The sequence below is a fragment of the Phasianus colchicus genome, chromosome 3 (assembly GCF_987193195.1).
Source record: "Phasianus colchicus chromosome 3, bPhaCol1.hap1.1, whole genome shotgun sequence".
In the NCBI taxonomy this organism is placed as follows: Eukaryota; Metazoa; Chordata; class Aves; order Galliformes; family Phasianidae; genus Phasianus; species Phasianus colchicus.
The window spans coordinates 55376178-55448266 of NC_143438.1; the positions used below are offsets into that span (position 1 = coordinate 55376178).

A 72089-nucleotide genomic window follows, 5' to 3' on the forward strand; every position below is an offset into this window, starting at 1 on the left:
ATATTAGGCAAATAAAAGATGCTACAGAATATCGAAATAATGTATGCAGAAATACATAAGCAACAGTATTTGGAGAGAGAAAGATAGATTTGAATTTTATTCAAATATCTTTATTAGCCAAATACCATATTCCTAGGACCAAGGTGATCTCAGAAAAAAGAAATGCCTTTCAAAGCCAGTGCCAGCTCCCTCTTTTGAACCACAAGTATTTTTTTATTGCTCAAAGAAAGGTTTTAATTTGCTGTTCTTAGGTGATAAAGCAATAGTAGGTTTCAGCATTCCTGGAAGACCATTTCAGGGGAAGATTTAATGTACTCTGAAGGCTTAAAAGGCAATTTTAATCTTTTAAGCGTTAGCACTATCTTTATATCCATTTTCTTTTCACATCCTGGTCTTGTGGTGGGTAAATGGCAGAGCTATGTTTGAGGTGGTCATTTTGTGAACTAGAATGACAATGATTCCATAGCCACAGCCCTCTGAATACTGGTTTGTACAGTGGGTTAAAAAAAATTTTGCACCCAAGAAACATGAGAAGCAGTCAAGGAAATAATAAAGACACTTTAGATGTGCTTACAAATTAAACCTCTCAAAATGATTTTCTGTAGATTAGCTCATTGTGAGACCACGCATAAAAGTAATATGGGAAATAACTATGAAATTTGTAAGTACTAAAAGTATGTCAACTGGCTTTGCACAGTATCAGATAATGCAGCATTAAACCACAATAACAATAATAAAGAAAAAGAATGGATGGTGAGGAATGGGTATTGTTATCTTCTAACTACAAAAAGGGAGAAAAAAAATGACAATCTTACTGAAGTGTCACCTTGTCAGTTCAAAAAAGAGACAAGCACTAAGCAGACTAAAACTAAACAATTTCTGCGAGTAAACCATAAGTTTCTTCTCATGGAATTAATTGCACTGTGAAAACCCTATGGAAGACATTAAGAATGGATGATTCAATACATTTATCACTTGCTTGTATATCCTGTTTTACTACAAGAGCATTTCCACAATTTGAATAACTTCTTATGATATAAAGTTTAAATTCTATGTGACACACAAAGCTTCTATACTCTCAAAATAACAAGTCTTAGAAGAAAAAGAAAACTTCAGGATTTCCTATGATAGGTAGAAAATGAAACATAGGTTTGAAAATCCCAGAACAACTCTCATCAGAATGATAAAACAAGTGTATTTTTAATCTTATGCAATTCACTCAGATTTCGTTAGTAATGTCAGCATTGTTCTGTTTACTGGTTTACCTGAAAGAAATTGTGAACCATCTTTCTAGACAGCATTAGCTCGCTGTATTGCATATTGCAATTTGAATACAATATAACAAACTGAATTTTGGTAAGGAAAAAGAAAAAGTCTCCAGAATTTTCTTTATTTATTTAATTTTTTTTAGAAAGCAGCGCATTTGTAATGGAGCACGCAGAAACTGATAAGGATCTGCCCTAACAGGTCACAGCATTGCTGAAACAGAGGAGGAGATTGTATTCAATGGACAGAAAAGATCTCAAAAAAATGAGACATCTGGTTTTACAGAAATGAAGAAGCTCTTAAACACTTTTGCAATACTTGATAGAGACTGAACAACCAAAGAGATAAAACAAATAATAAACAAAAAAGATCTGTCTAAACATATGTCCTCCCTCCCAGTTTCTTTTTATTCTCTATCAATGTCTAAGGACTATAGTTGTGCATACATTAAAAGAGAAAGAAAAAAAGGTGGTTTTCTTTGTTTTTGTAATTTTTGTTGTTGTTATTATTTAATTTTTTTAGAGACTAAATGCAAAATAACATGAGCTTAGTTGTGAGTATAATGAAATATACCGGTAAAAAGGAGAGAAAAAAATTTAAAATCCAAGTGATATCCACATTCCTCTGAAAACAACAAAATTTTCAAAAAATCTCTGCTTGGGTCAAATCAAAGGCTCATTCCATCCAATGTTTTGTTTCCAACAGTGACTGACAGAACATGTCTGGAACAAGGAAAACACTAAGAGTAACTAGACAGAATATTATCAAAAGTTTTTATAATTTGCAGCTCAGTGTCTTCTTAAGACAAAGATTAATGTTTCATAGGCTGATTTGATTTGCCTACTGTGCAGAGGCCCAATTGCTATTTGAAGTCTGCAAAAATTTGTGTACGGGTATTCATCCTGTTACAAGAAGTCCTACAACTTAAATGCAAATCATTTCCAGAGTCATTTTCTTTTGACTTGAATATGACACTTGCTATCTTTATGGAAAAATAAAATTGTAATCAGTCCCTATTTATTTTCTCCATGCTGTTCATGTTTTTATAAATCTTTGCCATGTCACCTATTCAAATTTTCTTTCTATACAGAGAAATCCTAGACCATTCAGTTATTACTTACACTGGAGAAATTACATAATTAAGTAATCTTTCTTGACCATTTTCTGATTCATATTCAACAATAATGTCATTACTGAAAACTGATACTTCCATAGAGAATCCAAAAGATGCCTCAAGTCATCCCAGGACATGAGTATTCCAAGATAACTGGCTATAGAAAATAGACAAGGAAGTTCAAGAAAGTTAGGACTACTCGGTCCTATGGAAGCTAATATTGTTTTTCCAAAACGTGCATTATTTCACATCTATCACCGTTAAATTTCATCTGCAAGAATAATACTTACTCACCCCTTGGATATTCCACACAGGTACTCCGAATAGTTTATTATTTTCAACTAAATTTGTTACCTTACTGATCATTCTTTTACAGATCATTTATCCCCATCTACTCAACTCTTTCGAGGCCCCATCTGAAGTAATGCATCCAGGCCTGGAGCTCCCAGTAAAGGAAGGACGTGAAGCTCTTGGAGATAGTCCAGAGAAGGGCAACTGAGATTATCAGAGGGCTGGAGCACCTCTCCTATGAGGAAAGGTTGAGGGAACTGGGCTTGTTTAGCTTGGAGAAGGCTGCAGGGAGACCTCAGTGTGACGTTCCAGTACTTGAAGGGAGCGTATAAACAGGAGGGGGAACAACTGTTTACAAGCATTGATAGTGATAGGACAAGGAGAAATGATTTCAAAATTAAGGCAGGGGAGGTGTAGTTCAGATATTAGGAGGAAGTTTTTTACTCAGAGGGTGGTGACGTACTGGAACAGGTTGCCCAGAGCGACTGTGGATGTCCTGTCCCTGGATGCATTCAAAGCCAGGCTGGATGTGGCTCTGGGCAGCCTGTTCTAGTGGTTGGTAACCCTGCACATAGCATTGGGGTTGAACGTAGCTATCACTGGGTGGAAACAGAATCATAGAGTCATAGAATGCTCTGTGGGCCATCTTTGAGCATGACCATTGAGTATTCTAGTCTCTCTCCAAAAAGATCATGACATCAGAACACCAACTGTGACACAAGCCAGCCAGCCAACTAAGGTGGGCAGGCATGGGCCATGACTCCAGCCAGTCAGCCAAGGCTGTCAGTCTGGGACCAGGACGCCAGTAGCCAGCCAAGGCAGGCAGGTAAGAGCCACAACTCCAGCCAACCAGCCAACGCAGGCAGGGGCCAGAACTCGAGCCAACCAGTCAACCAAAGCAGGCAAGCAGGGATTGCAACTCCAGCCAGTCAGGCAAGGCAGGCAGGAAGGGGTTGTGACTCCAGCCAGCAAGCCAAGGTAGGCAAGGGCCATGACTCCAGCCAGTCAGCTAAGGGCTGCGACTCCAGCCAGTCAGTCACCCAAGGTGGGTGGGGGCCATGATTGCAGCCAGCCAGCCAAGGCAGGCAGGCAAGGGCTACGAATCCAGCCAATCAGCCAAGGCAGGCAGGAAGGGGTTGTGACTTCAGCCAGGCAGCCAAAGCAGGCAGGCAAATGCCGGAACTCCAGGCAGCCAGCCAAGGCAAGCAGAGGCACAACACCAGGCAGTCAAGGCAGGCAGGGTCCATGGCCTGCCAAGTATGTTCTGGGCTGCATTAAAAAAAAAGGGGTGGCGAGCAGGGAGAAAGAGGTGATTGTCCCCCTCTACTCAGCTCTTGTGAGGCCCCATCTGGAGTACCGCATCCAAGCCGGGGACCCCAGTACAGAAAGGATGTGGACCTCTTGGAGAGGGTCCAGAGCAGGGCCACTAAGATGATCAGAGGGCTGGAACACCTTTGATTCTATGATCTATGCATTAAACAGTAGAAGTGCTAGTTATTATACTGTTGACTTTTTCCACTTGACTCTCTCTTTATTCCTTTTATTTTTAATTTTAAACTCCATATGATATTTTTCTAGCTCCTCAATCAGTTTTCCTTAGAAAAAATTAAAGGGTGAGCTTTTGAATGCATTTTGGAAATCCAAGCAACCTATACTGATACAAACAAATCTCTTAGGAACACAAAAATACCTTTCTCACAAGTGTCATACGTATATTATGGAAATTCGTTATTAATCTACATGAAATGTGCTCTGAAGCAGCCTGAGTGTAAAAATAAATGCATGATACTGTGCAGAACAGCCATCAAGAGCCCTCAACACAAGGACATTAAGCTTTTGGACTGGATCCAGAAGAGGGTCTCAAAGATGATCAAGAAGACTGAAGCATCTCCCCTACAGGAACAGGCTGAGAAAGTAAGGGCTCTTCAGCCTAGAGAAGGCTCTGGGGTGGCCTTCTTGTGGCCTTTCAGTACCTGAAGGGGACTCCAGGAAAGCTGGGGATGGATTTTTTTTTATTGGGGTGTGATGCAACAGGACAAGGGGAAATAGATTTTAACTGAGAGAGGGTAGATTTAGACTAGATAGTAGGATGAAATTCTTTACTGTGAGGATGGTGAGACACTGGAACAGGTTGCCAAGAGAGGCTGTGGATATTCCCACCCTGGAGACATTCAAGGCCAGGCTGGATGGGGCTTTGAGCAACCTGATCTAGAGTGACTGTAGCAGGGAGGTTGAAACTAGATGATCTTAAAGGTCCCTCCCAACCCAAATGATGCTATGATTCTATATTATAGCTCACATTTTATTCTTTTAGCAATTAACTTATTGTTATGATGTAATTTGTAGAACTGAATGAATAGATAGATCAGAACACATAAGATTATTAAAGTACTTTCATAAAAGTGTCCATTACAATAGTGTCATGCCTTGAATCTTATTACAGCAGTGGACTTGGAATGGAGTTGCATAAAATCCATTTTATCTATTGTACCCATCTCAACATTTCACCACTTTTAGTTAGATAAATGTACTTCATTTACTTATTAGGCAATTCTAACAATTTAAAGCACCTTCCCATTTTTAATAGTAAATTTTGTTTTTCAAAGATTTTCATAGTAAAAATCCTCTGAAAATTACAGATTAGAGTTATCCAACAAATTTACATCTAGATTTCTAGATTTTTCAGTAGAAATGTGAAAGTGTTTCAAAGATGCTAGAAACTTACGTGTCATATCTTGACTTCACAAAGTGACAAAAATCACAGAAACACCAAGGTCGGAAATTATCTACAAGATCATCCAGTCCAACCACTGATCACCAATATTTCTCAACACAATGTCCAAACATTCCTTGAATGCCTCCAGGGTCGGGACTGCACTACCTCCCTGGGCAGCCCATTCCACAGCCTGATCACTCTTTCAGAGAAGTAGTATTTCCTGAAGTCCAACCTAAATCTCCCTGGCACAGTTTGAAGCCATTCCCCCTCTAGTCCTATCACCAATTACATGAAAGAAGAGGCCGACCCCCAGCTCACTACAACCTCCCTTCAGGTAGTTATAGAGAGCAATAAGGTCTCCCCTGAGCCTCCTCTTCTCCAGCCTGAACAATCCCAGCTCCTTCAGTATCAAATGTTTATGGGCTGGTTCTGCCTGGTTCCGTGACTAGCGGGGTGAAGGGATTTCGTAAAATCCGCGCCTCCAGAAAAAGGGAACAGGGGACCCCAAAATAATTAAAAACAGCAGCAACGATCTGAGAAGAAACAAACTAATTTACTGAAGATAGTATCGGAATGCAAGATAACACACTATAATACAATATAATTAAAATTGAAGCTAATAAATCAAATATAATGAGAGAGAGTTCCAAAAGGTGGATAGGCCTCACCAAAACACTGAGGTGAGATGCGCAGTCCTGTTGAGCAGCGAAGAGACAGGAGGAGAGCCAATGAAGAGCGGACAAAGAAGAGGACGTCAGGTGTTCTTGCCAGGAGTTGTATCTCCTCTCTGTGATCACAAAGTCCCCTGGGGAATGTAGTTCTTTTCCAGCCAGGTACCCAGAACTTTAGCATTAACAGTTAAACTCCCAATGCCCTACATGAATAAGGGTTGTCATGGTTTTGTGATTTTTGGTTTTCGGTATTCCAAGTCATAACATCATGTAGGGCACTGGGAGTTTAATTGTAGCAGTATCCATTGTGTGGCAGTCAGATTCTAACACTGTATTAGACACAATAAACTATACTCATAGATCATTCTGCATTTGTGCATTTGGAATGCTACATTTAAAAGCCCTCTTCCTCAAATTTATTTGATGCTCTTTAAGTTTTAAAAGTGCTGAAATCAAAACATTTTTTTTTTGACACATAACAGATTGGTTTAGACAAATTAAGGAAAAAGTTAGCACAAACCTTATGGAATTTTTGATTACTCTTTTTAATAGTAGCTTCAAAATGGCTTGTATTCATAATCAGTTCTTACCATCTAAAAAGATCAACTACAGTAAAGAAGAATTTGAAAGGCAGTTCAATCCAGTGAATTGTTAAATCAGTTCTCATCTCCAGAAAAAAATTAAACAGCTTAATTTTAGAGACCACATTCTGTAGCAAGTGATGGGTTTTTAAGCACTGTGCACTGCATGCTTCTGTATCTGTGATAAAATGAACTATCACTTGTTAATGCTGATGGGTTTCAATGCTGAGTGACATCTTGGAGAAATCACTGCCTGTGGTGAAGGAGAACAGTAAAAAAAAGTCTAGATATGGAATCACAGAACCAAAATACTTGGTTTTATTTAGGGCTTGTCACAGACAAAGAAGGAACAATCTATAAGATAGAGGAAGAAAGAAGTGAACAGGTCATTAACAGTTTGCAGTCTACCAGGTAAAGTCTGTGCACAGCACCCAGATTTGAGTACAAGTGGTCTCCCTATTAAAGTGAACTATTTTTCAATCATCCTGAAAGGGTAGTAGCTATTCAGTTTTTTTTTTTTTCCTAGTTGTGATACTTATATATTATTATGCACATAACACTGCTCTTCTATTTAAAAATAAGTTGCCTCCTTTCTTCCCTGGTGATTTGTAGTGAAGAAGAATATAAAGGAATGTTTGGTTGGGAAAGCAAAGCCAAAGAAAGTATTCCAGGTAAAAAAAAAAAAAAAAAGAAAAAGAAAAAGAAAAAGTGCTGTCTACACCAACAGACAGGCTACTTCTTTGAGGATAAAAAATAGGAAACCCAGAATGCATTATTTCTTTTAAAGACTCATCTACAGAAATTTAAGTAATAGTGCATTGACAGAGTGTTAAAAAAATGTGAAAGTATTTTTTTGTAATGTAATATTTTCTCATTTTTTTATTGTTTACATTTTATACAATCAACAATTGTGAATTTTTTTGATCCAAGCAATCTTAATCATGTCCTTAGGCTACACTATAAAATATGGTGGAACTGAATAGCAAGGAAAAAGAAAAGGGACTGAAATGAAAATGTCCAAACATAGTTCCTTTCTTCAAGTGATCCTCACATTAGTATTTGTGATATTTATAGCAGCTATAATGAAAAGTATATATACATATATTAACAATGAAACTCATTAAATCCAATATAAATTTTTATAGTATTTCTAAGGCCTTGTCACAAAAATAAAAACCTGAAGGAACATGATCAGGAGAGTGATACTTTATTGATGCTTTACTGAGGCAAGACAGCTCTGGCTCCCTGTGAGGATATAATAGCCATGTATTTACATAAGTCATTAACAGAAAATTGTTCCTTCACCACAACTTAAAAATAACTCCAATCCTTGCATTTTCCTATCCAAAATTCAACCAAAGGACTATTCTGAAATCAGTATTTCTATTCATGATGGTGGGGAACAAGAATATGGAGAACACCAGCAGTTCTTCAGGTGCCAAAAAAAGCAAAATATGTTCCTAATCAAAGTTAATAAAGACCCTCTATTTGCTTAGGGGCCAATGGCTTGTTCTGATTTTATAAACAGAAAATCCAGGAAAGATAAGGATCAGGGCAGCATAACATCCAGGATTACTAGTCTGCAAGCTGTAAGATTTGAAAGCCTTCTTCTACTTTGCAATAGACCAAGTTTGCTACATTATTAAAAATGTCATTCTGCAATATAACAAGGTTATAAGAGCGAAGGAAGAATAAACAGATTAAACAAGGAATAAATCACTATAATGCAAAACAGGAAGTGGGAAGGAAACCAAGCCTCTCCCTTGCCATATTCTCTGTCCTCATAGCTACAAGCTCTCTTCTCCCAGACAACAACAAAATAGAAGTTATCTCATTCAGTATAATATATACTCTCATCTAAATTAAGTAGTAAACATCATAGAGTCATGGCCTTTAGAGGTCCCTTCTGACTCTGAGGATTCCATCTAGTACAACTCCCCTGCAATGAACAGAGACACCACAGCTAGATCAGGTTGCCAAGGGCCTTATCCAGCCTTGCCTTGGAGACTTCCTGGGCAACAAGTATAACCATGAATTGAATTTAAAAGAACTCTGTAACTACTTCCCCAAACTTAGTGACAAAAATGAGTTGTCGTGATTCATAGTGATTCAAAGTTACAACCTTGTCCTTAATTCTTAATGAGAGAAAAGACTGAGACAGCACCTGTGTTGTTAGCTTCCTTCCCTATCATGATAACTGTACATTCCTTAGTACCTACATTGTGATTTACTACTGATTTGATTTTTTCCTTTATCCATTTAATTACCATGGGTGTTGATTTGGGGCTAGATATGCTGATAATGTAATGTATGCTTATGTCTTGTTTAACTGCAACAGGAAATGAATAGACTACAGTGAATGAGAAATTAGTCACAGGACAGAAGGCTTTCAAAATTCAAGGCAATTCTGAGTAGGTTCAGTTCAAAACACTTAGACAAGTTTAATAAGGAGATATAAAATTAAGTAATTCTTTCCGCTGACAGTTTTAATGTGTCAATGTTAGCAAAATTGTTTTCATAAGATGGGGCAACCCATGACTCTGCCATCTGTGAAGTAAAATCTCTGAAAACTTTTCCACCGTATCAGTGTTTCAAATCCAGAGTATCAATAAACCTGCTCACTTGATTTTCATACCGATTCTTTCTCTGCCAATAGGCACCATCTCTAAGGCATATGTAATTGCCTTAGAAATCCATAGTAAATCTTCACAAAATTAATGGCAACAAGGAAGGATTTATACCTTAAAAACACCTCCTGTTTTGTATGCTGTTAGCAAAAAAAGGAACATTCACTAGCAAGGCATTCCAATAGCCTGTAAAGACGTAACTCCCTGAAGATTAATAACTAATTATAATTCTTCCCCATAAGAGGCATTCTATAAAATGAATTACTGTTAATTATGGTGTCACAAACAAAAGATACTCAATTTGTGCCAGTGTTCCAGCAATAACAATATAAGATTAAATTTAATGAGACTTTTCTCTAAGGACCTAAGCAACAATCCTTTTAGTGGATGTTATGGCAGAAGATGTTCTAGTGATTTAATTTAAAGTACATAAAATATGTGCAAAGTCTAATACTACTGAGATGGAAAAGCAGAGACTAAAAGGCAAATTGACTTGTCATTGGCATCTGTCTGTTTTTACAGTTTGATAGTATTCTTGGGAAATCATTCTACAAAACCAGTATTTTCCTTTGAAAAGGAAATTGAAATGACCTTTAAATTAAAGAGTTTGGTGTTTATTACCTAGTGATAACTTCCTTTTTTATACTTGTATCAATTTTAATTCCATAAGTACATCACTGATTCTGAAAATGTGTAACATTAAATGACAGAAAGCACTTCCACAGGCGATTCCTATTAAAGTTTTTTATTACTTTTATATTTATCATATAAGCAAAAATTCATTTTCTGATTTAAATTGGCAAAGGCAATATCATCCTCAACATTCTTTGAAAAGATGCATAGAGAAGATGGTCTGATTTACAATATTAATTATTCTATGTCATAAAAAGTAGTGTATCTTCCTCACATTTCAGTAAGAAATATCTTCTAGTTTTATTCATCATTTCTCAGCCCAACTACGATGGGAATTTTTATTATTTACTTCAGTTACTGAAGCAAAATAGAGAAATACCATAGAATCTAGACAAAAAGATGAAGCATCTGCTAAAGTGACAAAGCATAACTTCTTAAAAAAAAAAAAGAAATCTGTTTTAACAGGAAATAAAACTATTTTTTACACAACAGTTGCTTAATTAATGATACAACTAAATTAAAAAAACACAGTATTTAACAAGTAACAAGGAAACCATGAAATATGCTGAAGGACAAGCAGATTGTTTTAAATCTTAAGAATTACACTTCAGATTCTGATATGCACACTTAGAGTTAAAAAATTTTGGTAGGATGTTAATATAATCAATCTGGAATGAAAAATAACATTTTCCTCAAAAAATAAACACATAAAGTGACAATGTTGCACAGTGGTCAGAAATAGTTAAATCCAAATAGCTGTTTCTTAAAAACCATCAGATCAAAAGAAAAAAATCTCATTGTTAAAGCTGGTAAAGATAATGAGGGGCCATGAACAGACCAGGAGAGTAAAATGAATTATTGTAACACAACACCTTCACATCTAGGCTGTGGTTTATATAATATTAAATAGTCCAATAATATATTCTATTGGTTTCGAATGACAAGGTTGTGGAACCAAGAAGGCTGCATGGCTGGCCTCTGTGAGAAGAATAATTAAGTCATCCCATATTAAATAAGAACCAGTTTCAAAAAGGACCCACCATAGGCCAAAGCAGAGTAAATGAGCAAAACTGGTTGCAGCTCTGTAGGAACATACTTTAGAAAGGGTCTAAAAAGCTTCACAACATCTGTGGGCAGAGTTACTACTCACTAGATCAGGGTGCCCAGAGCCACAGCCAACCTGGCCTTGAATGCCTCCACAGATGGGGGAAAAAATAATTGAGTCTGACCTCTGGGTGCACACAGGAGTACCCAAACACAAAAAGCATATTTCTGAGAATGTTTTACAAATGCTTGTTGACCTCTGAAAAGCCTGGTGCCGTGACCACTGCCCCTAGAAAGCCTGTTCCATTGCCTAGCCACCCTCTTCATGAAAAACCTTTTCCTAAAGGTTCTGTCTGCCTTGACAGAGCATTATGCTAGGACCTATTGCTGTCACTTCAGAGATCCACACCTGCACCTCTGCTATAGAAAGCAGTGGGGAAGCTATAAGCCACCAGGAGGCTTAGTCTCCTCTTTGAGACAGCAACAAACCAAACGACCTCAGCTGTTTCTTATACATCTTGCTCTCTGGAGTCTTCACCATCTTCATAGCACTCCTTTCAGTGTTCTCAAATGTTTTACATCCTTTGTATAATCAACAAGTATATATATGTATAACTGACAAGTATACAGAGAAGTTAGGCTGGTCTTCAGAGAACATATAGCCAGAAAGATTATCATGTTGAAAAGGGATAATTGGAAATGAATAGAAAAGCTTACCCATGTCCCAGGGCCACAGAAAAAGACTCCAAGAAAAGCAGTCTCCAAAGAGAGGTCCATCCTCACTGGCAGTCAGCCCTTAAATGGGATTTAGGAGAGGTAGAACCAGGTTCCACTCTTTCCAGTCACACAGATGAATTGCCTTCACCTGTGCTCCCACAGCTGACCCATTGCTTGCCTCAGGTGATCAATCAGGGGTTCAGGCCATGATGAAACAGTTCCCATCTAGTCCTTACATTTCAGGATGCAAAATTGCACACAGTACTCAAAGTAAAGGCTGCACCAGAGCAGAGTAGAACTGGACAGTTCCTTTCCTCAACCAGCCAGCAAGGTTATATTTGATGGCCTTTGTAATATTTAAAGTTTAAAAGAAAAATAAGACAGACATTGCCAAGATATTTTTTATTAAATTAAAAGCAATTGTTTGATTGACTGAGGACATTTTTTTTTCTGTTTTATTTTAGAGAACTCCTCTAAATAACAAAAGTAGTAATAATATTATTGGATGATATTATCTTTCCACTAACTATACTGATTCATTAGAAAATGCATACGTGGAAGCAATGTGAATTGCTTACAGAACTGATTGTTCCAATTGCTGGGAAGGTATTCAAGGTCTGTGTATAATTATCAGTTCACTTAACAGTGCTAATATTTAAGATACTTTTCTCCTTTTCATCTTTGGTTATTTATCACATCTTTCTCTTTTCCTTCCCTTTATTTTCTTACAATTTGGTTTTGAAATGAAAATTTAAAAAGATTTTTTTTTTAATTTAATTCATTTAATTTTCTTAACCAAATCAATCTCTAAATGTGGTATAACAAATCTGTACATTATACAATTAAACCAGGTCTCATCAGGTACAGTGATTCTCATATTTTCCATCCTGAAATTAAAATGCCATCTATGCTGATTTCTAGTACAGGTTCTTTTTCCCCCAGAAGCAGCAATGTCTATCAAAATGCACAAAATACAACAATTCATACTCTTTCTCGTAGACCATTTTCAAAACAAGTGTTTCTTTTTCAATTCTCATTATTCTTCCTTAAAACTAAGTTTCTGTACCTTGATGGAGGGCAAAGTGGTCTATGCAAGTATGTCTGGAAATGCGGATGAAGATACTGAATGTAGCACCTCTGCATTTATCCAGTTTCTGTGAAAACTAATTAGTTCTACAGAGAACAAGCTTCATGGCCTCATTAAAGCATCTTGATTCTTATTCTAAACACTCCTACTAAATACGTTTCAGAATAATATCATGAAACTGTATTTGTCCTTGTGCACTGCATTCCTCTGGACTATCTCATACTGGTCAAACTTGCTGTTTTTCATTAATATGTTTGTGTTTTTTATGACAAGATGACAAACAAAAACAGAAATTAGGATTACATAAGCATACTCCTATTACCTCCAAATATTTTTACACAATGTATATTATGGTTTATTTAGAAAGGTACAAAACACCAATTGTCTTCTATCTATATCTCCACTTGTTGTCAAGTCAGAATATTTATTTTATCCTATACCTATATAGATCCATATATATGTCCATTTTCAGGACATTTTCAATTTAAATAAAAGTATGAATAGAGAGGATTGCTCAAGAAAGAAGCTCCCAAAGCAGAACTTTTAATTAACATTTTAATGCTGTAATAAACTATTAAATGAGAAAGTACTTTAAGAATCCCTTGGTAAAACTGAAAATTCGTTTCACTTTAATTTGTTGTAAAAGTTCAAAAAATAGGGTGACATTAAATATAATCACATTTCACCTGAAGCTAAATTAATTTGAACATAATTGAATTTATGATTAAAGGCTTCAGAAACCTTCATTTTTCAATTAAAATTTAGAATGTTCAGATAATTTTCAGTAGATGTGAAAGTAAGTTGTGCTTTACCTGCACTATTTAATGTGGAAAATAAATACTAAAATATTACCATCTCTTATTAGATTTGTTACAAGCACATTTTTTTTCAGACAGATTCCCAACACTACAACAGCATAAAATGTCACAAAAGACTCTTAGTTGAGTGGGTCATAGTAAATTTAAACCCAGGTAATCTGAATAACTTGGAAGCTACAGGCTGAAATTCTGCTTTTATTGCTTAAAGAAATGTCCTGGTTGAATCACCTCCAGGACTGAAGGGTGTTGTTCATATCCTGTTTCATAATGTCTAGGATACCTCATGTGATCACAGCAAGTTTCTCAGTCCCACACCAGTTTCAAAGCAAAAGCTGATGCAAGATATTTGGAAGGAGAAAATCTGTAATGAGCAGCTGTGAAGTAAATTCTTCAAAAGTGAAGCAGTTTCCTAATCTCACACAGCTGCTAGTTTACATTTTCTGAGCATTGACTGTACTACTCATTTACTTTTTTTCCTATCAATTGAAAATGCAAGAGCATTTCAATCACACTAGCACACTGCTAACTACAGCTACATGGCTTCTTGTTGGTTTAGAGAACAAAAAGAGACTATTTTTGGATAGAAAATGCCATGGAAACACACATTGAGTTATGCTGATGTTGGGTTGCAAAATAAGTGTATTCAGCTAAAGAGGTTGCCCTTACTCATATTAAATCCAAAGCTCTTTTCATATCTCTGGATATTTTATTTATTTATTTATTTTTAAAGTAGGGACTAGTTAAATAGGCAAAATCTTATATCTTGCTCATGTTTGTTTGCAGCACAGTGGCTGCACAGTTAATACCCTGTATAAATTGCACTTTGCACAGGAATCAGTCTGAGATTCTGCCGTAATGATGGAGCAACTGATAGAAAGACAAAATTAATGCACTTAGAGGCTCTGGAACACTCAGGCCAGTTTACTATCAAACACTAAAGCTATTTCTAAAGGACATGCATATTGGAGAGAAAATTAAATCATTATATTTATAATAAACCCTTTGGCCTATATGGAGAGAGATAAATTAATTTATCTGTATAGAAGTATCTGCATATATGAAGTGAGGTCAAATCACAAAATAAAATTAAAATTCACTATTCACATTAATATTCTTTGAGTGAAAAACAATGTATTATGTATGTTCTTGTGGTTTCATCATATGAAATTACTACTAAGCAGCTTATTTAAAGAAAAAGCAAAAGGAAAGAGGGAAAGAAAGAAAGAAGGAAAGAAAAAAGGAAAAGAGGGAAAGAGAGAGGGAGGGAAGGAAGGAGAGAAAGAAAGAAAGAAAGAAAAAGAAACAGAGAAACAGAGAGAGAGAAAGAAAGAAAGAAGGAAAGAAAGAAGGAAAGAAGGAAAGAAAAAGAGAAAGAGAAAGAAAGAAAGAAAGAAAGAAAGAAAAAGAAAGAAAGAAAGAAAGAAAGAAAGAAAGAAAGAAAGAAAGAAAGAAAGAAAGAAAGAAAGAAAGAAAGAAAGAAAGAAAAGAAAGAAGGAAAGAAGGAAGGAAAGAAGGAAGGAAAGAAGGAAGGAAAGAAAGACAGAAAATGAAAAAAAAAAAAGACAAGTACATTCAGAATCTTAAGCTCCACAATCAGAAAAGCTCCAATATCGTTAATGTTATTACTCACTATGCATGCAAGTAGGGGCATGATTCTTCACAGGATCAAAAGATTACTTAATGTGTAATTTTAATACAAGCAAAGATATTAAGATCAATTTCAAATATTAACAAATTAGAACATATCTAATCTATATATACATCATAAAATAAGTAGCAGAAAAACACCAATGGCTATTAGCTAATACAGTCAGTAAAACTGAGTTATTTTAAGATATCCAGATGAAAACAGAAATTGTAAACACAGAGGAAAAAAAGAAAGAAAGAAAAAACAAACAACCAATCATAATCAAAAGAACATTACAAATCCTGCATTTTGAGATTTCTGAAAGGAAAGATCCATCTTTTTAAGTGTTTACTTGCAATGCATCCTTTTAAATGTGTGGTGTGTTATTAATGAGGCTACGGTTACATCCCTTTCTCAGGTATGCCCAGTTGGCATTTCTATTGTAGGTATTTCTATTTCTGTTCAAACAACTGCATTGTCAAAAACAAAAAAACAAACAAACAAAAAAAAAAAAGTAACAAAACCAACCCAAGACCCCATGTATAAAGTGGTCCATTTGATTCAAATAACATTTACACTTACATTTTAGATATTGGTGCATCCCTCCAGAACAGTTTGTTGATGACACAGATGCATGTACAGTATATGTAGACTCTAAGACTTTGTATTTTTCACTGATAAAGACCACAGGTAATTCATTTGTAAAGAATTACTTGTAATAGATCAGTCCTCAAAAAAGTATTTGATAAAAGCAGTGTCTTTAACAGAAACTGCTAGTCATTCCTAGAAAAATTGAGCTCATAGTGTTAAGAACCGAAGGGTGCAAAGATTTTATATGAAATCAGGGTATTTATTATAAAAGCTCTTTTATTCCTACTGTTTCTGCTTCTTGAAGGACCTCTGACCAATACCACAGAGGAATAAGCATAACTTCCATGTTTCTTCCAGTTAAGTGGAAGAAGTTTTTACTCCAGGTCACTGGAAGAAATTAGTTGAAATATTGGGAATAACTTAAGCTGTTCATTTATGCAACTTAAATTATGATAATCTCTTTTACATTTAGGAGACATGCTGGGAATATTTTCCTCCCCATAGCTGCAGAGATACAGATACAGGCTGTCTCCTTGCAGTCTGGAGTCATGAAGAACACCACCTATATTGGAGGCCTTGGTAATTCCCTTCTAAAAGCAGCATTTTTCTTAGGGAACTCAAAATAGATTTTCCTGTATCTTCTTGCTCAATGCCTCCTACGGATTCCTGCTGATGAAATTCTGAAAATCTCAAATGTGCATAATGCTCTGATGAAAAGCAGCTGTTGCCAGAGACCACCTTCCCTTTACAGGACACATCAACTTACAGCAAAGATTGTCTGAACTCTCTCTTCATACATTCATCTCACTAAAATTACCATTTGACATTTTTTTCTCTTTATGACAATTTCACTCATATGATAAATATTTTCTTGTAAATGTTAGATAAAAACAAGTCTTTTCCCTGAAAGTTAAGATAAATTGTGTTTTGAGTAATTTCACAGCCACAAGGCTGGCCTGAAGATTGAAGGCTAAGTACTTCAGGTCTATCAACATCAAAAACAAGACTAAAAGCCTTTGATTTTATAGTTATTTTTACCACGTTTTTCATCAGATCCTGCTGATGAATTCTAGAATGTCCATCTGCAAAAAATGTGGATAGAAGATAGTTAATCTGATTTTCATTGTTCTCAGTTAGGAGTCCCAAAAGCACACATATTAGGAATTAAAAGATTTTAATAGTTATTCTGTAGAGTTTGAAGTACTACAACCTCTTCTAACAGTGAGGAACTTAAGGCACTGAGGGAAAAGATGCATGAACACATCATTTCTGCTTTACAAATTTCCTTGCATCAGTTCTAATGTAACTGTCTATTTTTATGTTCTTACCTAATGTCAAAGTAGTGCTACTTAATTTGTCATGCAATGAAACAGATTTATTTTGCATCAAAGTTCTGCATTTATGCTTATCGAAAAAGGCATGGGAGTAATATCTTGATATGATGCCATGGTTTGTTATATAAGTGTGATAAATTAATTTGCCAATTGAACCTTGACTTGCCTGATATATCAAATTAATCTGCAGCAGAACAGTAATGGACTCCTAGTCTCCTCAAACCTGAGTGCATGTAGCCTCTTCAGCTTCTACTTTAAGGAATGGTAACAGGTTAAAATATTTTTTGTCAATTCTTCAGTAAGCCCATTCCCACTGGAAATAAAGGACTATCTTTAAGAATTGCTTTTAACTTATTGCTTTAAAAGGAAAAGGCTAAATCCTTTTCTTAAAGAACTTGTCCACCACAGGACATTCTTTGGAATCTCATCCTTTCCTTTGCAACCTATAACTGACCTGGACAGGCTGGAGAGCTGTGCAGTAAGAAAACAGATGAGGTTTAACAAAAGCAAGTGTAGAGACTTATATCTAGGGAGGAATAAATGCATGCACCAATACAGGTTGGGGGATGACCTTCTGGAGAGGAGCTCTGCAGAGAGGGATCTGGGTGTCCTGGTGGACGACAGGTTGGCCATGAGCCAGCAGTGTGCCTTTGTGGCCAAAAAGGCCAATGGCATTCTGGGGCACATTAAAAAGAGCGTGGCCAGCAGGTAAAGGGAGATGATCCTCCTCCTCTACTCTGCCCTAGTAAGGCCTCATCTGGAGTAATGTGTCCAGTTCTGGGCTCCCGAGCACAAAAACGACAGTGATCTCTTGGAAAGAGTCCAGCAGAAGGCCACAAAGATGGTGAAGGGCCTGGAGCATCTCCCCTGTGAAGAACGGCTAAGTGAACTGGGTCTGTTTAGCCTTGAGAAAAGAAGACTGAGAGGGGACCTGATCCAGGTCTATAAATATCTAAGGTGTGGGGGGCAGAGTATCGAGGCCAGACTATTTTCAGCAGTGTGTGGAGACAGGACAAGGGGAAATGGCCAAAAACTGGAGCACAGGAAGTTCTGCACAAACGTGTGCAAGAACTTCTTTACGGTGAGAGTGATGGAGCACTGGAACAGGCTGCCCAGGGAGGTTGTGGAGTCTCCTTCTCTGGAGATATTCAAGACCCTCCTGATTGCCTACTTGTGCGACCTGGTGTAGGGAACCTGCTTTGGCAGGGGGGTTGGACTCAATGATCTCTGGAGGTCCCTTCTAACTCCTACAATTCTGATTCTATTATAATAATGCCTCCTGCAGTTATAGAGATTTGACTTTTGGAACATTAGAATGAAATAAATCAGTAAAAATTAGTAAAAAGCAAGGGTTGGGAACAAATACATAGTTTTGCATTTGAAACTTTTTTGCTTTCATTCTTTGAATAATGCAAAATTTCAGTGCACTTAAAACAGTACAGTTTTTCTAACATCTAGTTTCATCTCCCTACATTTTCTTGTTTTCCATTATCAGGAATAACATGTACATACTGACAGGACAGCAGAACCCGGAGGATATGTTAACAGTTCCAGACTGTCTGAATACTTAATGTCCCTCTTTCTGTGATAAAAGCATTGCTCATTCGGTACACTTTGATGGACCATGTGGTGGTGCTCTTTGTTCTCCAGCGTTCACCTCTGATCCTCGCATTTTGTAAGGATCAAGATGAAGTTGTAGGGATTGTATTTGTGTTTTTTTTTTTTAATTGCAGTAAACTTTGTAAGTTTCAAACAGCTAACAGTAATATAACTTGATTTAAATTATTGATATATTTCTATATTTGTTTATCCACCAAGTTGTTTAAGAACTGAGAATTATGGCTCTCTAATATTAATTTTCAGTATAACTTTTTCCAGATTCATTTTTAACTTATTTAACACCTATAACAGGATTTTTTTTTTTTATCCAGAAAAGCATTCATGATGGTAAATATCCTCTTGAGAATCTTTTAGCAGATCTAAGTGGTCACAAAGGAGGCAAATCCCTGAATTATTGAACCATTGAGCAATACAAGGACAAAACAACATGGCGAGGGAGGGAAGAAAGCCCATCTTAGAGAAACATAGAATCCTAGAATGGCTTGGGTTAGAAGGGACCTCAGAGATGATCTAGATCCATGTTGCATTCAGGGTTGCCAACCACTAAATCAGGCACTAGACTGGCTGTCCAGGGCCTTCTCCTGATCTTCTCTGTCATTGTCTCAATTGGCCAACTGGAATAGTAATTTCCAAAAACTTTCAAATCATTTAAAATATACATATTAAAAAAAAAACAAAACCAAAGGCATAGTAACATCAAATATCACATAATTTCTAAAACTTCAGTCAGAACAACAGAAAGATTTAGGGAGCAATGAATGAAAGCTCAGTGTCTTGCTTTGTGACTTCCAATTCCCAAACAGATCATACCTAAGAGGGGTAATAGACCTATCAGGCAGGATTTTAATGGCATGGAATGGCCATGAAGCAACTCACTGATGCCCTCCTCCCTTCCTAACCCCATGAGCTTCACCCACATTGAGTCTGATCACGTACCATTGCCAGCACTTTCCACTGAGGGAAACATGAATGGAAAGAACACCATCCATCAGTTTCATTCATCAGCTGGATCTGCTCCAACCCAGCCTGAGCAGGTCGAAGATACTTGCCAGCATGTCACTATTTTACAACTTTCCAAGAACACTCTCACTGATGGGTTTCAGTGTTTTGACCCACAAAGCATTGTCATCATATCTCTAAAGAGATCCCAGAAAGAACTGCATGTGTTCCTTCTGAGGAATAAGTGCTCCATGCTAGAATAATCAACAGAGCACTATGCAGTGATCGCTTTATACTTCAGCCAGGTTCCATCATCATAACGCAACAAAATTTTCACTTAGATAAAACGGGAATCTTAATCTTAGCATTGCTCTGCAGCATATCAGGAAGTTGTTCTTCTGCATAGATATAATTACAGCTGTCAGACTGTGTCATTCTAAACTGCAATGGTTAGGCAGACATTGCTACATATTTGGGGCAGTATGAGTCTTAATTTCTTGTACACAGCAAAAAGAATTAGTTTCTTTTTATCAGAAAGATGATTCAGCCATTTTTTTATTCGGCCTACAGTTACCCTTCTCAAAACCAACACTGATCTTGTACCACATTTGTACTGAATATTAAAAATGTACACTCTGAAGTGCTTAATCTCCAAACCAATTGCAAAACTGTGAAATTGAAGAAAAGAGTCCATGGCCACACAGATATCTAGCCGCATTCTAGTATCTTGCATGAAAAAATACATTATGCTTGAATAGATTTTACATATAAAATATTTTTTGGATTGAGGAGGAAAGGACTAGATTTTCTGAGGAAGATGTTTTAAATTAGCCCGCAAAAGCCTTAATGTATCATTTTCTCAATCAAGAGAGCATTCTGCTTAAAGTAGTTCTGGTTGTTTTTTTTTTTTTTTTCCACATTGGCTGGAGACCATTATGTTTTCAGCCTGTAAATTCCTATCCATGAAATCTTTGATTGCCACCTAGGGATTTCTACCTCTGAGAGAACTACAGACAGATTTGATCACAGCTGTCAATGCACTAACATTGTTTTTTCTCTGAGCTCGTAACTGTGATCTTACATTGTAATTCACTTCTGGATTTAAGCCACAGGCTGATTCAATAAAGACTGTCAGCAGCTAATAGGCTGGTGCACAAAAACCAAAGGAGAAAATAGCCTTGCCTCCCCTCACTCAGTAAATGTTCCCATGTTTAAAATTCCCAGCATCCCAAGTCATGATTTGAAACAAGCTCAGAAAAACAAATAAGATTATAGGGATACTAAGATATAAAGACAGGGATAATATTAGAAAAGTGTCCTTATAGAACTAATCATAGTAAAGCTTGAAGAACTGTGAAAATGATAGCATATAAGTCAGGCAGATATTTTATTTTCCTGTAGATATCGGAAATTATCCAACAATTTTGCTTCTGATTTCTATAAAAAGTCAATGTATTTTTTCTCCAGCAGAGGAGCACTAAGCTGCAGTTAATACAATGCATTCTGTTTGTTCTAGCAGTAACTAGCAAAATAAAAGACTTTACTGTAATAAGTACTGTTTAAAAGACAATATGACTCTCAAAAACCAATGACAGAAATAGATTATGCAGGCAATTGAGTAACATGCACGAACAGTGTAAAGGATACACACAGAGGACTTTTCTTTGCTTCCTCTTTATTGGTTGCTTGCCTCTTTTCAGGAGAAAAGTGTAAAGGAGTTTAAACTAGGAGAACTAAAAGTAATACCTCCTATTTTATTATTTTGGCCCAGAGTGTCAAAGGCAGCTGTTGGTGTTATGGCAGTTATGGCAGTAGAAGTTGAACCTTCCATTACATTTTGTTGCACAACAGATGCAGCACAAGAGCAGTCTGACCAAGTGACATCTGACATGGAAGTGCATCTTAATCAAAAGCGTGTCATTGAATTCCTCCATGCAGAAAAAAATGGCATTCATTGACACTCATTGATGCTTGTTGAGCGTTATGTAAACCAAACAGTGGATGTGAGCACAGTGAGACAGTGTGTTTCAGCAGTGGTGACAGCAATGTGAAAGACAAGTAATGTTCCAGATTTTTACTAGCAAGGCATGAGGGCTCTTATTCATCTCTAGTGAAAATGCATAGCTAATGATGGTGACTATGTTGAAAAAATAGCATTTTGCAGCTGAGAATTTGCTTTATCAAAAGATGTTACTGTGCTCTTTTGTAGCTGTTCTTGTTTCCATGGAAATATATAGGAGGCATTACTTTTGTAGTCACCTATGTATAAGGGGAAGGAGAGAACTTGATATAGAAGTGATGAGAAAAACAGCTTAGAGGCAGAAGAAAAAGCATCTGAAAGGAGCTAAAGTACAGTAAAATGTATGAAATTTTTTAGGAAGGTATTTATTTCAGTAAGGTTCTGCTTACAATGCAATAATAGCTTTGTGAAAGATAACAGAAATTTTACTTTTTTTTCATCTTTTTCCTCTGGAAACCTGAGTATATGGTTATACGAAACTGCAAAGCTTCAATCCTGACAAGACAAGGAGGATGGTGCTGTGGTAGGAGGAAGGGGAGGACGTTGAAGATTTGTGAGTACCCTTCAATGGTTCAGGCGTTAGAGTTTGTTGAGCTCTGTCCCTAAAAATGAACTCTGCTGTGTATTTTTCACCATGTAGAGAAAACAGTTAATTGTATCTTAATTGTATCCTGTATTTGTTCGAATTCATTATTTCCTATCAATAATGACAAACCTCACACCTCTGAATTCATATTTTAAGATTAAATGCAACAGGCACCTCCAGACTCCACAGACAAAATCTTGCTAGTCAGTCTATGAGTATTTCTGTCATCTCTTTAGAAAATAAGATCAGAAAATGTTGTGAGTTCACTGAGTACACTATCATTATTTTGTTCTTTCTCTCAGCCTTGAAGCTGAGCACAGCTGGATAAAATTCAGAGGAAACTTAAGATTTCTTTTGATTCATGTTGCCTCCAAATTGTTCCTTGGTACTCTGCTTGATTTCTTAATTTATCTCTGCATAATGAGAAGCAGATATTCTTGATCAAGGAACTGCTGATAGTTACTAAATTGTTTCCCTGTGGATTTCTTTTATTTTTACTGTTCTATCTGTTCAGTGGGGGGGAGGGGGAATTATAATTATTATATAAGCCTTGTTATGTTGGATATGAAAAGCATAATTATGAAAATGCTATATTTAGTATAATCTAGAACCACAAACTCTAAAATCCATGGCATCCATTTTTTAACCTCCTGCTTTGATCATTTGAAAAATAATAATCCCACTCCCCTTCTAATTTTACTGATATCCTAGTTTTAGGTAAGAAAAAAACTTCCTTGAAATTCCTGCCTTTCATTGCCATCTTTTCAGAGCAGACCTTCTAATGCTATGGTAGCATCTATGGATTTGAGCCTGGAATATAGTTAAACCATATATGTGCCCTTTTGGATTAAATTAGTAATAATCAGGAAGTTCCAATAGGAAGAGTGGTCCCACAGGGGAACAAATAGGGATGAAAGATGCTTTTACTCCAGATGCTAATATGAAAATAACGTTTACCTTGAAATGCTTACTTTTAAGCACTGTTTTGCTGTAAAGTTATTGCTGCAGCAGAATCAAAATATATTCATGGTTCACTGTTAATGTTCTGTACTATTAGAATTTCCAGTAAAGTCTTTTTCTTTCAATTCCCAGTTGGTCCTAAATTTTATGTTAAGGCTACATTTTACCTAGTGAAAATGTGTAAATTAAAAGAACCAGAACAGTGTCGATAGAAGGAACAGTCCAGATAACATCCCCTGTGATAAGAACTTGCCGAAGTTGGATTGAGGAGTTGGAGTGATTAAATATAATAAATGAGATAGGATGTACAAAACAAAAAAATCATCCTATTATATGCTATTATACTATCCTGTTATTCATGCTCTTAGCACAATTCAGATGGCTGTGAATAAGAGAAATGCTGTGCATACGTATCTAATGCAATGCATAAATATATACACAACCCTCCCATGCCTACTGCTGTTTACTAATATACAAATTTCAACAGAAACTTCTCAATTTTGCCTTTGAAGTTCTTGAGAGTATTTTTCATTTAAAAAAAAAGAAGAATATTCAAGATGCCTCACAAATGATTCAAAATAGTTGCTGTTCTGATTTTATCAGAATGTACAAACTACCTACTTGCTATAAGGGAAAAACAATAATTTTATTACCTTGATAACTAAAGATTCTGAACTCAGTATAAACAAAGATGTTTTGATTTGGAAATTTCAGCTACCAATTCAGAAACCCAACTCTATATATCCAAGCTTCAATGTTTGGAAATTTGAAACTGATGCAGCTTCTGAATTACATAAAACAGGTTAATGAGAGTCATTTTACTGTGTTGCAATGAAGGAATATCCTCTTGTGAGGAAGATACATGAAAGTATGAAACAGCATGATCCAAAATTTCTGTGAAGTCCTGATAAAAATATATGATGATGATAAAAATGTATGGTTTTGAAGATCGAAGCCTAATTAGCTAGAAAACCAGCAAGAGCTTGAAACAAATAAATAAATGATGTTTTCCATCCTAAAATAAGCTTATCCCAGTTTTTAAGGTGGAGGCCGTCCAAATGCACCTGAATGTCCTAACATCATGAAAAATTAAAAAGGCTTGGTCAAAACTTTATTTTCAAAACCTAGTTACACAGATAAATCAAATCTCTCTACCCACTGTGCATTCATCATCTGCATGGCTATTCCAGTACATTAATTATATGAACATATCAGCAACAGATCTCCTGCTTCTCTTTTTCACTGAGACATTGTAATATTGTAAAGTTTTGAGTAGTTGTCAGTAATCTCAGCTTTAGTACTCAAAATGATATAAACACACAGGGAAAAATCCCAAGGATTCAGTCTAAGCAATCATAATATACTGGAAGAATATGGAAAATACGCATAATAGAGGAAACGTAAAACAATAATGACTGACCTGAGGATGTAAAAATATATTATGTGTATAATCTCTAGGATTCAAAGTGTATTATTAATATTTTCAGTGTTTTAAAAGTATAACATGCTGTGTCAGTGATGTCTGCTATCCATTCATAATGCTGCATGGCAGTTTACTGAAACACTGCAATAAATCTGTATTTTTCAAGAGAAGACTGGAAGGATAACATGACTCATTACTGTTTAGTTCATCGACACTGTTTCACAATCCTGGAATTATTCACATGGGGAAAAAAAAAGAAAGAAAGAAAAAGAAAGCTTGTAAGAAAATACTAGTGGAATAGGGTGGGCAAGGTTAAAGTTTAATGGGTGGTTGTGATGCATTTCCAAATGCATCCTGTGACCCAGACAGGAGGTAAAGGATATGAAAACTTACACAAGAAGGAACAGTTTCTACTGAGAGTTGGAAATTAGTGATTTATTATTAAGTGGACTGACTATAAGCAGAAGGATGAGGAAATGTCTTTAGTGAGTCAGCCTGAAAGATACAGATTGCAATTATCATGATCACAACTTTATTTTTACTGGGAAGAAGTCTCCAATTTTCAGAGCTAAACACTTCTGAGTAGCTCTGCCTCTTCCTAGAAGGGACACAACTGAAGTGAAAATCACCCTTGCTCTCTGCCTACAGAGGCCTGGCTGTAGCCAGGGAATTTTATTCTCCTAAGCACTGAAATCACTCAGAGTTTTCAGAATTAAAAATGTTATTTATGACTTACTATGTGACTGGCAAAGGAGGGAAACAAGAGTGGGATGACTTGCAGTAAGAGTTTCAAGATTCAAAATCTCAACAGACATTTTCTAGGACAAACATGCATCAGGTAGAAGAAAGAAAAAATACTAGAATCACAATGACTTGGATAAAAGTCTGTTTAAATCAAGAGCCAAAATACTAGAGTTCTTTCTGGAGGGAAAAAAAAAAAGAAAAAAAAAGAAAAAAAAAAACATTTCAGCAAGGTCATAATCTGGATGCAGTGGAGTGCTGCAGCTGAAAAAGAAAAGGAAAGCTGTGGGTGGGTGTGGGTGTGGGTTTTCTTTGTGACTCCAACAGTTTAATGAAATTAAGGAGCAGACTTCATGGCATATTAAATTCATATTTCCATTTCTTCCCCAACAAAAGACTATGCCATTTTTTATTTCTTCCCTTTCCTTACTTAATATCCCTTTCTACTGTAATTTTTCTCTCAGAGAAGAGATGCTATATATATTTAATTCAGCTCTAAGACACTATTCTTTTCATTTTTATTTACCTTTGAACTATAAAAAATGTATCAAAAAAAAACCAAGATACCTAAGCAACTAATTCTACAAGTTATCTAATAATAAAAATCAAAAACTCTCTACAAATAAAACTTTATTACTTTTTTTTTTTTTTTTTTTTTTTCCCCTGAAGCATGATGATATCTGGAAGGAATAGGGCCAAATGGGAAAGAGTGACCTCCTGTGATGAGATTTTTATTAAGTGCCCATAACTTTCCCTTGTTAGTCCTAATTTTAATTGAATTTCTCTCTGGCCAAGAATAAGTGTCCATGACCAAGGAGTGCATCATGATATGTGTGGGGATATTTTAATATCAACAACATGAAATAGTTCATAATTTTAAATTTGAAAAATGTATCTTACTTAAAAGTTAATATTACTCCTTATTACATACGATAAAAAAACTTGAAATAGTTATAGCTGAAAGAAATATAACTGATAAGTGCAAACATAAATCAAGAGATAGAAGAGAATTTATTACTTCTTTTCTTTCTTTTTGTAGATGAATAGAATATTTTTCTCTTCACTGAAATGAAAACAAGCTTCTAAATCCTCTGCAAAACCTATTTTTCCTGCTCATCCCACATTTAATATCTATGTTACAATGTCACATGGACTGTACAAAGAATTACTGCTACACAAAGCCTTTTTTCTATGCAAAGCTTAGCTCTCTCGAATTTGCTTGCCAGCCTTCTTGTTGTCAAGTCTTTATGCACAGTTTCTCCCTTGCAATGTAGGGATAATACTTCTAACTGTTTATAGCTCTTGAAAATTTTATGACAAACATATCCAAAATCTCTTTCAAATACAGAGCAGAATATCTTACAGCTGGCTAATGAAAGTACAACAAATTAGGAGCCTTAAGCAGCTTACAAGTACTATTTTAAGATTATGAATGTTTGCATCTGCATTTCAGATAGGTGCTCAGATATTCAAGCTCAGTAAAAATGACTGTACTGCATCTACTGAAAGTGGTAGTGAAAAAGAATTCTAAGAATGATACAGTATGATATGGTAATTGCTCTGTAGCATTACTAACTTATTGCAAAGAGTTTTATAGCAGAATTACTAATTAATGTCACTTAATCATTCCTGAAATAACTATTCTTTTGATAATTCTGTGACCTTAAAATACTACTCTCAGCAGCTCAACTACATTTTGCTAATCTGAACATCTGTTTACAATGGAAAATAATGTTAGTTTTAGTTTTACAACTGAAAAATGATACCTTTATGTTGTCTACAATGACAACCCCAAACTCATTATTAGTTTTAAAAAAGAAACCCTTTTCAAAGGTTCCTAAGTAAATTTTCAAAGATAAACTGCTGCAAATTTAGAATGTCATATTGACTGTTATTTCAGTGGCACATGTTCTACTGAATATGCAATTTTCTTTACTTGGTGTAACATTATGTTTCCTTTCTTTTTATTACTCACAAACCTTTATTCATACTACAGTACACATGGTTGTAGGATGTGGGGTTTCCTTGGCAGGGGACAGACAGCTGCATGTTTATTTGAACATCATGTACTCAAATCGAGAATCAAGCAACCCAAGGTCCCTTTCATAAATAAGAAATGTTTTCCAAGAAGCGATTCAACACATACAAGGTTGGTGTCTTCCTCTATGTGTATTGTTTTTTTTGCATCAGCAAAGAATATTGGGCAGTATCCTTCCTACTTTAAGGGTCATAATTAAAATAGTGTCACTCTTAAATGAGAAAACATAGGTAGAATGTATTTAAAGAATACAAATTTGCATATTTCAAGAAAATAAATAGATTAATAATTATTTTCAAAACTCTTTGCAGATGTTTTAGTAAATAGATTTGGGTCACTTACATCTGGAGATTTAAGTCTCTTAAATGCCAGTATTGCCAAAAAAAAAAAAAAAAAAAAAAAAAAAAAAAAGTTTCAATGGGGAATAGAAGATATAAGAAAAACCCCAGTATTTAGTATTTTGAACAACAAAGTAAAAACTGTGCATATTAGATATATTTATATTTTATTCAAATAGTTAGCTTTCCTGCAGTCAAATAAATTTGCATCTAAGAAAAAGAAATTCAGATTATACTCTTCCACTGATGAAATATAGATGACGTGCAATTCATACTTTATCTTATTTACTTAAATATTTGTTGTTTTGGGGTTTTTTGCTTTTTGTTTTTTGTTTTTTTTCCCAAAACAAAATGATCTTTTTGTATATTAATCAAAATAGTTTCTGGGAGAGAAACCAAAAAGCATGCCTCTAATCTTATTGTTAGTTTCTTCTACACTATTTATATTCATTTGCAAAGACATTCCTATGGTGAAAAATAATGGTAGTTTTGGAATTTACAATTTTCTGTTATTTCTAAAGAATTTCTAGCATAACCAGTCCAGATGTCAATGGCTAATTTGTTGCTGTATCTGGGAGATGATCATGAGGCTAGGAATTGGACCTGTAGAAAATGATTTTCTGTAAGTCTTCCAAATTTGGTTTGCAACAGAGGGATTTCTTCCTAAATCTCTTGTAGAAAGACTGCTGCTACCAGGAGTTAAATGCAACAAAGTTTTGCATAACTAATATATCCAGATGGTTTCTTTGTAGCATGCCAGCTCCATTCTGGTAGTACACAATATTCTAAGTGCTTCTTGAACAGAAAAAAAACTTAATTCAAAATAATCCAGGAAGAACATACCTTTCATTTCTTGGGATAGAATTACTGTTTCAATTCTGTATTCACTATCTCCTCTCATCACCAGTTATATTTAAAAATAAAATATTAACGTGATATAACTCTTAAATCCCTATAAAGAAAATTGTTGATATTTTATACACCTGTCAACTGATAGCAGCCAAGCCCTTGTTTGGTCCAGTCATCTCTGTATACAACCAGTTCCATAGCTACATCACCTCAATGAGCACTCTATTCTCAAGATTTCATATGGCTTATCCTGCTTCTGAATAGGCATGAAATCACAGAATCACAGAATCACAGAATCACAGAATGACCTGGGTTGGAGGGGACCTCAAGGATCATGTAGTTCCAACCCCCCTGCCTAGCAGGGCCACCAAACATACACCTTTACTAGATCAGGTTGCCCAGAGCCTCGTCCAACCTGGTCTTGAACACCTCCAAGGACGGGGCATCCACAACATCCCTGGGCAGCCTGTTCCAGGACCTAACCACCCTCCTAGTAAAAAACTTCCCCCTAACATCCAACCTAAATCTTCCCTCTTTTAACTTAAAACCATTTCCCCGTGTCCTGCTATTATCAGCCCTTATGAAGAGTTTACTCCCCTCCTGGGAGTAAGTTCCCTTCAGATATTGAAAGGCTGCAATGAGGTCGCCCCGCAACCTTCTCTTCTCCAGGCTGAACAAACCCAACTCCCTCAGCCTGTCCTCATAGGGGAGGTGCTCCAGCCCCCTGATCATCTTCGTGGCCCTCCTCTGGACCCTTTCCAAAATCTCCATGTCTTTTTTGTACTGAGGGCTCCACACCTGAACACAGTACTCCAGATGGGGCCTCACGAGAGCAGAGTAGAGAGGGACAATCACCTCCCTATCCCTGCTGACCACCCCTCTCCTGATGGAGCCCAGGATCCCATTTGCTTTCCGGGCTGCCAGAGCGCACTGCTGGCTCATGTTAAGTTTCTCATCTATCAGGACCCCTAGGTCTTTCTCTGCCGAGCTGCTCTCAAGGACAACTCCCCCCAGCCTGTACAGGTGCCTGGGGTTCTTCCGGCCCAAGTGCAAAACCTTGCACTTTGCCTTATTGAACCTCATTAGGTTCACCCGAGCCCAGCTTTCCAGCCTGTCAAGGTCCCTCTGAATGGCCTCCATTCCCTCCACCGTATCGACTGCACCACTCAGCTTGGTGTCATCAGCAAACTTGCTGAGGATGCACTCCATTCCCTCATCGATGTCATTAATAAAGATGTTAAAGAGCACCGGTCCCAAGACAGACCCTTGAGGGACACCGCTCGTTACCGGCCTCCACCTGGACATAGAGCCATTGACCACCACCCTCTGTCTGCGGCCTTTCAACCAATTGCTTATCCATCTAGTTGTCCACCCGTCAAATCCACCTCCCTCCAGTTTGGAGATGAGGATGTGATGGGGGACCATGTCAAAGGCCTTGCTCAGGTCCAGGTAAATGACATCAGTTGCCTTCCCTTCGTCCACCAATGCCGTCACTCCATCATAGAAGGCCACAAGATTAGTTAAGCATGACCTTCCCCTGGTGAAGCCATGCTGGCTATCTAGGATCACGTGCTCGTTCTTTATGTGATCAAGCATATTGTCCAGAATATTATTGTTGAGTTGTTTGGTTTTGGTTTTTTTCTTTTTTTCCAAAGTTTCTTTTTATATATTAAAAAACAAACAAACAAACAAACAAAAAGCATTGAAAAAGTAACTATTTTCCATCTATTAAGTCAGTTAAAAGACTAATTGAAGTTCAAGATCTATAGTACACTGGCTTGTGAGTTTCAGTTCTACATATTAATACATGATGGCCAAGATGAGCCTGTCAAGAATAAATCTTGGTAAGTCATCAGAATAACAGACCTTGCAGAGAGGGAAAAAGCAAAAAGACTACATGTTACAGCTTTACTACAGCTTTTGACACAATCTTCAGATAACATGGTTATCTGAAGTTATCAAGAGACATGAATGTCATTTCAGAAAGTCTGGTTGATTCTCAGCAGCTACAAAGAGCACTGTAAGGCATGGCATCCACATGTTTAGACATTCTAGATTCTTATATTATCCATACACCGGGTCAAAGTACACACTCTGATTTCCACGTTCAGAGTTAGATGGTTACATACCTTCTGATGTATCAATGGCATATCCCAGTGTGGAAAAATATGTCTGAAAAACTGCCTTTTAACTAGTCATATGCATTAACAGTATAGCTGGCCTTCAGTCAGGTAAATACAAAGCAACATCTCTGCACACCCGGTAGTGTACACCCAATTGTAGAGTACTGTACCTCTTCAGCCCTGGGAGCAGCCCTACCTTGAGAACAGTCCCATCAGGAAGAATAGCTCCACCTTCCTATAAGCTTTAAGGGATAGTCCCAGCTCCTGCAAAGGAAGGACAATTTACAAAGCACTATTTCAGGCAGCTTTGAATTTAACTGAAAGAACTGTGGTCTGAGTTACTGTACACCTTACAAAATCTCCTCAATCATTCCCTTAGTGAGCAAAATATTTTCCTCCATATATCATCATACTATCTTCTAGGCTCTCTCTGTGGGTATGTGATAATGCATGCACAGGCATCTAAAGCTTTCTGAAACTTCAGAAAATACTTCAGCTTCTGAAATGAGCCCTTTCCCTCCCCCCCAACAAGATCAAACAAATTAATTTGAACAACATAAAAAAATAAGGGAACATGGTGGCTGATATAAAGGGATTTGAACTCATTATTACCTTTAAACTCCCAAGGAAAAAAAAGAGGGAAGGGAGAAAAAAAAAAAAAAAAAAAAAGACTGAATAAAAAAGAAATTTTCAACCAAGTGTATCTTAGAAAAAGCTTTAGATTCTTCTAATTGAGACATATGTTTTCTACATGTTTATAGATGTTACTAAAATCTACAGAATTTAGTCACATCTTAACCCATCCCATTTAAAATTCCTCTAAGTAAACTGTGAGTTAAATTCTTCATTCTGTAAAAGCTGAATTTATGAGAACAAGTACAGATTTTATTGAATTAACCATCTATATTAGAAATATTGGGCATAAAATAAACTGTTATCATATAACTTGGAGACAAATTTGAATTAAACAGTGGTCCATCAAACTCTTACCTTAGAGAAAACAGCCCAATGATCGCAGATACTGAATACTTTCATGGTTTAGGTGAACAACACTACAACTGACAAAAAAGTAGATTATACAGCATTAAAAAGCTAGAGAGTTCCAGAGTTATTTGTTGCAAGTTGTAGAAAATGTAGTGACAGGTGCAAGAAGTTTAATATATAATAGCTAAGTCTGTTCAGCACAGTGATTAGCACCTGGATGAATTAAGCCAGTTTCTAACCCTTCTGGTAAAGATGAAGTGCATCAAATGAACAAGATCACACAGGGAGAAAGTGCTAGCACCAATGTTAGTTTTTGAAATTATAGCACTTTATGTAGCAACTGGTTGGTGGGCAGTTTTGTGAGTTTTCTCAGAGCCTTGAGAAGAAACAAATTCACCATTTGCTTTCTATCTAGCTAATACTATGATGGGAATATATAGAATGAAAGATTTAGGTCTCTGTTCTGCCAGGCTCATGCTGCAGCTATGCAAAAATTGAAATAACTTTATGAGTTACAGAAACTGCTGAGCATCTACATGATATGTTATTCCTCTGCCTGGATTAGTTCAGCCACCAGACACCATATAACAGAAGATTTGCATGTTCTTTGCTGTACCACGCCAAAAGGGATATAATTTTACCTGCATTAAACTGCTGTATTTGTATACCATCAGGAGCAAGCAGAGATGAAGTAAAACAAATTCAAATCACAGTGAAGCTGAGCTGAAACAAAATGTATCTGCATTGTTGAATAGTGTCTGCATATGAGAGGTTGGGAAATCTTTTACTTTCTCAGTGCTGTGATTGTAAAACAGTAGTAAAATTGCATGTAAAATGTAAAGCACAGTAAATTGCATTCACAACCCACCTTTTCTTTGCACATGTCATTTTTATTCCATAAAAACATCGGCTTGTGGGTTGTTTTTACTGCTGAATTGTGACTGACATCAGAGGACAAACTTCACTCACATTACCCTTCCAAGAGTCAACCACAGGCAGCTACCAAATTTTCCACCAAGTTGATCATGTTTCAATCAGTTGTTTCATTTAACTCACATTTCCATATCTTTTTCGCAAGAGCAACAGATGAAAGTGTGCAAAAGATTTTACTAAAATTGAAGTGTCATCACTTACATCTGCCCTAGCCAGGACTGGCAGAAATACATCAGATAAAGGCACTATCAGTACTAGAAAAATCTGTTCTTATCTCCCAAGTGCTTTCAGATCAACTGTTAAAGTATTTGCTTCAGTAATTCTGCCTTCTTAAATGCTGAAATCAGCCCAATTAGTATACAGCTCCGAGAATCCTCTTTGTTCGTAACTGAGGCATATCTATAATATATGTCTATACTGTATAAAACTTTGTATCTTTCAAATTCACCACAATTTCTTGGATAATTGCTATTAATTACATCTGCATTGAATGGTAGCTTAAATTCTGGAAGGTACGTTTCATTGGGTTCCTGTTTTGTAGAACAAATTTGTCTCATTTTTATATTTAATCTGTTTTTTTTCCAACCTGGTCTATACATACCTGTTGGTAATAGAAGGTATATTAACTTTCTTGTTGTAAAAAGATGAACCTAAATCACTTATATAGGTTCAAATTTTTCACATTTAATATGTTAATTAAACTACGGTGGAAGCAGTCATTGGCAGAAAGTTCCTGAAATACTTCCATGTTTAAGGTGTCAACAAAGAACATGGTTTTTGCTCAGGAACTATAAAACTATTTTGACATTTTCCCATGATACTGAAGAGAGTATAGCATTTCCCCCAAAATATAAGAATGAGCAAGAGAAAGTGATTAAAATTTTAAGGGAAAACAGTTAAAATAGCAGCTGTAGTAATGATCACTTTATGTAGTCCATTTTCAAAACCAAGCATCTTGGCATGAAACACACAATCACATAATCTCTCATTGGCTCATTAGTCTAATTGCATTTTTCCAAAACTACATGATTTTCAGTAACTATAAGCTAAACATGCAGGCTGTGAATGAACTATTTTGCACTTGGAATTATGTATTTTTGATTATTTTGTACTTTTGAAGAACAAAATATCACAGTTGAGCTACTAAGGTACATCAGAACAGTGTTACCATTTTAAGTAACAGGCTTTGCAGATTTCAAAAAGCTTTAAAAGCATGAACTCTTCCAAATTCAAAAGCCTGTAAAAACAGGAAAAAATGTATTTTTCAGCTTAAATAAAATAACATAATATTGATTTTCTAATTGTACATCTTAAAGCCTGCCATTGCTTTGACTGGGATAGAGTTAGTTTTCTTCACAGAGGTTTTTATGATGCCATGTATTGAATTTTTGTGAAAATACTGGTGACAGCACACCACAATGACATAGTTGCTGCAGAGCAGTGCTTGCACAAAGCCAATGACTTTGCAACTTCTCATGCTCCCCTGCCAGTAAGGAGCAGGGTGTGCACAAGGAGCTGGGAGGGACACAAACAGGACAGCTGACCCAGACCGGACAAAGGGATATCCCATGATATATGGTGTTATGCTGAACACTATGAGAAGAAAAGAAAGGGAAAGGAAGAGACATTCAGAGTGATGGAGTTGATCTTTCCAAGGAACCATTATGTGTGATGAACCTTGCTCTTCAGGGAGTGGCAGAAATGATAAGCAGTGAATGAATTCCTTGTTTTGCTTTGCTTGGGCATGCAGATTTTGCTTTACTATTCAATGTTATTTACCTCCACCCATGATCTCTAACACCTTTACCTTTCATATTTTTTCCTCTATCCGACTGTAGAGGAGAGTCAGTGAGAGCCTGTGTGCTACTGAGGTGCCGGCCACGCAGAGAGTTGCACAACAATAATACTTTTATGCATCAGTACAGTTAATGTAATTTACATTTTTAAATCCACTAAATGTTTTAAAAATGTTTTAGTTGAGTGTTTTTAACTGTCTTTTTTTTTTTTCTTTTTTTTTTTTTTCACCCCCTAATGAAGCCCCTTTCCTAACCCCTACACTAAAATAATAACAGTTTACATCATCCAGCAAAATTGATTCTGGAAGAAATATATGTCAGTTTGAATAACAAACATGTAATTTTGAAAATATTAATCCTGTACTAAAAGCATTCAGCACAGTTCTGTTTGGCTAGTGAAAGCAATGATATTTCCATAGTGGAAGGTTATATATTTTTTCCAGTGTTTAAAATGCACTCTGCTTCTCATCTACTGAAGTTGGGGTCAATATTTATTTGGATCAGAATTTCATCCAAGGCATTTGGATACAAACAAGGATACTCCTGAAGATAGTTGTCTTCATCGCTTTTCATTCTTGAATTGCTCTGAGGTGACATGATAGTGGCCTTTTAGTGTCTAAAGGGAGCTATCAGAAAGGATACAAACTCTTCAGCAGGGTCTGCTGTGATAGGACAAGTGGAAATGGTTTCAAACTGAAAAAGGGGAGATTTAGATTGGATACAAGAAAAATGGTTATTGCAATAAAATTGGTAAGGTAAAGCACTGGAACAGGTTGTCCAGAGAGGTGGCGTCCCCATCCCTGGGACACTCAAAGTCAGGCTGGATGGGGCTCTGAGCAACCTGAACTAGACATAGGTGTCCTTATTTATTGCAAGGCAGTTGAACTAGAAGATATTTCAGGGTCTCTTCCAACTCAAATGATTCTAGGATTCTATCTTTATCTCCTTAATAAAAGCTTGATTTTGAAGGAGTCTTGGCTTCAATAAAGCTTTTCTCTCGTGTCTTAATTTGAAACTGTTGTCCTAATTTCTAAGTAGTAAGCTCTCTACTGTGACTTAAGTAAGGAGAAAAATCACTGCTACTGCCAATTCTTTATCCTTCGTGCCAGGGAAAAATGGTAGGAAAGAAAGAAAAGGAACAGAGCAGACATCTGTTTTACTTAGATCTCCCAAGAAGCCAAGATATCAGATTCACACCAAAGACAATAGATCATCACACTAAAAAGATGAAACAATCATTTCATTTTAAAGGAAACAAACAAACAAAAAAAAAAACAACAAAAAACACCACAAGGTAAAAAAGAGTTGTAATACAGAAGTTAATTAGTTTTATATACAGGTATGATGTAATGTAATATTTTTGCAGGTCTAGTTTCACCCGTCTACCTGAACACATTCTGGACACATCAGAGGTGAGAAGTTGGATTATTTTTCTTCTTGAAGAAGTAGTTATTCAAGAAAAACAACCATAATAATAATGAAATTAGTGTAGTTGTGTGCCATTGCATATGTATGCATACGCAACCATTGTGTACACACTATTTTCTTCCCAATCCCACTTTCACATGTATTTATTCACTTACAGAACTGCATTTGACAGCCTCCTCCAACTTCTTCTGTAGCCTGTTAAGATCAGATGTCTTACTACACTAGATGCCATAAATTTACAAAAAAGGAAAAAAAAGAAGAGAGAATGCTCCAATTTTTTACAAAATGCTCTCTCCTTTAAAACCACTTGTTCTCTTTTTTAACTACTTGTGCTCTCCATCAAGTTGTATCTTCAGCTTTGAGATAACTGAAATCCAGTGATTGGATTATCTTGTTATACTTACCAATAGATCTGGAGGCATTACGTGTCTCACAGGTTTTAACTAGGACTCCAAAAACACTTAATGATAAAAATAGCACAGTTATATTTCAAAGTGCAAAGCCGTGCTGTGCTGTTTTGCCAGTGCTAAACTGCTCCCTGCAGAAGTCATTCAGGCCTCTGCGTTGCTTTCCTGACCCTGATCATGCATGAAACCTTGTATACAACAGACTATAATCAAAAGACAGACAAGTACTTCTCAAAAGGCATATACACGTCCCCACCCTCCACTGATGAATTAGGTAATATGCATCCCAGCACACTTATTTCTGCATAATGCTTTCATATTCTCCCTCATGAAAACTCTGAACATTTGCTTAAAAATATTTTACCCTCCACAAAATCATACCACAAAGCAGCAACCCTAAAATCATTGGATAAAATCAAAGACATTTGAAAGTATAATTTGATGTGTGAAGGGCATCACTGTTTGCTATGGCTCAACCACCCCTGAAGACCAACAGAGTAAGTAATTAAATAAACAAACAATAAAAAATGAGCAACTGTACATGAAATATTTCTGTACAGTTTATCCTTCAGGGAAGAAAAACTGTGCAAACACACTACAAGCCAGTAGCTGAATACATGAAATAAATACATGCAAAAATTAGCTGTGGTAAAGCTCTTGCTCCCCTTCCACTCTACAAAGTAACGTTGATAAAAAAATGCACGCAGTCCCAGGATAATTCCCTTTTCATGGTTGTTTGATCACATCTTCCACATGAATTGATTTGTTTTTTTAAGAAGCAGTGCCTAGTGGTGTCAATAAAGAAAAATAATAGTCAGATGTAACCTGCTTTCCATTGGCAGAGTATTGTGTTCTGGTCTTTTCAGAGCATTCACATTCTCTTTTCATTTCAGAGCAAAGTAATTTCTTCCATTGTACCTGGCTCTCTCCCATCCTCCTCACTTCCTCCTTTGCCCTTCATTTTATCGAGCAGTGCTCTGTATCTTTCTGTTTAACTGTTGTAACAAAAGCCCTGTTGTCTCCTTTAATACATTTGCCTGTGGTGAGAGCTGGACATTGCGGACTGGCTCCCTGTGAGCCACCTGCAGCAGAAGAAATTGAGCAGGAGGAGGTCAAGCTTTAAACCACACAAAAACTGAGCAAAACAGTCCCTTGCAGCTTTGACATGCTGCAGAAGCACAATGGGTCTACTCTAAATTTGGCAGTAAAAACAACTGGAAGGTCAGTGCACTCGTGCTATGCAGCCATCCTCCGCATTTTCCTCCTAAAGAAACCACTTGTGTTGTTCTTCAAAGCAGCTGATGTCCCTGCACTCCAGCTGATGTGCACTGTTCAAGTAGCAAAGAGGTTTATCATATACGGTATAAACCGATTCTTTAGGACATACTAGGAGGGAAAATGGTTTACTATACCAGGGCCTGGAATCTTGTGAGAAATTCTACTTCAGGTTCAAAATGAATCCAAATGAAAGCCTAATAGAGATACCTTGGAGTCAAAGAACAGCCACTGGTGATGTATCTGAATACCTTTGAGTGGAAATAGAACAATGTAATTCTGTTCCTTAACAACTGCAATAAGTATTTTTTTCTTCCCGTATTAACCATTTAAACTCACAGACAGAGGAGTTCAGAAAAAGAAACAGTTAGAAGAATGTAAAAAGCTGTGAAAAAAATAATATTAGATCATGTCTTTGTAATTATATTCATAATGCACAAGACTAGTTAAATTGACTTTCAGTAAGAACAATTAATGTAGATCTTAGATTAGATTAATCAGTTCCAACTGAAAAACAAAAATTGTTTTCTGGGTTATACATCAACAAATACTGCAAAGAGAAAATTAATGGCACATTCCCTACTAATAGTAATAGAAGACAGTGGAAAAACAACCCTGAAATCATAATACCTAGGCCAAGGAAAAAAAAAAGATCAGAGAAATACTGAACCCAAGAAAAAAAATAAAAATAAATAATGTTTTGCTTGGAAACTTTAATGTTTCAAACAGGCTGAACATGAAAGAATAATTTTGCAAATACTATAAACAATGGTTCCTGTTCTTTTTGACAGCCATATTTATTTTAACTCTTCAAACTTCAGCAAAGTAATTTTAAGTACAAGAGTACACAGAGAAATAGAAAAGTAAAATATGAATTGTGAACATCTGAAAAAAATATTCCATCTATTGTGTGTTATGAAGTTATAGGGAGACTGTAAAATCTTCAAGATAATTCAGTTTTATATTTTTCTCCAGTGAATACAAAGCGTTAGAAATACTTATGAGCAAATAACGTTGGCATTTTTTGGCACCAACTCTGCTACTTCAGTAACTGGATTCAACTGGGATTGTAATTCTGTAACTGTGGTAATTTTTTTTTTATTAAGTGAGTGAATTAGTTATTTACATTTTTATATTTCTATGTATTCAGATAACTGTGTCTAATTTTAATTCTTTTTTTTTTTTTATGCTGTTTATTATAATATAAAAAATACAAGTGCAGACATAAAACACTCAACAGTTACAACAAGGAACAAATAAGTAGATTTCCCAAACTACAGGGGTCAGCATGAGCTGGAATGAGCATGTGTAAACAAGGTATGTAGCACATCAACATTTTCCTGTAGGCTATAGTTTTTATGATATTCATGGGTTTATCATAAGAAAATGTTAAACTGAGCTTTGGATTAATGGCTGTTTTAATTAAATCTTTAAACTTTAGAATTATAGAATCATTTCAAGATCACCAAATACAACCATCCAACCAACACTACAAGTCCACTGCTAAACCATGCCCTTTCATATTTGAATTAACGACTATTGAATCTCACTGAATCTGCTCATCTTTAACATATCCTTCCTGCTCCATTCCACTTTGGGGATCATTATTCTACTTCATCATGAGAACATACTTCAGAAAGGATAGAAGAAGGGGTACAGCAATGATAGGAGAAAGACAAAGAGCCCAATGCCATACAGCACCAAAATCCTATGGACCTCTTATGGACGGACCCAGTGAGGACTTTGGTATACTAGTCCTCATACAGGCTGGAATTGAGAAAGAAGAGGGAAATCAGGACTTGTAACGTGGTTTAGAGCTTGGTCTGAGCTCTGGACTCTGAGCCATAGACCCATGTTTTTCAAAAAAAGCAAAACTACTAGGAATCTAAACTCTCGTATGCTCAGTTTCATAACATCTTCTTAGTATAAAATTACTAAAAGTAGAAAAATGGGTAGAGGTAGAAAGGAAAATTAAAGAGATATAGGATTTGCTAATTTTTGTGCACACTTCTCCCATGAAAACTATGACATTCCATAAAATGATATCCAACATTTACCCTGGATGTGTAGTGCTGATGTAGAAACAAATCATTTTTCTCTTCATATCTAATGGTAAACTTAGTGTCAGAATCAAGAGCAAGCACTTACACGTTGACAGTTCATATAGAACTATGCCATGCCTCAGAGTAAAACAGTTAACTAGTAGTTTGATCCTTATTTATTCTCAAGGATCTACCTTTTAAGAAGGAAAAGCTGTTTTTTGGTTTGCTGACATCAATTGCTCCTAAAACTGATCAGAGAAATCATTAATCCTACTGTCTCTCCAAAAACATCCAACCACAATTTCAGGTACTCAATGGGAACTCGAGTACCACATGATGCTGCTTCAACTCTCAGATGAACAAAAGAGCTGTATGACTGAGCATATGTTATCCCTGGGATTGGTGATGATGCTAATACAAAGTATTACAAGAATACAAGAAATTTTCCTGGTCTAGTTGAATTAAAAAAAAGAGAAGCCAGGAACTTTCTATGATAATTAGAGTTTAAAGATCTCAGAATTAACATTGCATTAACCACATGCTACTTTAGCCTAGGCCTGGGCATTCCCAGGGGGAAATGTCCAGCTCCATCATACCCCTGCTGCTTTCTGTAGTTGCCCCTAAGAACCTCCAGTGTAACCAGTGCAGCTCCTGGTTAGCTCTGGGAGCAACTGAGTCCTCTCCTCTTGCCAAACAAGCAAGAATGTAGGAAGAGATTTTTGTGTCTAATTACCTTTTTCCCGCCACAGGATAGATGGGTTCCAGGTCAACTTAAAGTGCAATCTTGTTTTTAATCTGTACACTCATTCACATGTGGACAAGGTTAGCTAAGTGTCTCCCAGATCCCATCAGCCACTGGTAAGTGCAGGCTGAGGTTCAGAGGAGTCCGAGTTCCTTCTCTAGTAAACACATCTTGTGCCTATGAACTTCTCACTCTTTGTCCTCTGGCTAAGACAACATTTGCTTTGTGATGTTTGTTCTTTTGAGATTCAGGAAATAAAGTATCATTTGCCTTCAGTTTTCTTCCTCAGTTTAACGTGCTTTGAAGGAGAGACACTTCAATTTTCTTTCAACTGCTAATGAAGCAAGGAAGCATTTGTCTTGCTTCTTCAGTCAGTGCTGTAATAATTGAAATAAGAGGGATAGAAAATACAAAAGAAAGCTCTGAAAAGAAAATGAATGTCCTGGCATGTTCCCAGCCCCGTGGCTTTATAAACAAGCCAGTCATGTTAAAAATAAGATGGTTTTGCTCAACATACAATCATTCACGGAGTTAACTGTGAGAACATTTTTGCCAAGAAAAGTTGTATTTTGCTTAATGTTCAATCCATAATAAATTCTAAGGCAATTTCTCTCAATGGAAATTTTAAAAATTGGATGCTATGACATTGAGATTAGAAAAACTTTCTGTAGTACAAAATGTTCTGATCAATGAAATCATCATACTATAAAAACAAATTTTGCAGAGAGGCCAAACCTGGTACAGAAACCAGTTAACCACAGTGACCAAACCAAATACTGAGTGGTAGATTAAATCTGATACAAACCAGACTTTCCCCAGCTGCAGATAGGAAGACATGGAAAAAGAAAAGTGTTTCCAGACCAAAGTAAATTTCAGAGTATATTCAAAAGAGGAAAAAATGACACAAAATTACAGAATTACTCAAGATTTTTAAAAATAAAAGATTGTAGGTATGCTTGTTTTGCTAGCTGAAGAAGCAGATGTAGTCAGAAAAGGAAACCTGAAAAATGGGAAGACCAGAACTTTACACATTCCTCTTATCACTTTTACATAAATGACACTAAAGCAAAATTAAAAGGTTGAGCATGAAATATCTATTACTAATTATCAGTGATTACCAGTATTATAGTTTTAATCCAAAAATTATTTTCTGTAAAGCATTGATTTTCACAGCAAATTTTTACTGAGTTGTTTTAAAATTAAAAATAAGCTTTCATCCAGAGTATCTGCATTAGATTCAGTTTAGCACTATTTTGAATGGTCTGCTAGTTTTAAGTTATCTCAATTTCCACAACATTAATGGAAGTGAGATTATGGGGTCCATAATCACTGAGGTAAAGTGTTTTATATGAAGTAGAGAAAGACAGAGAGAAATGTAAGATTATTTAAAATGTATTCCTAAAGGTGTGATTCTTCTTACATTTTTTGAGTTTTATTAACAACATCAGTTTGCAAATGCAAGAACTTAGAACATCAGATGAAAAACTTAAATTAAAAGGCATTATATAAAGTGGAGCATTTTCAAAATCCAGGAAGACAGATCAACTAGTAGTACCTCAAGAAGACCTCGGCCTATTCCATTATATGTCCAAATGAAATTCAGATCCTTCTAAAATGTTAGCCACCCTTCAAGGGTCATTTAAAATTGCCAGTCTTTAATGAGTGATACCATTCAGTTCTTACCAGCATTTCTGAGAATGCAGGCACACCTTTACCTTTGTATCTCTGCGTAACCTTTCTGTCCTTCAGAGGTAAAACAATTTGGAAGGAAGAAGCGTCCTTTGTTTGTCTATCTACCATTTTGCACTAGGAAAGCAAAAATGCACAAGGTAACCAACAAAACCTTATGCTTCTTCCATGAATTTTCTAATGAGTAGATATATAGAAGTGGGGAAATTACTTCTGTAGATTTCACCATTCCATTCTTTTCTTTTAAAATGTGCCAGACAGGAAGTTTTCTATCATCTCAGACAACTATAATATGTTTTCTGTTGCCACTTACTTAGAAAATAACTACACATGCTAGCTCCCTATGTTAGTAAATTTTTGTTTTGGTTTCCATTTGGACACACTAAAAATGTTTACACTTCAAAACTACAGGTTATCATATGCAATACCAATAACACTTCCGCTATGAAATAAATTGGAAATAACTTGCAGACACGTCAGTGTGATTACAGAATAAAATACTCATTTGTTTTGAGTCACAAGCAGCTATCGCTAAAAGGTCATTATGATTTTATTTTGCTCAGTATTCTCCAGGTATTAAAGTCTATAATAATATTATACTTCATTTGTGCTTATTATAATTTCTGTTCATGTATTTGACAGCTCATTTAGAATTTAATCAGCCTTTAGCTTTTCACACACACACACACACACACACACACACACACACACAAAGCATTGGATAATTTCCAAGCAAGGTCAAGATACACTGTATTCTTGAACTGCCTCTATAATTTTGTTGTCAACCAGATTACTGACAGGGATACTTAGACTCTTCTCATGTCAAAAAATCAAAAAAAGGAAAAAAGAAAATATTATTTTCATATCTTTACCTGTGAATCTTGCCTCCAGTTCATAAGTCTCTTCTTGAAATAAGTATTTCAACTAAATGAAAGCATTAAACTCAAAAGGCTGTCTGAAAATAAGCACATTACTTTCTAGAAATCATGCAGATAGTTTACATTGTGCTCAACAAATACAAAATAAAATAAAATAAAATAAAATAAAATAAAATAAAATAAAATAAAATAAAATAAAATAAAATAAAAGATCTCTGTTCCAAAGTGATAAAGGTCTAAAATCTATTGAACATCATGGAGAAAAAAAATGCCAATGAAGTGGTAGACAGTAGAACAAGCTTCTATCATCAAAAAAGAATGCAAAACAAAGTAAATTGTGTAATATATTAAAAGCATCTGAATTTTACACTGCATCTTGAATCTTACAGGCTAAAAATATTTTCGTGTTATATTTTAGTACTTATTGTGAAAATAAGAGGAGGGAAAGGCAAAGTGATCTACAAAAACAATACATTATAGAAGGAGATAGGAGACAGTGAACAGACTGAGTTAAAATAATGTAACACTTGATGGTAGATACAGAAAAAAATACATTTTTTTTTTAATAATTCTCAAATTTAAAAAAATAATAATGAATTGACTGTCAGGTTATAGAGACTTGAAAGACTTGAAATGAACCCTCATTAAGCAGAGCTCTGAGCAACGAAAGTAACATAAAAGCAACTTATAAATGTCAAGGTGCTGAAAGACATGCATTGCTTCTGAAGATGAGAACAAAAATGCCAGTAACACAATAACAAACCTAATGCCAAGAAACGTATCAAACTTTATTACAAAAGTTGTAAATTACACTGCACCAAGCAGCAACAGAACGCAGAACAGCAAGGCTTGGCCAGCCTGCCAGGCTGTGTAATACACCACAAAGCCACAGAAATAACTGCTGGAAGCCAGGAACTGATAACAACATTATAATGTGGTTGATGGTCAGCTTAGTTCCAGACTATAACAAAGGCAAGAGACAAGAAAAAGCATCAGCAGTCATTCCTCTGCTCATTCAGAAGGAACAAATAATGACACTGTGTGATGCTTCAATAAATGCTAATTACCAGCGAAATATAAATATTTTGAAAATTTGCATCAAATATTAATTTTTATAACTGATTGGAATGATTTACAAGGAAAGGTGAACCGCTATTGCAGCTGAGTACAATTATAAGCACTTTGTATTTGTACGTTATTATAGCTAACATACTCTTCTATGTAAGAGCCTAGCAATTCAGACAAGAAATATTTTGTTCTGAAACACCTCCAGGTGTGTAAGAGCATGATTTTCCCTTTACGTTAGTATATATGCAGTCACACACAGCAGAGATTGAAGACTGAAGGGCTGAGTCAGGCCACATTCTACTTTAGGTAATGGTAATTAGTGTATCTTGATTTCTATTATGTATTGATTTGTATTATGTATTTATGTATTCCAGTTATTATCACAGGTGTCGTAGCATAAGCCAGTGTAGTTTATGAGTATGTTAGAATAATGTTGAATTAACCAAAAAATTCATAGCTTCATCTGCATTTGTTATCATTATTAGAAACAATGCATGAGAATTTTTATAGGATCCTTGCTGAAAAGGTCTTATGTACAGTGCAGGATCTGTATGGAAAACAAATATCTTCAAGACATGTCCTATGAAATTAATGCTAATTCGGGCTCTCATAATTTTCTACATTTGTCTTCCTAATTTGTTCCATGTTTTTCAAAGTCCTGGAAGATTCACTGGAAAAAATGAGAAACCCCAAAATGTATCAGTTCACTGACACAGCTGAAATATGGGGAATAGCATTTAACTGAGGTAGCCTGTGACAGCATACCTTTGAAAGCATCCCCCTTCATTAGCAGAGCGCCTGTAAAGCAATTTAAAAAATTGCAGTATCAGCACATTTAATAATACCCTGCAAGCCATCACAAGCTAAAATTCTCAAATCTGCAAAAAAAAGACATGGGATATATCAACACTAAGTTATATAAGTGTCGAACAGGCACTCCCCCTTTATGGATGTTCTGTGAGTTGCACCTGAGCTGGCAGGTTGCTAGCTCTGCCCAGACTGGGATAAAAAGGAAATCATCTCTCAAGTCTTAAAGGAAATAAACAAATAAATAGACAGATAATGGCACTTCTGTTGCTAATATCTGCTTTCCTGTTCAAGGTACAAGGAGTAAAGTTGATAGCTGAAGTGTGTGTCTGGCTTTGAAATAGCAGAAGTAGCCCAGGCCACCTGACACCAATCCAAGCCTCTCCATCCTCAGGGTACTTAAACAATAGCAGCTGAGCAGAGAATGGGCAGAAACGTGGAAAATTCATGAAAGCAACAAACCAGAAGAGACTTAGAACACAGTAAATTATTAGTTGTAAATTAATTTTATCTGGTGGTCAATGCAATCTGTTTTTAGATCAAGTGAAAAGTGATTCTATTTTCTGCCAATCAGTTATTCTAAGTGTTTGATGAATTAGGCAAATAATATATTTTCTCTTCATGTAGTTTTGTCTTTTTGACTTCTCATTACATGTAGGGTGTGACCTGGACAGAACTGCAGCTCCCCCAGAGGCAGATTGACTTTTGGTAGAAGCGGTCTCACTTTGTCCATAGCTACTTCTGTTGTCATAGAAATGTTAATCAGAAACCTGTGCCAAATGGTTATACATGCTTTGTAATATGATTCCAAATGGCAAAGTCAAATCTGTATTAATCAAAAAGTTGTTCACAATTCAAAGAAATGTTTTGCAATGGTATCTTTTCAATATAGCAATAAGCTGTTGTACTAATGAAAAAAAGTGAAAAATACTGGGCCAGAAGAAATCTTACACGCATATGTATGTAAATATGCACATATTTTATGCATGCATTATGAGGAAATTATTTAAGTCTCAGAAATGATCAAGTCACTCAGATAAAAACCTTCACTTGAGGTTGACAACATCATTTTTCCCTGTATGTATAAATTATAAATTGAAGTGAATATATTTTCTTTCAGCCCTGATTGAAAATAACAATAAAGAGAAGAATATCTGTATTTTTCTGAAGTCCTTTGTTCATCCTGACAGGAGAGAGTTAGTGGAACAATTTTTAAGATTTTCCTCCTTTAACTGCGAGGTGCTCAGAATAAGCCTCAAAAAAAATTTATTAGAGGATTGAGGGAGTGAGAAGCTCCATAACATTTTGTCCTAATTTGAAATATAGGACTTTTAAAAATATAACTATTTCACACATATTAAAAACACTGCTGAATCTTTACTACTACATTACAGATACTGTCTGCCTCATGGAGCTCCCCCCGTCATTTAATGTAGGAGTCTGAGACTTTTAAAGAGGCTAGAGGAAGGAGGAGAGAAAGTATGTCTGCATGGGAAAGGAGCTGGAATAGGACTCTAGGAAGCTGATTTCTACTCTTGTCACCCAAACAGGCTTCTGATTGTTTTTTGTTTTTTTTTTTAATGTGTAATTGAGATTTAAAAAAGTATTTAAATGAATCTACATGGACAGACTTGGCTGCACTTCATTTGCTTTTCGGCATGATAACTTATTAGATTTGGCCCTTTACCAAACATGAGGAGTATACAGATTGCATATATGACATTAACAGTCAAACCTGAGCACTTTTTAGGGTTCATAAACTACATATAATTATGCAATAAGCATATGCATCAGAGAACATTTCCACATGCTTTCAGTATTTTCCTGAGTAAAGCACAGGAAGAATAATAAATCAAAGGACCATATCTGCAGATACCACCTGAAGTGTGACTTCTTGTATTTGCAGAAAATGCTTCAGGATATGAAACTGATTTTATCAGATAACTAGCCTTTGCAGCACAAGACTGGAAAAACAAAGCTTGCTGACAATAAAATCAGAAAAGTAGGCCAAATGACCCAGAAATCCCTGCTGTGTGGATTTTTAATTTGCTAGTTTAAGAGATGGGATCTTCTTGACAAGATGGTGCAGTCCTACACATTTGTACAAGAGCCTGGGAATAGAAATACTCCTGCAGCAGATAGATAGCAGTTATTTTCCTTTGATAGAAATTTTTATCTTTTAAACACACTGGAAAGAAATCCCCAAAGTCAAATAAACAAAAAGCTATTTACCATTTAGACATATCAGTGTTTACCTGTAGCATCACATTCTTTAGTTTGTTTCCCATTTTGCAGAGCACTACTGCATAGCAGCAGCACAGACTGCCACCACAGTTTTTCTGCATTCAGAAACATCACATTTAATTCTTATTACAAACATTTCCATCTTATTGAAAGTTGCCTACTACAAGAGGGAAACAAGGCCTATTCCAGATCAAAATGAAAGAAAGAAAACTGATTTATCTTCTTAAGAGTGTCTTATTATCTTGAAAGTATAATTAGACATAGCCCTGTATAGGATATTCTCTTCCTTAAGACACAGCCTTAAGATTGCCATGTGAAACAGCACAACTTTACATGTAATAAATAGCTATATTCTGGAGTTTAGTTACCAACAGACATCTGAGATCTGAAATGCTGAGTACATTCCTGTTATTCTGTGAAACAAGTACACTCATAATTCTCTCAATATTTACAATTTACACTTTCTATAAACCTGTCTGACTGTACTTCTGAGCTTGTATGAAATGCATTTGCAATCAGATTTGATGAATGAATGTAGGCCAAAATGCCTACATTTTTGTAAAAATCAACTATCATGCCTTTATCTGCATTAGTTCTGTAGATACTCTGTGGATTATGAGCAGAACATGTTAAGCATTTGCTCACATGAGGACACAGCTGTTCCCATTATCCCCCACAGTATATATCATTTTTTGATAATCACTACACAAAGCAGGCTGGAAATATAAAATATGCCACTCCAGTAATCTTTATAATCTATTTCCATCTCAAGAAAATACATTTGTAATCTGCAACTTTCTTCCTTCACTACGAAAGGTGACACATAAAAGAAAGATAATTTATTTTTGCAAGCTGCAACAGTATGTCAAATAAAAGATATTACCTCCCTTATTTAGCTCTGTTTTAGCTTAGGTCTATCTTGATCAGGACATCCTATTTTACAAGTACAGCCAGATTGTAAAAATAACTGTTATTTTATATAAGAACAGATATACAAATAGCTGATATTTACTTTTATTCTATAATGATACCTTGAAAATTAGAGTTGGTTCTGGTGAAAGAAACAAAAGAAAAATATTCTGCTTAGGAGTTAAAGAAAAAAAAAAGCCCAGACACTGGGCTACATTGAGAACATATTTGGTTCTCACAGCATCAGCATTACCTAAAGTTAAGGTAAGCTGGCCTGCTCCCCAGTATTTTGACAATAGTAATTTATTAACAAAAAAAAAAAAGTCAACTGGATATTTGTTTCACTTTTTAGAAGAAAAAGATTTTTTAAGGAGTCATGCTTCATCCTAAGCATCAGCCCTATATACAGTCACACAAGCTGAAATTATTGCTTTTAAAAACTTTTGAAACTCTTTGCTGTGATAGAAGTGCTTAGACAATAGTTAATACTTCACACAAGTCTTTTCCACAGTTTCCTAAGAGCATGGACTGTCTCCACATATGTGAACTCCCCGCAAGGGCTGTGACACAGATTTGTCCCCTAGGTTCTTACAGAATGCATATCAGTTCTAGCACACTTTTCACTGAGATTTGACTACTTCTTGTGTCACCAAAATACCAAACACTAACCAAAAAGAAAGTGTTTCTATAGGGTTAGTGACAGAAACAGCTTAGCTGTATGGCTCCTAGATGAGCAGTTGATGACAAAGGCTGCTTGCTGAAACACATCAGTGGTTCATGATCAAAACTGGTTAGGAGAAGATGCATTTCAAGTTGTGGATCATTCCATTTTTTCTTATTGGTGTACAAACATAGGTTCAGAGATTATAAAGCAAATTTCAAGTATAGATAAAATCAGAAATCATTTTTTAGGATGAAAAGGCAAGCAAAAAAGCCATCTCTATCTTAGCTGCTCTTATATCACTTAATTTGTGTCGTGCCTTAGATCTCCACTTTTAAAACTTATTTGATGATTTATATTCCTATTAAAATATTTTGGTGTTAGAAATATCTGTTTCCTTCTTAAAAACAAATCAAACAACACTGGAGGGGGCAGATGGAGGGTGGACAAAGAAACAAAACCAACCACCCAAAAAAACCCAACAGGTAAATAGACCAATATATTCAATGTCTCATGCAAAAGACTGAAGAGGAAATCTAAGAGCTTACAGATGCAAACTGAGTCCAATATTTAAAGGTCATTCAGATGTTAATCAGGAAACATTAGAAACAGCCTTAACAGCAAAGTATAAATCTCCTGCCAAACATGATTTGAAAATCCTCAGCTCTACATTTCAAGTTTTCAAAAAAGCTCACAAAAAATCCTTCCATAGTTCTGAATGAATGGTAGAGAGGACTAAAATCTTAGCAGTCCTATGTTAAGAAGACTGCTAAAAGAGCAGTCCTTAGATGACTATAATCTTAGCAGAATATTGGATCTTGGAGTTAACAACAGCAAGAAAATACATATATAATATTGCATAAATTGCTTTGAGCTTTTCCATATCATCACCATATGGTAAGTAGGAGTTCCCAGCTCCCACACGCAGGGATTTTGAGATTCTCTGAAGAGCACCACAAGAAAAGATAAAAACCAAAGTTGTTTCAACATGAACTCCTGTTATAGGATAATTCAGTCTTCTTGCTCTTTTCTTTCCTTAACAACTTTTTTTTTTTTTTTTTTTTTTTTTGCATGTTCACCAATCACTCTTTTGAAAGAGAAATTGAAAGCATGGAGAGGAGAAATGTAACTGCTAAGTGGTAGAAGATCTGAAGAACGTCAGATGGTCTTTGTTATCAGAAATGTGTGCACTGAAGTGCTGAGATGGCACACTGTAATGGTAGTTGACAGTGGTAGCTGTAGCTAGCATGTAGATTCAAGTATTATTACATAATCACTGAATCACTTCAGTTGGAAGAGATCATCTAGTCCAACTGCTCTGCAATGAACAGGGACACTTTCAGCTAGATCTGGTTGCTCAGTGCCCTGCCCAGCCTGACCCTGAATGTCTCCAAGAATGGGGCACCACCCCTCTGGGCAACCTGTTCCAAAGCCTCCCCACTCTTATTGGGCACAGGCACACTGCTGGTTCATGTCCAGCTTCTCATCCACCAGTAACCCCCCTCTGTCCCTAGGTCCTTTTTGGCAGGACTGTGCTCTATCCTTTTAACTCTCACCTTGTGTGGTAGTGGGTGTTGCCACAATCCAGGTGCAAGACCTTGCATTTGGATTTGTTGAAACTCACAAGGCTTACCTGGGCCCACTGCACAAGCTTGTCTAGATCTCTCCGGATGGCATTCCGTCCCTCAGGCACATTGACCACACCTCACAGCTTGGTGTCATTCACAAACTTGCTGAGGGTGCACTCAATCCCACTGTCTATAAACTGATGAAGACATTAAAGGGCATCAGACCCAGTACTGACTCCTGAGGAATCCACTTGTCACTGATCTCCATCCAGAGACTGAGCCACTGAGCACCATCATCAATGGGCTGACATACAGTGCAACAGAATAATACATTTTTCTTCAATGAGCCTATTTAATAAGAAATTCTGGCAAAATGTGTGTCCTGGTTTTTACCAGTATTCCATATCATGGTATCATGTGGCAAGCTGGTTAGTGCCGAAACACAGTGCTGGGGAACTGCACTTTCCTGGGTCAGATCCTAGCAGTCTTAACTATTTGCGCATCCTGGGTCCTGGCAGCATCAGCTGTTCTTATGTGAATTTGGTTTCTCTGAGAGGAAGATACAACCTACAGTTCCCAGAAGTCTCCAATATTCCCCATGCAATGTCCAATTCCAGGTAAAAGATGTAGAATAACGCAACGATGGGAGAGAAGGCTCTCTTCTGTTTCCAGCAGCTCAGTGAGCAACATAGTCAGAACTCCTCTCTCACTTTCATTTGTTTGACTTATTACATGTAACTCTTTTCTTTCTCGTACCATATCATCTTACATTCTTTTATTGTTTGTAGTAAATTAGTTATCTCTCCTTATCTTGTTCATGTCCTTCATACTTCTTCCTCCCTGGGAAAGGGAAAAAAAGGGGGAGGAAGCCCTGTCACCTGTGATAGAATAAACTAAACTGTGACAATGTGGAAAGTAGTACATATGAGAAATGTACAGATTTTTTTATTCATATTGCATTTATAAAAAAAATCTGTACAATAGAAGACTTGCAAAAACTAATTTGTGTGCAATTCAAAAGAGAGATTTTCATGGAACGTTTCTAAAAAGTAGTTGATTTGTAGAGTGCTATGAACCAAAAGCTTCCAAAGAGATCAATAATGACTTCTGGTACATTCTATCTCAAGTAATTAAACTTTGAATGACTTCTTTGAGAATATTATGTGGTGCTTTATTCTGTTTTCTAGTTGTTTCCTGACTATAACAATTTCCACAGAAGTTACTCTATGGTATTTGTTTCTTTGCATCAGCCATGTTGAGAAATTAGTTTTCAGCCTAAGGTTTATTAATAATTAATATTTCCCTGTAATTATCTATAAATCAGAACCTATAAACTCAGAAACTGTTTTTACTGTCACTCAACTGCATGAAAGACTTTTGTTCTGGAGAACAATAGTTGTCAAATTTCTAATGGAAAATAGAAAAAACAAAAACAACAACCAAATTGTTTTCTACATAACAAAACCAATATTTGAACTTATATTTGAAATTCTTTCCAAAATAGAAACATTTTAAACAAAGCTAGTAATTACCAATAAGCAGGAATAATAAGCAATCTAACAAATAACAGTAAACTAATTCTGCAGATTTTTGTAAATATACTTCAATTTCTATTGCTTTGTTTCCTGTGAAATTGGAATTTTACATGTTCTTGTTATCTTGCAATATAGAATAAAACTATATTATATAACAAATTACTACTAGGTTACACCTGCTCCAGTGTCTGCTAAGTTATTTAAGCAGGCCTTCTGAGTTCAGGTGTACATTTCAGAAAGACAGAAATACTCGTTTGCCCTACCATTGTGGACAGTATCTTACTGTAGTTAAGATTAAAATGCTACACTTTGTTCTTAATATGTCTGTATTAGTTATTCTATATGATCTGTCATATACTTCCATAAAAAACAATATTTTGATGCACACAAGCCAGTTCAATGGTGCACAGATACTACATGCAGCACAGAGAACACCAGGCCTCTCCTTTTGGTCCTACAAAAGTGGAGAAATTTGATATAGAATATCCTAGAATATAAGCGGTCTTATCTGCTTGGCATGCTATTCTCAGCTTCCTTCTTGTGGTTTAACCAGGCAGCAGCTCAGCACCACATGGCCACTTGCTCACTTTACCCAAATAGGATGAAGAAGAGAACCAGAAAAGCTTGAAGTGTGAGAACTCATGGATTGAGACAAAGATCGTTTACTAGGCAGTACAAAAGCTATGCATGCAAGCAAAGCAAAACAATGAATTCATTCACTACTTCCATCAGCTGGCAGATGTTCAGCCACTTCCAGGGAAGCAAGGCCCATCATACCTAAGAGTTACTTGGGAAGACAAATATCATCAATTCCAACATTTCATCCCTTCCTCTTTCCTTGTCCCAGCTTTTATTGCTGAGTGCATTGCCATTTGGTATTGGATATCTCTTTGGTCAGTTTGGGTCAGCTGTCCTGGTTAAATCTCCTCCTAACTCCTTGTACACAGTACAGCTGCAAGAATTTCAGAAGAGAACACACTCTCAGATTCCATGCAGAAAACAGGCAGGTTTTCTACTAGAGCTGAAAGAAGCTACGCACTTGGCAACTAATAGATTATAACATATCAACACCTAGGCAGATTTTTCTATTATTAAATAATACTTCCTAAAAATTGAAATGTTTTTACACAGTTAATCACAGATTTATTGAAATATGTCTCATATGTGCAAAACTGCTACAATATTTCTTCGTGTAGAAACACAGATTATTATATATAATAGCATACATGATCTGTGAAAGGCCAAGTTCAAGGCATTATTTGATACTAGCTAGAATCCACCATTTTCTTTCAGGAAGGAAAAAACACCAAAACAGATAGCTTTTATCCAGTTCTCTGGGTTTATTTCCTATTCCCTTCTTATTCTCAGACTCCAGAAATAATGAACTGGTTATTTCTACTGACATTGTTCTGGAAGATTGATCTTTTCAGTCACAGACATTTTGCAAACATAATACCAGCTTGCATTTATATAGCTCATTTCATCTCAAAGAATCCCAAAATCTTTTACAAATTTAATGTAGTGGAATATATACTCGTCTCACGCTGAACGCAGCCATCTCCAGGATTGAGTGCACTATGTGACCAATATCAGAATTTAAGGCAGAAGGTAATAAATATACTGTGCCATCTTGAGAATTCAAGACAAATTTTAACATGGCTGCATCAGCAAAATAATACACTACCTCTCTTTCTTTTCTAATTAATGAAAGTTGAAGATACTTCACAGCATCTTGAACTCTATCAAACACCAACATTAAAACTACAAACATATCCACGCTGGAGAGACCAAGAGCACTGAGACAAACTAATGTTTCATTATATTTAAATACATATTTGTCACCAGAGACTTTCTTCACATATTTGTCAGTTCCTCTTTTCAGTTCTTGTTTCTGACTCCATCAAGAAAGATATTTCAACCTTATTTTAAACAAACATTTTTTACAAAGTGAAAACTTAAAATTCACTTAGTACGAAGCCCACACCAAGTGGAAGGTACTATTTGTCATCTTATTTGATCTCTTCCCTCTTTTTAAAATAAATAAATAAAAATAGTGAGTTCAGAGGCTAATTCATTTCTTGACAGCCCTTAAGATTCTAGACATCTCAGTTATAAGTCTCCTCTGTGTACCTCTTATTTGAGCAGAAAAATCATATTCTCATTTTTCATTTACCTGTTATCATTCCATAATTTGAGCCATGGCTGCTTCCTTTTTCTACTGTCTCCTCCAGTTCTATCCATTGCTTTTAGATGGGAAGAACTCAAATTACATTCACAAAGGACACAGGGGTTTATGAAAATATTTTTTTTTTCATTTTCATCTCTGCCCCTTTTTTGGCACATTTTGAAGGAATGTGAACTGTGATAAACCTAATCCAGGTTTTGAAAAGCCAGTTTTGTTCACTATGGCACTGCCTATCTCAGGTCAGGCAGCTGTCAAGACATGCAGATGCCCACTCTGCGGAACAGAAGATGTGTAGAAGGAACAACGCTGGACAACATGGGATGGTAATCCCTGACACTGTGAGTCCTGAAGACTGTCAAGAGATCAAGGATTGGAAATCAAACCTAAGAAAGACTTATGAGTTTCTAATCATACTATCAAGTTCTTGTTATGTATACATAAGGCCTTTCATCTGTTTTTTCATTGTTGTTGTTGGTTGTTTTTTTAACCATTACCACAATTCTCACAGATATTTAATCACTTTTAGTAAGAGTATTTATCATTTGTCATTTGCCAGAATGAAGCAATGACAGAGTACCTCAAGGCATGTTTTCACCAAAGCAGTGAAAACAGGTACCATCATTTGTCTGGTGATATATTATTTCTCTATACACTTAAAATCGGTCACACTACCTCACTTCTTATCAGAAACCTGCCTCTATTTTTTCCTTCATCCTTACTGTGTTTTATACTTAGATACATTTTTGTGTTTACTTCTGAAAACCCAGATATTTAAATATACATTTTTGAAGTAACATCATAGCAGCTGAATTGCCAAGTCAAAACATTTATAAGAAAAGTTGCATTATTTATCTATTTCTATCTATTTCTATATATACTGCAAACAAAGAAAAAGGAATATGAGTATTCCAATATTATGCATGTGTTTTATGAGGGCAAAGAGAATAACTACCATAGTTTATATATCTATTTTGGGGAACTAAAATAATGATTGGTTCAGAAACTGTAGCTACCAATGGAAAATAGCAGACTTAGAGAGTCTGAATCCGTCAGTTTGTTAAGGGTGCCTGATGGAATTTCTCATATCCTGTTAAACAGCAGATCTGCCGAAGAGAATGAACAAGAAACTGAATCATTCTTATCTTCTTGTCATAGAGAGGCGTTGGGGAAAGGAGGGAGACAGTTGTTTTTGTTTTAGTGTGTAGGGTGCTTGTACTTCATGTCTCTTAAAATGGAGGACACGGTAATGGTGATAAGAATAGAAGAAAGAGAAACAGCTGCACCTAATAGAAATTTCACATTCTGGTAATTCAATCCGTAGTGGTGTCTGCCAGAAATTTCTTTTCTTCATTCCATAAAATCTCTGTCTTTCACAGGTGCTCAAATACAGCTACACATATACAGCTTCTGTGACACCATCTGCACAAGTAAGTGACTTTGAAATGTAATTTTTCAGGAACATCATAGCTAAACTACAATAGGATAATTCTTATCGGGAAAATATTAAGAACACAACACACAGCCTCATTGTACATCTATCAGATAGGGCCACCACACAGAGCACCTGCTGCTTATCACAGCAAATGAATTCATCCCAACCTCTGAAGATGGCTGCATACAAATTAGAGCAGCAAACTGAGAGACTGAAATAGTTTACAAAGTGTTTTTAATAGAAACTACGATTAAAACTAATCACAGCAACAAAATAAAGAGGAAGATAAACAAAATCAATAGGATTTGTAGATTCTGTTTGCCTAGACTACTTTTAAAGAGTATTATTCATTACTTTATCCCCTAACTACCATTTAGAAAAAGATTGACACTATTATATTGACACTATAAACTATTTTAGACTAAAAAAGTAACTCTTATATTTGCTTACATGACTTGCTATGTCATGAACAAAGCTGGAATAAAGCTCTCCTTTCCACAATTTCATCTAGTATGTAGAGTTTGAAGGAGAAAATCATTTATCCAAATCTTAAAATACTTACGAGATCTGTAACAGGATTGAACTGATGTTTTAAATTGTCCTTTAATTTGCTCCACAAAATATTAGCGGTATACAGAGCTGGAGAAAAACCTAAGATTAATCATTAATGCAGGAATGACCCACCTTATTAATGGAAGGTATCTTTCACTTTGATGGTCTTCTGTAATTTTCACATGGGTAGACTTTCTATTCCTGTTTTACTGATGCTGGGTAAAGGGCTAAATCTCAATAGATGTTTCTTAAGCACCAGCAGAGTGAATTCTAACAACTCATAAAAACAACCTAACTCTCAATCATTAGATGCAGTATGGAAATTCCCTTTTGAAAGGAAAAGAGAAAAATAGAGCGCAAAAAAACCTTTATTATTTTTACTTTGGAGTAATTCAGATCCTCCTGTGAAATGTTCTTGTCCATTTAAGACATCACACCCGATTCATAAGATATCTCCTCAACTCCAGATGTGATTTTTCCTTGTTGAAGAAAACAGACATCTATAGGAAAACGTGTATAATAAACATTCAGAATTCCTTCTTGGTTCCAGGAATTTTTTAATGTACTATGTACTGTAATGTATTTAAAATTAGATACTCCCTTTTGTGAATAAATCAATTTATTTACTAAAATTCTAACCCATTCTAGCTCCTTTTTGAGTTTCAGAATGCTATAACAAACTAGTCAAATCTTAAAAAAAAAAAATTACTTTCATGTCATGTATAAAAGGTTATACCCTATTGTACAGTAAAATTGCACAAATTCAACTTGGTTTCTGTCTCTTCTTCAAAAATCATCCCCCAAACACTCATTACCAGTCATAAGAACACTGGTATAGCTAGTACTGGTTTTATAGGCATTTAGGGACTAAAATCACAACATAAGGAAACAGCATATATTATCCTTACAAAATTGCTCAAGTATATGCTATGAAACAATAATTGAAACATTTTTCTTTACTTGAGTAGACACTGTCTTTGACATAAAATTAGTAAACAGAGGCACTTTTACTATATTTCTAATGCTTCACTCAAAGCTTAATTATCTCTGAGTTTTATTTATCTATTACCAGCTTGTGCTAATGTGCTCACCATGTTTAAATATAGCCTTAGTTGATGCTAGAAACCTATTCAGATAAAATCATATCATTTGGAATTTCCTGCATTTATTTGTTCTCACAGAATATTAATTAATGCTATTCAATTTCTCAGTTACCAGGTGAGCATTTGATATTTTATTTGCAACCATCTGTGCCTTTGACATTCTTCACAGGAAAGTAGAAAGAAGCTTTCAGGTAATTTATCACGATGTTGAGAAGTGAAGATGGATTTTTTTTATTTTTTTTTTTTAATTCATTTATCAGCTGAATTGCAAGATCTAACTGCTCTTAAATTAGTTTAAAAAAAGTAAATGTATTTTTGAAACATCAGAATCATGTAGATTTTTCAAGAACTGTTGACTAGCAAGTAGCAGCACTGTAGGCAGTAGAATTCATGAATTCTATGAAATATCTGTGATGCATAAATTACCTAAGATAGCATTCTGTTTCTAATAATCTGTTGGATAAAAAAATGTTTACAATATACACAAGTAGCCGAAGATCAGAGTAATATATAATATTTCCTTTAAAGTGGTGTCTTAGAAAAGAAAATTTTAAGTAGATGATTCTCCTCCAATGAACTCATATGGCTACCGTTTCCTTGATTTTGTCTATGCTAGCCAGTTTTTCCCAACAGACAGTGCTGCAGATCATGTGTATTTTTTAAAGCATGTAGTTTAGGAAGTCAAATTGAGACTGCCTATCACTCCCAACCCTTCGCCTCCTGTCGTGTTCATGATGGACACCAGAGAGCTATTTATTATTCTGATGTTAAATTCGAATACAAACCAATCGCCTTGTAAGTCAGGATATTATACTCCATTTAACAAAGTTTCTTCATGTTAAATCCAAATTCCTTTGTCAGAAATTTGTCAGCAATGTAGAAAAGTAGTTATTTGGGCAAATGAAGAGATCAAGTGATATAAATAAACAAAAACTTCCTAATTTTTGGACATTTTATTAATCTACTGTCAAAGAATTTCTTAACTTGATATTAGTCAGGTAAAGTGAGAGGTTTTTTTTTAATTATTTTTTTTTTAAACTGACTACTGAAAGGTAACTTAGGCTTATAAAACATTTTCACTCAGGATATCAGCTTCCATCAAAATGTCATACATAGTTGCAGGACAAACAGTTCTTTGTTACATCTACTTAAGAAACCTGTAGTCTCCTCCATCCATGAGATACAATTATTTCCTTTTTATTATTGTTTGAAAGGCAAGAACTGACAGCAGTCTTATTAGAATATTCTTAAACTAGGAAGTCAGCTTACTCATTTTCCATGAAACATATTTGCTTAACTTGAAGTTATGAGCCAGTATAGACTCACAGCATTCAGGAGAGAAGAGTTTGATATCTAGTTAGAAGAATGTGAAATATAAAACTTCCTCAGGGCAATCAGAAATCCAAAAGAGGCTAATGAGGATACTGTATGGGTCAGAAGGAAGACACTGGTCAATTGGAATTTTACAGAAAGGAAGAACAAGGTTGTGCAGAAGTATAACACCATGATTCTTGAGCCCTTGTTAGGACTAGGAAATCTAAGACAACAAAGCCTACTCAAAATAATAAATCTCAAATGTCCACATACACAGACCCACCTGTCTTAAGTGTGATTAATGAATATTTGACAGTAATAAAAAACTAGGACATGTTTGCAGTAGAAAAGATTTTCAATTTTGTTTTGTTTTTCTGTAAGGAAAAAAAAAATTTACCACACATATCCCAGGCTCTACTCCAAGTCTTTCCTAACACTGTTTTCGCTGTATAGTACCCCTAATGAATTTTGTCTTCTGATGATAATCTGTGTAGTTGTCAAAACGTAGTTTAGTCTTTTCTGTAGTTACAGAAGTGTGTATTAATGCAAAATCAAAAACATTCAAAAGATCTCTGAGGCTGAACATCAACTCTATCTTATACTATCTCTAACTAGAGCTGCAAGAAACTGCTTGAATCACAAAACAGCTGCACAGAAGGGATGATGTCAACAACAGAAAAGAGATTCACAAAAGCTTTTGTCACATCTATATTTCACAAGTCAAACAGTCAGACCTATATTAATTTTTAAGCAGTCTGCTTTTGCCCTTCCACAGCATTTAGAGTAATGAACGTAAGTAGCAAATCAAGCAGTAACTCATAATAGCTTTTGACAATGCTAATTTTCAGACACCCAATTTAGTCATATACAATAAGTACTGGGAATAGAGCTGCAAGGTCACAGAGACCAGATGCTGCCAGCCTAACTGACAACTTCATTGTCCTTTCTTGTGTCATCATGTTTTTTGTTTCTTTTTGGTTAGATCATGCTACTTGTTTATGTTGTTTTTTTTTTAATTGATTTTTTAATTGATAATTCAAAGATAAAGCAGTGAAAAAATACCAGAATTATGAAAGGCAATTATTCTACATATAATATACAGTATATTTATACATTTTACATGTGCATTATATAGAAGTGATATATATTCATTTTTATAAAAATATTTTTATTTATAGATGGAAATTCCTACAGTTGCTTTAAGCAGTCTTCTGAACATAGTGGAAAATAAAAATTTGGTGTCTAGTATGAATCTCTGAATAAGCAGTGAATAAATTTTAGGCAGCTGTGTACTTCTAAACCACATAACCATACAAGTACCATGTAATTTCCCAATTGTTTCAAACCTGAATTTGCCTGGAGTACTTAACTGCCTGTATTTCTACAACCCAAATGTTCAGGAATTGGTTCGGAATATCAACTTCTTAGACTACGATTTCTGTTATGCTCAACTTCTGTGGCATGACTATAAACATATTTTTTCCAGGCTTTATATTTGTGTTAGAGTGAGTGGTGTAGTGAGACAAAATATATTCAAGCTTGAAGAGCATAAATATGGAGGGGTATTGTACACCTGTGGGGTACGTTTACAAGCAATGTTGAAACCTGAACAATCTGTAATTTTTCTCTACTAGAAACTAATCTTTTAAACTGTGAAAATTATACAGTCAGTGTCTTTTTAATTCCAGTGACATCTCATCATCAATCAGTCTGGTGAGGAACACTGTGGTAGCATATTTATGCACCCAAAAGCAAGAATACTTCAGATTTTAACCTTTGGCATGTTGGAGTGACAACAGGAAAAAGCAAAGAAGGAAAAGTGTTTTCTATGAAGCCTTTAAAGTTATTTCATTACATACATTGAAAAATGAATGTTCTAGTAATTCTTAATCAAAATGCTGTGCTGACAAGGCAGTACCACAGACCCTCTGTGACTCATCATGGCAAGCAGAGCATATGAGGGATTCTTTACATGAGCACCTGCCACAAATCTGTCGATCACTGATATAGATTAGGACAATTTATTTTCAAGATAGGTGATGGCTATATCAGGTGCAAAATGGAGCATTTTAGGCTACCATCAGACTTGCAGCAGAGACCAGATGAGTTAAATATTGCTCTCTCATCTATGTGAGAGGACTGCTTGGTGAAGAAAGCATGCTGGTTTTAAGTTCAATGCAGGAAGAAAGTCACATGATAAAATTAAAAATGTATTTATAAGATGAATATCGTCCTTTTGTTTTAAAAAAAATATGAAAAAAACGCTAAAGCTGTGTACTTCCTTTGACAACATTAACATAATTGCTAGATTTTATGCAAAAAAATTATACGAGATCAAGCATTGGTAGTGATGAGACCAAGTAACATATTTTGGGGTCACAGGACCGCTAAAAACACCAACCTTTCAGCATATGTCAGCTGCTGAAGAGACACTTCACAGAGGATTTTCAAGAGAAGCTGTGCATTGCATGGTACTGTGTAGCTGGAAGAGACTTACAAAGATCAAGTCCAATTGCCTAACCATTTCAGGGCTAAACAAAAGATAAAGCACATTCTTGGGGGCATTGTTCTAATGCCTCCTTTACACTAACAGGCATGAGGCACCAAGAATCTCTCTAGGAAGCCTGTTTGACAACCCTAGGCTACGGCACATGGAAGGCAGGGAGGTGATACCAAGACAAGTATGGCTTCACTAGTGGCAGGTCCTGCCTGACCATAGTTGCCTTCTATGACACAGGGACAGCCACCGATGTCATCTATCTGGACTTCAACAAGTCCATTGATAGAGTCCTCTACAAGATCCTTCTCTCTGAATTGGAAACATACAGATTTGATCAACTGTTCAATGATGAGGAACTTTTTGAGAGATGGTATCCAGAGACTAATGGTCAATGGTTCCACGACCAGATGGAGATCGGTGACAAATAGTGTCCCTCGGAGATCAGTACTGTGACTGACATTCTTTTATGCCTTCATCAATGACTTCAATACTGGGATCAAGTACACCCTCGGCAAGTTTGCAGATGACATCAAGCTACGTAGTCCATTTGACACAACAGAGGGATGGAATGCCATCCAGAAAGATCTAGACAGGCTCAAGCAGTGGGCCCAAGTGAACCTCATGAAGTTCAACAAATCCAAGTATAAGGTCATGCACCTGGATTGTGGAAACCCCAGCTACCAGTACAAGATGGGGGATGAAAGGAGAGAGCACAGGCCTTCTGAAAAGGACCTGGGGGGTACTGATGGATGGCAAACTGGACATGAACCAGAAGCGTGTCCTCACAGCCCAGAAAGCCAGCCATATCCTATGCTGCATCAAAACAAGCACAGCCAGCAGGGCGAGAGGTAATCCTGCCCCTCTACTCCGTGCTGCTGAGAACTCATCTTGAGTACTGTGTCCAGATATAGAGTACTCAGTACAGGAGAGACATAGACCTGTTGGATCCAATCCAGAGAAGGGCCACAAAAATGATTTGAGGGATGAAATACCTCTCCTGCAAGGACAGGCTAGAAGAGCTGGAGCTGTTCAGCCTGGAGAAGGGAAGATTTCACAGTGACCTGATAGCAGCCTTCCAGTATTTAAAGGGGGGCTATAAGGAAGAAAGGGACAGACTCTTTAGCAGGGTCTGTTGTGACAGATCAAGGGTTTCAAACTTAAAGAGGGTAGATTTAGGTTGTTGGTATAAAGAAGAAGGTTTTTTGTTTTGTTTTGTTTTTACAGTAAGGGTAGTGAGGCACTGGAACAGGTTGCCCAGAGCAGTGGTTCATGCCCTGTCCCTGCAGACTTTTAAGACAGGCTGGACCAGGCTCTGAGCACCCTCATGTAGCTGTAGGCATCCCTGTTTATTGAAGGGGAGTTGGACTAGCTGACCTTTAAAGGTCCCTTCCAAGTGAAACGATTCTGTGATTCTATGACCTAACAGGACAGTATATCTGATACGTGATACTTAATGTATATATGGATCAATAGAAGTTAGAAAGAGATAGCATTGATTTCCTAAAGTACTTCATATGCATAACCATTGTTCAATTCAATAAAAGTGAACCTGGTGAACTACTAATCCTGTTGATACCACTGCACCAAATAGTCAGTTCAGTGCAAGCAATTTTACTAGATAAATGTAAATAGAATGTAAATAGAATGAGTCTGCTCCAGCAGAGAGGATGTATGGCCCACCTGCAAGGAAGAATTTACTACAATCAGGAGGATCTTTAGTTTCATTCCTAGGTTCGGCAATTTTCAATCCTGAGCAAGAAATCACAGAATCACAGAATCACAGAATGACCTGGGTTGGAGGGGACCTCAAGGATCATGTAGTTCCAACCCCCCTGCCTAGCAGGGCCACCAAACATACACCTTTACTAGATCAGGTTGCCCAGAGCCTCGTCCAACCTGGTCTTGAACACCTCCAAGGACGGGGCATCCACAACATCCCTGGGCAGCCTGTTCCAGGACCTAACCACCCTCCTAGTAAAAAACTTCCCCCTAACATCCAACCTAAATCTTCCCTCTTTTAACTTAAAACCATTTCCCCGTGTCCTGCTATTATCAGCCCTTATGAAGAGTTTACTCCCCTCCTGGGAGTAAGTTCCCTTCAGATATTGAAAGGCTGCAATGAGGTCGCCCCGCAACCTTCTCTTCTCCAGGCTGAACAAACCCAACTCCCTCAGCCTGTCCTCATAGGGGAGGTGCTCCAGCCCCCTGATCATCTTCGTGGCCCTCCTCTGGACCCTTTCCAAAATCTCCATGTCTTTTTTGTACTGAGGGCTCCACACCTGAACACAGTACTCCAGATGGGGCCTCACAAGAGCAGAGTAGAGAGGGACAATCACCTCCCTATCCCTGCTGACCACCCCTCTCCTGATGGAGCCCAGGATCCCATTTGCTTTCCGGGCTGCCAGAGCGCACTGCTGGCTCATGTTAAGTTTCTCATCTATCAGGACCCCTAGGTCTTTCTCTGCCGAGCTGCTCTCAAGGACAACTCCCCCCAGCCTGTACAGGTGCCTGGGGTTCTTCCGGCCCAAGTGCAAAACCTTGCACTTTGCCTTATTGAACCTCATTAGGTTCACCCGAGCCCAGCTTTCCAGCCTGTCAAGGTCCCTCTGAATGGCCTCCATTCCCTCCACCGTATCGACTGCACCACTCAGCTTGGTGTCATCAGCAAACTTGCTGAGGGTGCACTCCATTCCCTCATCAATGTCATTAATAAAGATGTTAAAGAGCACCGGTCCCAAGACAGACCCTTGAGGGACACCGCTCGTTACCGGCCTCCACCTGGACATAGAGCCATTGACCACCACCTTCTGTCTGCGGCCTTTCAACCAATTGCTTATCCATCTAGTTGTCCACCCGTCAAATCCACTTCCCTCCAGTTTGGAGATGAGGATGTGATGGGGGACCATGTCAAAGGCCTTGCTCAGGTCCAGGTAAATGACATCAGTTGCCTTCCCTTCGTCCACCAATGCCGTCACTCCATCATAGAAGGCCACAAGAAATAATAATAATCTTTCTGTATGAAAATAAAATCTTCCTATGAAAATTTCTCATTTTGCTCACTACCTAGAAATACTTGTTTAAAATTAAATAATAGTCATTTTAAAAGCAACCAAAGCTTACCTAATATTTCTTAGGGGAAAAGACATCAATTCACTCGTTATTCCTTATGTCTTTCTACTGCTTACAAATCTTGATGCTTAAAAATTAAGAGGATATGCAGAGACTGAGAAAGTATAGCAGTAAGTTATGTTTCAATATATATATTTTTAAGAGTGAAACCTCGTATTTTAGACAAAAATTAAGTTAAATAAAATTCAACCATTCCTGCAAATAAATAATCTATTATAAGGAAACAGATGTGTTTAGTGAGCTTGTTTAATGATCTAAATACATATATACTTTAGCCATATGTGAACATATATTTATTTATACAAACACCAGATATTTTATTGCTCTCCATATTGAACGGATTATAAGACTCATATGGGTCTTATTCAGTTTGTCTTCTTCTAGATGATGACAATACATCCAAATACCTAACAAAGTATCATAGTGGTGCAAGAACAACTCACCAGACCGTGTCATTAATTGGAGTTGAAACTTCTTCAAAGGAGTGATGTACAATGGGAAAAGTAAAGATGCCTTATTTCTAGCCTCACTGTTATCGTATGAAGTCTTCACAAACAACAGGGCCACACTCAATTTGGCAGCAACAAGCCAGATGACAGTTTCAGCAATAGCATGCAACTTCTTTTAAATAAATAGATAAACCTGCATGCATAAAATAAGACACAAGTGCAAATGGCAGATGAAATTATTTTCACTATGTAGAAACTACTTGCTGACAAAAGGCTAGCATTACATTTTAAGGGGCTCCCTTCACTCTAGTAGTCAGTAACAAAAGTAACAAGTAACAAAATTATTGCATCTCTCACAAGTTCTTTCTCCTTTGAAGGTTACTATCAATGAAAAAAAAAATGCTTAAAAAAAGAACAAACTCTTTAGACAGCTCTATAAAAGATGCCCACCTCCCTTTTTTCTATGCTATATAAAAAAATAAGTCCAAAGTTATTATAACCAAGTTTCCAGCAACACCTAACTTCAAGTATTATTTCTTTCACTTTAGATTAAACTTGAAAAAACAATAGAAAAAATAAATGTGCTTGTTTGCTCAAAAGGAATAAGGAACAGCCTTTTCTGTCTCAAACTAGCAGAAAACAGGGAATTTTGGTATAAGTACTATGATCGTGACACCAGCATTTCCAATAATGGGCACATACAGCTTCTCTTCTAGCTGACAGCACCTTCCTTTGTCCAGCAGGAGGAGAAACTCAAATTGCTATTGCTATCCTAGACTCAGAAGCCAAGAACAAAACATCAGCTTCCATAAATGCAGAAGGAATAAGAACATCACAGAGGGTAAAATTCTTATGAAGTAGCCTATTTAGAAAGCAATATGTAGATGCACAAAGGAATATTCTTAGCCATTTGCAAGTTTGAGTTCTGATACATCTCATTTCTGTAGTATCTTGGCCTCCTCGTATTACCACTTTCTCCTAGCTTTTTCATTTCAAGTATCCCCTAAAGGAAACACTATTTCACTCTGCAGCTTTTTAGACATTTAAGTATTTGTTTATTTAGAAATATGTTAACTAGAGTACAGTTAAAAAACACTGAACCTTCAAGAATGCAAGTATAATAGCAAGCACTGCAGTCCCATCCCAGGAAGGCCAGCCATGATAAAGGGGTCCCTTAATTCCTTAGAGAAATATTATCTTTTCAGTTCTATTCTTTAAATTCTTTACATCAGAGATGCCTCATGAAAGAGAGGCCTGGATAAAGTACATCCAGACAGTATAAAAATATCATTACTATGCAGTAGTGACTTATTTCAATACAGTCTGAGAGATCTCCTCAAAAAAGATATATGGATAAGCTTTTTTTTTTTTTTCCCCCAGGTATTTGGAGCAATTGTTCTTCCTATGACTGTCTCATGTGAAAAAGTAAGGGAACGCATACCTGTTTCCAAGAGAAGATAAAGACTGGTTGAGGTTGAAAGGGACCTCTGGATCCGTTTGGTCCAACCGGCTGCTCAAGCAGGGACAGCTAGAGCAGGGTGCTCAGGCCAATGTTTGGATTCCATGTCTGTCTTTTGAAGATCTCTAAAGAAGGAGACTCATGTTCTTTCTGGCTAACCTGTGCCAGTGCTCTGTCCCCCCCACAGAGCAAATGAATGCTTCCTGACATGAAAAGGAAATTGGATGAGGACTGACATGTCCTCAAAAATATGAAAATTGTGTGAAACATACTATATCTAAAATGACAGTTGCAGTATTTTAGAATTTTACAATTTTATCAAACAAGTTTTTTTGTTGTTGTTGTTTTTTTGTTTTTTTTTATTTCCCCCCCTCTATCCAGTTACATGGTAGATTATCTAGATTATCTTCTGTTCATGGTGCAGAATAAGGGGCAAGGGAGATTCCACAGTGATCAAGTACATGGGAGGTATTCTGCCAAGAATACAGTGCATATCATGTGGCTTGCGAGCAACATAGTTATTCTCAAGTATATTTTGCAGCTGCTGAAAGGAGAGAGGAGGTAAAAAGCAAAGTGCCTGAGCAAATCAAGTAGTAAACAAGCATTCTCTGCAAGCAAGTATGCTCCTTGACAACAAGTACTGCTTATGCCAAGCCGAAGAACTGGCTTATAATATTCCAAGCAGGACAGAGGTAGAACTTTAATATTTTGTAACTTATAAAGTCATGAAGAATAAGTAAGGTCACAATGAGTTTTCCATTTTTCCTTGATATCATGAAATTGAAGATTCTGAACGCATTTCTCCCTTCATGTGCTTTGTCTTGTTGAAAAATACAGCTTGTCAAAGAAGATACTTGAAGATCTGGAAAGGGAAATGTGATAAACTAATGTCCTTCTTCAGACTCTGTGAGACAATAACTAGCCATCAGTGAAAGCAGAAAAGCCACCTGTTGATAATCTTTACTATTCCATGAGTACTTTAATGCTATAGCAATTGCTTTACAGAAAAGCCAAATGCAGTCAAAAGAAAAGGTTTACCTGAGTTGGTTTAAAACATGTATTTTCTGAAATAGAGAGAGAGAGACGCCTCAACTTTTGCAAACTTTTGCACAATTCTCTCTGTAACAAAACAAAGCTCATAATTCACTACCTAAAAGATTTCTTCCTTTCTCACACAGGCATTTCAGTCAAGGCAACAACTTAATTTTAAAGGATGTCAAAGACTATTACAGAATGTTTTCCCTTAGGTGATAGAATGAAAAGACAAGAGCTTCTTTCTGCACATAAAATGCATTCTTTTTTTTTTTTTTTTTGGATGTGCTTTGTCTTGTTGAAAAATACACCTTGTCAAAGAAGATGTATTTTTCTAATTGCAAAACTGATGGTCTGTAAATTATTCCATATTTTCTTTCAGCTTCACTTCTTAATTATTAGAAGGCAAAGCTCAGAAAACAGCAATTCTTCAGGAAAAAAAAAGATCTTTCACACAAACTTGTAATGAATTATAAAAAATCCTGTTGAGAATAGCTATCATCTCGAGATCAGTCAGGGTCATGAGCTTTGCCAATGTACAAAACAAGTAACATTCACAGGAGAATACAGAAGTGTTCTCATTAGCAAATCAATACAGCAAATGGATTAAGTTTTCTGACATTAATTTTAATGATGGAAATCCACATCATTAACTTGGAATGGGATTTTCTGTGGTCTATAGTCTCAATCTAGTTTTCAAGGGTGAATCAATAGCTGTGAAGAAAAGCTGAAGGCCGGTATACAAATTTCACCTGATTATAGGTACATTCAGCAGTATCACCAATAACAAATACTTTTTCTTCACTTTGAAGTAGAGAATGTGATGTTAATTCAGGTTTAAGGTTGAGTGTTCTCCAGCTTTCTCCTAAATCCTGGAGTTAAAAACAAGGTCAAATCTTGAGATGCAGACAATACCTACAGGAAATGAATGTTGCAAAATTGCAAATCGTCTTGCTTAACCTATAAAGTATTCTTGCTCTTGACATCATTTAAAACATAAAATGCATCTTTCATCATCAATACCCAGAGCTATACAATGCCCTAGTTAAAATAATAATTATTATAATGCCATACAATGTAAAAGTGAGTGCTATAAAATTACTTCAGCATTAATTGACGGGGCACTGATGCTGCAGCTTAAAGAACATCATGGTCAACAGAAATCTTTTTATCTGCATTACATAATGGTTTTGCTGGTTCTGCTTAGCCTAAAAATAGTCTTTTCCTCTTATAGTGTAAACACTGAATAAATGGATTAATTCCTTTATAAAGAAACTGAGATAAAGAAATACACCTAGCTATAGGAAGGGAAAGACCTAGTTATTGAAGAAATAAGTAATCAAAAAGTTTTGCCAAATATTATACCTTTACTTACATCCAGTGTTTACCTTTACTCACTTCCAGTAGTGAAGCATGAATAATAACAATAATAAATGTTAAATAATAAATTTAAATAAATTGTGACTACTCTCACAGGAACAGAGGAACTTCCTGACATATTACCTGAAAGATGCACGAATTTATTTTGAAAGTAATAGGAATTCTCCTAGGCTGGCTTCAGAAGTAACTACTCCCTGGGCTCTTCCAAGTAGATCCTGTGGGACAGTCATTTACTTCTCTCTTCTATAGCTGAGATTTCACATACCTGCCGTGGATTCTATGCTCTCTAGTGCCCACACATGATCTCTTAGACTTGCAGTAGCACTGAGCATCTCCCTGGGATCTTAATCCAGTTGCTGCTGCATCACTCACTAAAGCAACTGGCACCCTAAGCAACACACAGTGCACACTACAGCAATTAAACCTAATGAATCAGGCTGCAACTGCAAAGTTAAACAGAAGAGGTAAGGGGTGAATAAAAGTCACTCCTATTTCAGGTAAGAGGAATACCCTAATAAGACCTGTTCATAAAAACATTAGCCCCTTTCTTTATGAGATGAGTTTAACACAATTTTTAATTAAAATTGTTATCACTTGGAGCAGAATTTGCATTCGTCCTTTATCCTCTATGTTACTTTGAGAAACAGAAATATTTTGATCAAATGTTGCAACAGCGTTTATTTTCACACATCACTGTCCATAAAATCAGTCCGTGCAATCTGTTCAACTATAAAGCTCTTCAAAAAGCAGAGGGGCAGGAGGGAATTAAAAAAAGAGACGGACACAACTGTCCTTGCATGTATAAGTAATTATCAAAGTCAGAAGTAATCGTTATTGTTGAAATCACACTCAAACTCCATTCCTGTATCCTGAAGAAACTGCTTTGAAGTTAAGATGCATTAGACCATGAGGACTCAAAGTAGGCACTGGGAAATGAAATTGCTAGCTCCAAGTTATTAATATGTCACTTTAATGCAATTCATTTAATGTGTGAGGGTTTTTTAATACAAAAGTTGAAATAATCCCATCCTTCTGTTGAAAGAATAAGAACTACAGCACTTACTGTAACCGTTTCTTTCTTTTTTTTTTTTTTTTTTTATCCAGCTACAAAGGAAAGGAATTAAAGACACAGCAGAATTTTAAAAGTTCAGCAGCTTCATTACATTTTTGAAGCTGTACAAAGTATATTTTTACACAACCAACAATAATTACTTCAGTAGTCATTCCAGGTCTTTGAACAGTTCCCACTACAATCTCAACTTTACACAATACATTGCAGTGTTTTATGAGCAGATGACAAAGGAAAGGCCTCTTCATTTCCAATTCTAAACCAGAAAGAGAGCCAATATGTCAAACAGCTTTTATGTCTAGTAAAGACGAGATTAGGATCTGGATATGCTTCTCAGCTACTTTTCGCCCTATAGCCATTAGAAAAATTCTGTATGGTATATAATAAACTGTTATGAAATTACACTGTACTGTTATGTAATTCATCAGTGGTGCTTAGAGATATACATGAATGCTTGTGATGAATGCAGATGAATGCAGCAGTGGGAATTGTATTCTCTCTGTGCTGCCTGACAGGGAAAAGAAATAGTAAATTTCCTGCAGCAATCAAGAAAGAAGGAAAGGAACTGAAGTGCCCATTTCTTGTCAGATATCAAAGCTATAAATTTTAAACAAAAGCAACTTCATCTGAGCTAGCTATCTGTGGAATACCAAGGGATAAAATACTGTAAATATCTAATGCAGTAAATAGAAGAAGAAGCTAATGGAGCCCCTAGTCTTAGTTCCCACTGCACGTGGGAAAGCCGAGTCTTCTCAGTCAGTGCCTTCCCTCTGAAAGCAGTGATTTTGTAACATGAGCATAATTGGAAACTAGGATAGGGTCAAGGACATATTTATCATTTCAAAGTTAAAACCATCCTTTCCCTTAAACATAACTACTGTGCTACAGCCTCCCCAGGAGCAGAGCAGGAGAAGATCCAGACAAGATTCCAGCCAGTTCCAGATGATGCCATAACCTTTGGGACCTGCCCCAAGACCGCTGGGAGAGCACTCCATGCAGAACAGACCTGCTGCAAACAATTCTGTGGTGAGACAATTGGAACTATACTTGTGTGGACTCTCCTCAAAAATTGCATATCCTTCACTGTTACTTCTTTGCACTATGCAGTCACTTTACTGCACTAAGAGATTATCTATTAACATTTTAACAACATTGACTTAATACTACACTATATAACAATACTAACTTCAAAAACTACACTAACTTAGCTCAGAAAATATATAGGTTAAATCCAACTAGACTCTGAGACTAGATTGGACATGCTATATATTTAACACTTGCACTTACAAGAATTCCACGTTGTCTCATGAAACACGTGTTCTATTTATTTCAACAAGAATACTAATGCTATTGTTGACTCATTTCCCATAGGTGCTGGGAAATTGCACTAATATTTTAGAGGTACCTTGCAATAATAAACAATTGATGAATTATTCTCAGTTAACATGATTAGTTCTCACTCTGATCTACTCATCTTATACTACACAAATAAACTCATGCAAATATACAAACTTGTCTCTTATTTTTTATTTATACCTTTTGTGTACTGCTAAAATATATATAGTATGTAGCCTACAAACCAAATAAACACTTCTTAATAGCATTAATCATCATCATGACATTTGATTGATGTGAAAAGATGAAGTGTATTATTCATCTAAAAAAGAATCTCAAGTTTATTCTTATCAGCTAAAGGAGTTTAGCTCAAAGTTCCATGTCAAGTCAAATAGTTCAGGCTGGTATTTGTGTATTCACAGGTCAGATAAAGAGATGAAACTAAAAAATAAAAATAAAATTATACAACTACAACAAAAAACAACTTACTAATCTAGTGAACTTCTTATCAAAGTTAAAATAGTTCAGAACACAACGCACCAGGTAGCATCAGGAAATTCTGGAATATTTGTTGTGGGTTTTGTTGTTGTTGTTGTTGTTGTTGTTTTCCACAATGTATCCTATGCCACACATAAGAAGAGAACACAAACAGACATTTACTTTACTGAGATGTCATGTGGTAAGTCAATATTTGCTATACTTTGTTTGCTTTCACTGAAGCCTGAGACTGAATAGGCCAACTTTTCTGAAGTTGTTAGCTGTTAGCAAGATAAGAGTCTACTTGGAAAGTTACTCTAAATTTCTTTCAAACACAGCTGAAATAGCAAAGTCTCACCTGTGCAAGCTTGCTAATCACAACTGAATAACAACAACAAACCCAAACCATTCTCGTAAACTCACTTCTTGATTATACATCATAAAAAAGGATTGAAATTCATCAAAAAATTCTAAGCAAACTGGTACGGAGAAAAAATATGAAAGTATTCTGCATGCAAAGAATAGAAAACAGCTATTTCCTCTTGCACTCTGAAGACCTCAAACACAACTTATTCTGTTTATAACCAGAAACATATATAGATTCTTGAATGAATAGAAACGAACAAGATGAGACTTCTTCCCCTCTCTTGGCACATCAGCTGTTCTTCTCATGAAGATGCAAAATTCCTTCTAACAGGTTCTTAGCAATACCAGGCAAAGTATTCACAGGTAGGTCAAGAGTTATATACATCAAGAACAGCTGAACTCACTGAAACATTGAAGGAGCTCTCTAGCTATGCAGCACTCCCTGTCAGGAAGCAGTATAAGGCCAAGAGATGCTTTCCCTTCAGTGGCTGGCCTTTATGTGAGCCCAGTGTAGCTTCACCCTGGGTCTACACCTTTGTGGTCATGTGAGGAGCACAGGTGCAAACAATCTGGCTGTTCTCCTTGGG

The 72089-nt window shown here is 36.2% G+C and overlaps 4 long non-coding RNA genes across 6 annotated transcripts; 2 read left to right on the forward strand and 2 right to left on the reverse strand.

Moving 5' to 3' along the window:
* The first annotated feature begins 3406 nt into the window (after nucleotides 1–3406).
* Nucleotides 3407–46369, forward strand: LOC116242229 (uncharacterized). Of its 2 annotated transcripts, none has more exons than XR_004169693.2 (6): nucleotides 3407–3497; nucleotides 16256–16362; nucleotides 22159–22249; nucleotides 35834–35879; nucleotides 38795–38894; nucleotides 46198–46369. It is a non-coding gene; the product is annotated as an uncharacterized LOC116242229 (long non-coding RNA). The 2 variants fall into 2 exon arrangements; XR_016465589.1 differs by having other exon boundaries at nucleotides 38800–38894.
* A 9896-nt stretch (nucleotides 46370–56265) lies between these two features.
* Nucleotides 56266–61234, reverse strand: LOC149918591 (uncharacterized). The gene is made up of 3 exons (XR_016465592.1): nucleotides 61133–61234; nucleotides 60708–60788; nucleotides 56266–56389 (listed from the first exon to the last, which is right to left on the reverse strand). It is a non-coding gene; the product is annotated as an uncharacterized LOC149918591 (long non-coding RNA).
* Nucleotides 61235–61390: 156 nt separating this feature from the next.
* On the forward strand, nucleotides 61391–66536 carry LOC149918592 (uncharacterized). Of its 2 annotated transcripts, none has more exons than XR_016465590.1 (4): nucleotides 61391–61654; nucleotides 65125–65225; nucleotides 65765–65809; nucleotides 66385–66536. It is a non-coding gene; the product is annotated as an uncharacterized LOC149918592 (long non-coding RNA). The 2 variants fall into 2 exon arrangements; XR_016465591.1 differs by having other exon boundaries at nucleotides 65128–65225.
* A 2324-nt stretch (nucleotides 66537–68860) lies between these two features.
* LOC116242225 (uncharacterized) lies at nucleotides 68861–71993 on the reverse strand. Its single transcript, XR_004169692.2, has 3 exons — nucleotides 71907–71993; nucleotides 71200–71279; nucleotides 68861–70333 (listed from the first exon to the last, which is right to left on the reverse strand). It is a non-coding gene; the product is annotated as an uncharacterized LOC116242225 (long non-coding RNA).
* Nucleotides 71994–72089: the final 96 nt, after the last annotated feature.